The sequence below is a fragment of the Nuphar pumila genome, chromosome 6 (assembly GCF_984573655.1).
Source record: "Nuphar pumila chromosome 6, dmNupPumi1.hap1.1, whole genome shotgun sequence".
Taxonomy (NCBI): Eukaryota; Viridiplantae; Streptophyta; class Magnoliopsida; order Nymphaeales; family Nymphaeaceae; genus Nuphar; species Nuphar pumila.
Genome location: NC_143254.1, coordinates 27,994,224 through 28,066,312, shown reverse-complemented (window position 1 = coordinate 28,066,312; position 72,089 = coordinate 27,994,224). Strand labels below are relative to the sequence as shown.

Genomic DNA, 72,089 nt, shown 5'->3' with positions numbered 1-72,089 from the left:
CAATCCTCAATTTAGAATTTATTCTTCGACGTGTCCAAGAATATGGCAGGCATAGGAATCAGAATTCTGCTAGTTACACCAGAGAAGGAGATGATCCCCTTTTCTCTCAAACTGGATTTTCAGTGCACTCACAATATGGCCGAGTATGAAGCTTTGATACAAGGTCTGAAAATTCTACAGGATTTTAATGTCAGAAGAGTGCATGCTTATGGCGATTTTTTGCTCGTCGTCAATCAAGTCCTAGCCGAATGGCAAGTGAAAGATCAGAAATTACTTCTTTACCAGAAAATTGTCTCAGCTCTTGCCAACAGGTTCGAAGAATTCCAACTTTTCCATATCAAAAGAGACTTCAATCAAGTTACAGACAACTTAGCCAATCTGGGATCCATCATGTCTTTCAAGGGTGGAGAATCTTGTCGCTCATTTGAAATTGGCAGACTTAATCAACCCGCTTTCATCCGAGTAGAGCAGATAAACCAGGCTGAGCAAAAGAAGAAGCCGTGATATCATGATATCAAAAATTTCATTAAAACTGGCGAATTTCCTCTAGAACTCTCAAAGAAAGAGCATCGAGCAATTCAGCGCATGTCTGCTCGATATTTCATTCTTGTCGACGTCCTCTATCGTCATGGATTCAGTTTTGAATATTCTAGATGTTTGGACGAAGAAGAGGCCAGAGAAGTTGTGCAAGAAGCACACAAAGGCATTTGTGGTGGTCATGTTGGCTATCAGACTCTCGTCAAACAAATCATCCAAGCAGGATATTACTGAAGAACCATGCAACAAGATTGCTATCGTTTTGTGAAGAAGTGTGTTCAATGCCAGATGCATGCACCTTCCATTCATGCGCCGGCGACATACTTGCAATCTGTCGTCTCGCCATGGCCATTTTACATGTGGGCTTTCGATGTTGTAGGCCCCATCACTCCTTCAGCTTCTAATGGTCATAAATATTTCCTTGCCGCAACAAAATATTTTACTAAGTGGGTAGAAGCAGTCACTCTACGCACAGTAGAGGGCCGGCACGTGGTTTCTTTCATCCACAAGAATATCCTTTGCCGTTTCGGTATACCGCATGATATTGTGTCAGACAATGGCAGTCATTTCAAGAATGAGAGAATGAGAACATTCTGCTCAAAGTTCAGAATTCATCATCATTTTTGCGCTCCTTATTATCCTCAAGAAAATGGTCAAGCAGAGGCCACCAACAAGATTCTGATTAGAATCCTAGAGCGAACCTTCGAAACAGGCCGTAACTGGCATGAAAAGATTCATGATGCGTTGTGGGCATATAGAACCACCATTCGAACTCCAACTAATGCTACTCCGTCAGAACTTGTCTACGGAACTGAAGTAGTACTGCCTCTACATGTTCAGAAACCTGCTCTGAAATTTGCGTCATCTCTAGAATTACCTCTTGATCAATATCAGAAACAGCGGCTAGTACAACTTGATTTGCTAGATGAGAAAAGGCTCAAAGCAGCAGAGCACGTTCAATCGTATCGTCAAAGGATAGCCAGACAATATGCAAAATTTGTCATTGAAAGAAGGTTTCAAGCCAATGATCTAGTGCTCAGATCAACGACTTATCTCAAACACCGCTCAGGTGGCAAGTGGTCACCCAATTGGGAAGGTCCTTATGTTGTCAAAGAGGCATTGCCTCGTAACTCCTATCGTCTCATCAATGACGATGGAGTGGAATTACCTGATCCTATCAATGCCCGACATTTGAAAAAATTCTATACTTAAATCATGCCCTATTCTTTGTAATTCCTTCAAAATTATCTTCAAATAATGATCAATATTCTCTTTTCCCAGTTACACTGGGGCATTTTTAATTTCTTAGTTTATCTACAAATACCCTGTATGCAGGCAGGATCAAACAAATCTCTCATTTTGCACGCATGTGCACCCATTTACATTCATTTGCGTTTGCATTCATTTGCATTCATCCGCATTCATCTGCATCGATTTGCATTTGCATCGAACCACCCATTTAGGATAAGGGATAAATCCTGAGACCCCGGCAAGTCGTCCAAGTCATTGTCAATTGATAACCCTTCAAAACCTAGTGCTCGTACTGGTAATCTTTTAAAACCCAGTGCTCGTACTGGTAACCTTTTAAGACCCAGTGCTCGTACTGGTAACCTTTTAAAACCCAATGCTCGTACTGGTAATCATTTAAAACCCAGTGCTCGTACTGGTAATCTTTTAAAACCCAGTGCTCGTACTGGTAATCTTTTAAAACCCAGTGTTCGTACTGGTAATCTTCCAAAATCCAGTGCTCGTACTGGTACTCTTCCAAAAATATGATGCTGGTACTAGTTAAACTAGTCCCAAATGTCATCTTTATACTTATCAACTTTTCTTTCCTTTGAATGTCTTGAATTGGTCTAGAAGATTCGAGTTCCGATTCAAATCTTCTTCCAAATCCAATTCAGAATTGGTCTAGAAAATCCAAGTCTCGACTTGAATTTTCTTACAAATCCAATTCGTATAATTTTCTTTCCTCTAGATTCTAGAATTGGTCTAGAAGAGTCGAGTTCCGATTCGAATCTTCTTCCAAATCTAATTCATAATTGGTCTAGAAAATCCAAGTCCCGACTTGAATTTTCTTACAAATCCAATTCGTATAATTTTCTTTCCTCCAGATTCTAGAATTGGTCTAGAAGAGTCGACTTCCGATTTGAATCTTCTTCCAAATCCAATTCAGAATTGGTCTAGAAAATCAGAGTTCCGACTCGAATTTTCTTTCAAATCCAATTCGCTTGGTTTTCCTTTAAAAGTTTGAACTTCTACTCAAACTATCCTGCGGGTTGGTCTAGAAGATCCGAGTTCCGACTCAAATTGTTCTTCAAAATCCAATTCATCTAGTTTTCCTTGAAGAATGGAATTCTGATTCGAATCTTCCCTCAAAAACCTAGTTTAGCACCTGGTCCATTCAAAGCCCACAAGTTGGAATCATTCCTTCTTGAGCTATGATCCTTAGGTTGAATTCCTATGGAATTGATAGTTCGTAGGTCGAACCCCTGCGAAACCAATGCCGTTCTCAATTGAACCAATGTCGTTCTTAGGCTGAATCCCTATTGAACCCATGTTGTTCCCAGTGAACCAATGTCGTTCTTAATTGAACCAATGTCGTTCTTAGGCTGAATCCCTATTGAACCCATGTTGTTCCCAGTGAACCAATGTCGTTCTTAGGATGAATCCCTATAGAACCCATGTCATTCTCAGTAAACCAATTCACAATTTCGACCTTCGGGTCAATCAATTTCCAATTTCCAATTTCCAATTTCCAATAATCAATTTCCAAATTTCCAATTTCCAATTTCCAATTTCAAATATCAAATTTCAAAATTCTAATTTCCAAAATTTGACCCTTTTGGTCATCCAATACCAATTTCAATCATTTTCTCTTGAGAGAGACCCTTTTTATAGGGAGAGTTCGAGGGAAATCGCTCTTTTCGCATGCTATCCAATTCGTTCACTGAGCCCCTTTTTAGGGAGAGTTTGAAGAGACTCGTGTCTTTGTTAACCGTTTGCAAAACAAAATTCCAAATTTCACACAAGGAACCCTTTTTATAGGGGGAGACTCGACGGAGACTTGCTTTCCTTGTGGCCCCATAATTTCAGACTAGGCCATTTCATCATGAAGGACCCTCTTTTCAGGGAGAGTGTGATGAACTCGTTCCTTCATGACCAATTTACCAATCTCACCAATTCCGGCCCCCTTTCCATAAGAGAAGCCTAATGTTAGGAAGTTTTGACGAAAGCTTAATTTCTCTTCGAAAGTTCATTTTGCAAACACCTCCTCTTCAGGGAAGAGAGGAGTAGTTTCTAATTTCAATTTCTGAATCTTCTCCTTTGGGGAAAGGAGAAGAGAATTTCTGTCATGGATGTGTTGTGTTGTGCTTCAAATGCTCGCTTTCACAAAAGGATTTCAAGAAAATTTTGGCAATTTGTCATTAAATATTTGTTGATTTCAAAAATCTTTATTGCACAAAATTGTTACCTCAGTATACCCTCATTATTACTTCCGAAAGGATAAAGCTTTCGCGAAAAAGGATTCAAAGTTCAAAATCTTTCTATTGGCCAACCAAAAGGATGAAGAATAAATCTGCGATATGGCCAGTAAAGAAAACTCAATGTTGTTGCAAAGCCTAAGTGATTGATATTGATCGTAGTCAATGGCATATTTTTAAAGACCTTTCTTGAAAAATAAAGCAGTCGAAATATCCTTGGTGATACAAAAAAATCCACTCAATCTCCATATCTCCTCAATCACCTAAGCTGCAATTAAATATCTGCAAAAGAGATCTCTCAATTGTCGTCAAGATGAAGGCGAATTAAGCGAGTCGACCCCCGGGGCCAAAGAAGATTTGGATCATATCCAAGATGACGGAGTTTGTGACGGATCCTTCCAGGGAAAGTTCAGACCACCATCGAGATGAAGGTGAGTGTGATGAGCCTACCGACAAACCCTAAAAGGTATTTAATTTCTGCTATCATCAAGAGATTTCCTACCAAAGAGCCAATAACTATCAAGATAATCCCTGAGAGAAAAGAAGGATCGAAACATCTCTGAGATGAAGGAGTTTGTGACGTACCCTTCCAAAAAAAAAAGAGAGAGACAAGTCAGGATATCTCCAAAATGAAGGATGATGTAATTCTCGAAAAATCCAAGAGAGCTCCAATCTGCTAAAAAGAGAGTGCAGAAAGATCATCATGAGAAAAGAATCCCAGGATATCAGACTGCCAAATCTATCAAGAATTTTCTTTAATTTTGTGAAATTCTTTTATCAATATTCTTTCACCAATAGCTCTCGTAATATCAAGAATATTTTCGTTCCCGTCCATATCAAGGAAATTTATAGCTTCCTTGAAAGAAAGCCAATCGCAAGCAATTTGAATTCGAATCTTGATTCTACGGAGTTAAGCTCAGTCAGAGGTAATACTTCAGGTAGAAAAGAGGGAATACTTTCAAAGCAATGTGCATCACTTTCAATTATTTTGAATCAACAATAATTTTCAACATTTTGACAATATTTTCTAGCTATCCTGGCGTGAGGCGAGAGCTTGAGGTTCATCTTTGGCGCATCCTGACATCAGTTGTTATCCCTTTTAGGACTTGATTACGGGAGTTTTCAAGATTCCTTCCCTTTTTTGGTATAATCTGAGTGCACGGGCTCTCAGATTCGCACACTTCCCTGTGTCCCCACTGTCCCACCATAGACAGTCCAATTTCGGCTTGAGGTTAAGCCACCAATTTCAGCAAAAGGCAATTTCAAAAGTTAATTAGTCTCAGCAATGAGGCACCCAAAATCAATCCCTTTTCAAGCTTTAGGGACCCCAATTTCCTTCCTTTTGCAAAACCCCTATCGGATTCATGGTGCGAAAATCCGAAGGTTTCATCACGGTCTCTTCTTTCGAGGATTCCATCCATTTTTCTGCCCAATCAGGTTAAAGGTATAAACCTGAGCCTCCTTTGATGAGGTATTCCATTTTCCACCCAATCAGGTCAAGGGTACAAACCTGAGCCTCCTTTGATGAGGTATTTCATTTTCTGCCCAATCAGGTCAAGGGTACAAACCTGAGCCTCCTTTGATGAGGTATTCCATTTTCTGCCCAATCAGGTCAAGGGTACAAACCTGAGCCTCACGTGATGAGGTATTTCATTTCCCAATCAGGTCAAGGGTCAAAACCTGAGCTTCGTTCCATACGAGGTATTTCCAGTCCCATCCAGGTTAAGGGCAAAATCTGAATCTCACTTCTTTTTGAAGTAAAATTTTCTCCTTATTCTCCATTTCATATCTACCATCATCACTTGAACTAATTCTTTCATACCCATTTAGATTCATCTAACTGGGGCATTTTTATAATCCAAATTTGGTGTGTTTTCTTTGCCACTAAGTTCGGCTTACAACCAGCTTAGTAGCAAAGAGGGGCATCTGTAAACATCCCAAATTTTCACCCTCATCTAGTGTTTGTCCATTTCATATGTAATTGCATATCACTGCATACATTTTTGTATATCATTTCATCGCATTGCATAGCATTGCATATCATTACATCTCATTTTCGAGATCCAGCACTCCTGTTTTCAAAACATTCAATCCAGATTTGAGTTTTAAAGCTTTCTTTCAAAATCAATTTCAAAACATGGGTTTTTATTCAACATTCTATCATTTTCCAACCCCAGGACTTTATATTTCGAAATATTTTCTCAGAAAACAATCTGGATCCATTTCAAACTCAATTTCAATTGATTTCAATTCTCAGATGAGACCCATTTAGGTGGTGTCGCTTCTGGATTCCTTTACTTATCAAAATTCTTCAAAAATTTCAGAGTCCCAGTTGGATCAGGACTCTTTTTCCAGAGTCCAGTCGGATCAGAACTCTACTTTTCACTACCTTTTTACCTGTCTTTGAAGAAAACCTTTTAAATCTTTTGTTTTGGCCAAAATCTCAGAGTCCTGGTTGGATCAGGACTCTTCTTCAAGAGTTCAGTCGGATCAGGACTCTTCTTCAGAGTTTCAACTGGATTGGGACTCTAATCTTTTACAACTATTTTATCTATTTTCAATCAAATCTTTTAAAATCTTTCAAAATGAGTCAGAAACTCAGAGTTTTAGTCAAAACAGGACTCTGTTCAGAGAGTCCTAGTTGGATCAGGACTCTGATCCTGATTTCAATTTTAAGAGAATCTTTCAGAAATCTTTCAATCTACCAAAACTATTACAGTTTTATCAAAGAATTTCAAAATTTTGAGGTTTTATCCCGAAGTCCTAATCAAATTAGGACTCTACCCCAGAGTCCTGATCGAAGCAGGACTCTGTCCAAAATCGGTTTTCATACTTCATTTTCACTGATTTTCAAAAGCTTTGCCCAATTTTCATCATTTGCTTATCAGAAAAACCAAAATTCTTAGAGTTCTGATTGAATCAGGACTCTTTCTCAGAGTCCTAATCAGAACAGGACTCTGAACCAAAACTTCAATTTTATCCTATTTTTAACTTTTTTCCAAAATTCTCTCATTTGTTTTCTCAAAAAATCCAAAAATATGAGAGTCCTAGCTCAATCAGGACTCTGTTCTCAGAGTCTTAGTTGAATCAGAACTCTCTTTTATTTCAATATTCGTTATTGTTTTCACTGTTTTGACAAGTTCTTTCATTTGTTTTTCAGAAAAATACCAAAAAAATCTAGAGTTTCAGTCTGATCAGGACTCTGTCCCAGAGTACTAGTCCAGTCAGGAGTCTGTTTTGAAGTCCATTGTCATTTCCATTTTTTATTTATTTTCATTTATTTTCAAAATTTAGGTCATTTTGTAGAGTCCAGTTAATCCAGGACTCTAATTTAGAGTTCTGATCGAGTTAGGAGTCTAACCCTGACTGTATTTTCTGACTTGTATCACCATTTTCGATGAAATCTTTTCAAAAATTTCTTTATTTGGCTTTTAAAAACCAAAATCACAGAGTCTTTAAAATCCAGGACTCTAGCCCAGAGTCCAGTTTGCTTGAGACTCTATTTTCAAAAATCTTTGAATTTCAACTATTGATTTTAACCCCTTTTCAAATCCATTTTCAGTATTTATTTCAAATTTTCAAAACTCTGATGTGGGGTCCACTCAGTTGGCGCCATATCCAGAGGAGTTTTGACCCAGTTGGAACTCTGTGTCATTTCAAAACTTTTAATTTCAAGTCTACTTTTGAATTTCTTTTGAAAACTCCTTCAATTTCAAGTTTTAAAATCGCTTTTTGAAAAACTCAAGTAGGGCCCACTCGGGGTGGCGCCATATTCGAGTAAGTCAGGGCTAGACTAGGGTTAGTCAGTGTCTTGGTTAGTGTTAGGGGTTTAGAAAAGTCAAAATTCATTTTAAAAACTCATTTTGAAGTTTAGTTTTTAAAACTAGTGTTTTTAAAGGTTTTTTTAAAAAGATGTTTTAAAACTCAAATGTTAAAAATGCCAAGTGGCATTACATTTGGGGATTTTTTAGGAGAGTCTAGGGGTTAATTAGGTATTAAATAGAATAATTTAGGCTAGGGGTAGGATAGTAACTACACCCCAAAATCGCCCCCCTTAGAGAGTCCAAAAATTTTAGAAAACTTGATTTTTTTTTAACCTAAAAAATTTTCTTTATAAAGAGGCCCCATGGGGGATGATTTTTCCAGCCACCTCCTATTGGATTATTGGAGCTTCTCTCTCCTCTCCAGCCTTCCTCCATTGCTGCAACTCCAAGGTAAATAATTTCTTCAATTTTTAATATTTTATTTAGTGTTTTTAATGATTTAAACCTAGATTTAGCCTTGGACACCCCTCCTTATGAAGATCCAACCATGGTTTCACCTCAAGAACCATCAAGAACGGTCCAAGAAGATGATCTAACTCTGTTTTTTATGTTTTACAGGGATTCTAATCCATTAGAATCAATTTTAGAATTAGTCTTTGCATTATTAACCAATAAAATACACAATTTACCCTTTTAATGGGTTAAATCTATGTTTTAAAGGTAATATTGAATTCCAGCCATTGATTCCCTGCTTTTATTTTATTTTCATGGTTTATTCATGTTTGTTTTACGTTCTATAGTATAGAAATAATTTTTATTTACTATTTTATGGTTTATTTTATTGTTTTCATTAGTTAATTCATATTTTCTCAAGTTTCTTAGATTTCTGTGTGTTTTTTAGTTTAGAACAGAAAAGAGCATGCTGTTTCGGATTGAAATATGTGTTGTTAATTTTTTATTTTTTTATATATGATGCATGCATATGTGATTGATCTACTGTAAAAAAATCAGAGTTTTTGGATTTCGGGAACCCTGTCAGAAAAATCAGACATCAAATCGGGTTTTTAAAACTTTAAAATCGTTGTTAAAATTAAGAGGGTAACTTGCTGTGATGATATTTTTCTTATCTTATATCCGATTTTAGATATGTAAAATGCCATGGATTTATATTGATTAGATCTAGCTACTGTAAAATTTCCAGAATTTTTGATTACTGTTTAGTATTTTTCCTCTGTCAGAGACTCTGATTTTCAATTTAAAACTCGTTAGGGTTTACCAAAACCCTTATCAGACTTGTGTTGTTTATAAATCCTTAATTACATATTCGATTCATGATCTGTAAAAAGTGAGTATTATTATTTTTCTGTCATCTGTTCACTGTTAAAATCTTAGATATTTTGAATGAGTACTACTATTTATCCCGAAATTGTCAATTGAAAGTATTAGTTTGAACCAAGGTTAAAATCAATATATTCAAGTCCGGATTGCCGGAAAGAGATCTCCTTGATCCTAAGTGCTTTTTCAGATCTGTAAAAACGAAAAGTTCTGTTTTTCTGTATATTTAGTCTTTGTCAAAAATCAGAAATTTTCATGGAGGTTTGACTCCTGGTTCGGGTCTTGGACTGAGACTGGTTGGTGAGCTAGGTCAAAAATAACATATTTTTAGGGTTTAATGCAATTTTCGGATTTATTTAATGCCAAAAAAATATTTTTATAATTCTAATTTAATATTAGGGTTATAACAAGTGCAGGTACCAATTTTGAGGATTTTTAGAATCCGTTTGATGCTTGAATGGCTTGAATTGCAAAACAGGGTACACAAAGAATTCCAAAACACTGCAAAAATCACAAAAATTGTGATATTCTTGGATTTTCGTGCATAAGCATATATTTTTAGGGTTTAATCATATTAATAATCATATTAAGATGCTTTAGGTTTAATTTTATGTTCATTTGATTTCATTTAGTGCATAAAACCTAAGTTTTACCAAAATATCTTTCTGAAAAACCCTGATTTCAAGGCCATAGTCTTGCTATCTAGGGTAGTTTGGTCATTTGACATCAATTTCGAAGTCCCTAACCCTAGTTTTCACATTTTGATCATGTCATATCATATTTGAGTTAATTTATCCTTATTTGTATTTCAAAACTTGCATTTTATCAAATATCTTTCTGAAAACCCTAATTTCAAGGCCATAGTCTTGTTATTAGGGGTATTTTGGTCATTTTGACCCTAATTTCAAAATTTCTTATCTTATCTTTGTTATTTATTCAATTTTATTTTATATTTTATCAAGTTTATATCAGGGAATCATGGAAAAAGGCTTATGTCTAGCAAAATCCAGTAATTTCTAGATATTACTGGATAAATCTAGAAAAGCCAACATATTTTCACTAACAAGTTTTCTAGTTTTGCAGGTACATTGAAGATTTTAATTTCATGTATTTAAATTTCAATAGTGATGTAAATTAAATGTAAACTTTGGAATAAGAATTTAAATTCCTGCATAGATTAGGATTTGCATTTCATATAGTTTAAACTTTGATATATGACTGCCATGTATGCCAATTCATGCACATTTTATTAATTCACTATGGTCTACACGAACGGCACATACACTAGCTTTTATGAAGTTTATAAACTTGGTGGAATTCGTATTTATGGCCATAGTCAGAATATGAATGATACCCAGATTTATGATCTTCACATTAGCCACATTCAGCCTACACTCTTAGGCTAACTTCAAAAATGCTCTGCATTTCTCAAAAATACAAAAAGTATTCCTCAATTCCTCAAAATCAAGTATTTCAAATCCATATTCATTCAATTCATGCATTTACAAATTTCAATTTCAATTCCAATTCATAAAAGTCAGTTTTCTCAAATTTTTCTAAGTCATATTCAAAAATCAATTTTCTCAAAACATTGATTTGCCAATGATATTTCAAGTATTTTCCAAGTTCCAAATTCGATTTTCTAAGTTATATTTTCAATTTCAAAGTTTGAATTCAAAGACATCAAGTTTTTCAAAGTTATTTCACATTTCTCAAAATCGATTTTCACAAAATCCTTATATTTCTTCAGAAATCGATTTTCACTTTCTCTCAAAAAATAATTCACAATTTTCAAAGAGTTTATTTTCCAAGAATCTTCTAAATATTTTCCAATCTTTGAAGCAAACATCATGTTTTCAAAATGTGCATTTTTATAAATTCATAGCACATGCCTGATTCTATGTGCATTTAGGAATTAAAATATGGTTTAGACAAGTTGAACAAAGCAAAGCATTTGATTGATCCTTGGTTCAATTACCCCTGGTAAAGGCGCCAGGAACGGTTGAATCTCGTACCGATAGACGAGTCCCATTCTTCGAAATAATCCCGCATTTTAAAAACGGAGGCGAGTTATTTTCAAAATCTTTTTCAAAGGTCAGTTTGACTCGCAAAAGCAAAAATTTTGCGATGATAACAGGTACCGATTCCTGATCGATTATCTGCAGGAAGAAGAAGTGGTATGAGACTATTTTGATCAAGAATTATCGCCTCCCAGATACACCTATGAATATGGCAAGAGATTCAAGTTGCTTGGTCCATTCTTCTGCGCTTATTATCATTCAGAGCAGTGTGTTCGACAGTTTTCTCAGAGACAGAAGCACATAGAGATGCGGCTGCTATCAGAAGCCGTGCCAGAGTTCGACCTTACATCAGCACAGTGGTCCAGAACATACCATTCTGCCAGATATGGCTGAGACTCTTTTGTTATTCTTCCACTTTTTTCTGGTCCTCGTGTCTCTGCTAGTTATAAAGAGTGGTGGCAAATTGTTTGTCTGCCCCCTCTTTCCCAAGTTTATTATTGATGCAATCATGTTTTCCTTTCAATAAATAAAAATCTTGCAAATTCTTCAATTCTTGGTTTGACGACCTCGCCTAGGTAACAAGGCATAATTTTCAGTTGTTTATTTTCTTTGCAAAGGAATGACAACGCAATTGTTGTAATCCCAACGACGACTCAATCCCTAGTAATGGGATACTCTTTCAATTGTCTACCAAAATTCTCAAAAAAATATTTTCTTCCAATCAAAATCTCTTTCAAAAGCCTAACCATCAATTTTTCCCTGCAAAGAGCATTCGTGATATTCAATGGTTCAGACAAGGTCAGAGAAAAAAAGTGCACTAGTCGAAGGCATGGCACATTCAACAGCTTCAAAAGAAGAAATGGATTCCCCGCGTTTAGGCAGAAATCAAGGGCAGCAGGTTGATGATGACATTGATCCTCAAATGTATGCCATGTTAAAAAAGATGATGACCAAAATGCTGGCAGAGCAAGCTGAAGCCAGTGCAGAGCAAACCCAAGTCAAGCAAAAGACAAAAGGCTGGGCAGTCAAGAAGGCCTCAAAGATAGCCAAGAAGTTTATTCAGAATGTTGACACAACCGATGAAGAAGAATCAGTGAAAGATTCAGATGAAGAATTTGAGACTCATCAGACATTCCGCAAATCTACTCAAGGGCAGGGGTCAACCCATAAATTCAAAGAGCAGTCCGTCAATGACTCTGACCAGCCGCAATTCAAAGATGTAGTCATAATGGTTCGAGATCTGCAGGCTCACGACAAAGGCAAGAAAGTCTTCACCAGCGAAGACTTCTACGATGGTTTAGTTGGGGATGATAATCTTGAGAATCTCCTTAGAAAATTTATCAAATTTGATGGTTCTGGCGACCCTAAGGCTCATCTTGCCATGTTCTTCGCTGAATACTCCAAATTCAAGCGAGATAATCAGACTCTTTTTCTTTGTTTCCCTCGCAGTCTGGAGGGAACAACAACAAAATGGTATTCAGAGCATGTCAACCCTATTGAGCTGAAGGAATTTGAAAAAGTGGTAAACATGTTCATCGAGCGATTTCTCTTTAATGTTGAGACACTTCCTACCCTCAGTCATCTTTGTGGCCTCAAGCAAAAAGAAAATGAGAAGGCTAGAGATTTCATTCATCGCTGAAGATCAGCCTGCAATAAGATGAGAGACCCCACATCAGAGGGGCATGCTCTATCCCTAATTCTGAGCAATTTCTCATAGCCTCTAAGAGACTTCATCTCTATTGCACCATCAAGAATGTTCATTGAGTTGACAAAGTGAGTCGAATGACTCGAGTTGAGCATGGAAAATAGTTTCTACGAAGGCTTCACTTTTACTAAGAACAACAGTCAGAATGAGCTGAAGAAGAAGACTCATTTCACTCACTCTGTCAGAAATGACAAATGGAACCACCGCAAGGGGCAGAACAGAGATTTCTGTTATGGGGCAGGAAGTTCAAACAAGAATGATCAGAAAGGAAAATCGATCCCTCAGTTCAACAAGTCGCTTCAATTAGAACAGGGACCAAAGCCCCGTGAAAAAGTAAAACACGAAGGATGGAGCTATGACAGGAAGTTCACTCCGCTGGACCAATCACTCGAGACTGTGCTTGAGTACATGTTGACCAAAGAGATGGTCAAATTACCTAAGCTGGTCGATCCCCCTGTGCCCATGGGGAAATTCAAAGATCAATTCTGCAAGTTTCATAGAATGGTGGAGCATAATACTGAAAATTGCTTCGTTCTCAAGAATATTGTTCAGGATCTCATCAACAAGAATCTTTTGGTAGAGGGTGCCGAAGATGAGAATATGGAAATTCTGAAGAAACCGTTTTCTCATCATTCTACAACGGTTATTTCCGAGCAGCCTTTTCAACCGCAGGAGCATATCAGGCCATGCTCTGAAAAAGATATGCAAGCTCAACATCAGGTCCTTGTACTGCATCAGGCTCAGTCCAAAACTCAGAAAATGGATCTTATTTCAGCCTTTGGTAAAATGAGGGTATATGCCAAGCCCGCTGGGGTATCTCCTGAGGCGGCTAAAAGAATGCCATGGTTCCGTAAGCACTTCATTAAGCCCGCCCCAGAGAAAAGTGAGACATCTGCACCAAAGCCGATTACTGTATTGTCCAATGTCTCAATCTTGGATTTAGCCCAAGCTTTTGCCAAACATCAGCAAGTGTTGGATGATCTATTGCAGAAAATCAAGGTGAAACCGAGCATAACTCCTGAAGACATGGCCCAGATAGTCAATCAGGCCATGACAAATGCTCTGATTACTTTTTCAGATGAGGATCTCCCCAAGCCTCATGTATTTCACAACAATGCTCTGTATGTTGTGATTTAAGCAAGATAAATGATTGTTCCTCATGTGTTGATAGATGGAGGTAGCAGCCTCAACATATGCCCGAAAATGACAGCCAAATCTTTGGGCATCAAAGAGAAGGAATACATCCCGGACCCAATCACCATCTACGGGTTCGATAATCATGGTGAGACTGCGAAAGGAAAAATCTTCTTGGAAATTTTCATTGACTATTCAGTCCACTCTGTCCTCTTTCATGTGGTCAATGTGCCGCCAACATACAATCTGTTGTTGGGTCGACCATGGATCCACAACACGAACGCAGTACCGTCTACTCTTCATTAGTGCGTCAAGTGGTCAAAAGGTGGGATGATCACAACAGTCTTGGGCGAAGATCCAGAGCAGAGACTAGCACAACCCATGGTTCTAAGACCCACTTTCACTACTGATATCTCTAGCATTAAGAGCATTGAAAAGGTCAGTTTTGAGAAGAATTCGAGAATACTGCAGATGACAGAACAACCAGAGCATACAGTGGCTATGACTCGATGGAGAGGCCCACAGTTTTTCAAAATTGGAGGACAAATTGACTATAGCACATTCAAGGATCATCCTTTGTTCTCTCAATTTATGAAGGCTAAAAAGGAATTTGATCTGTTAGTGAAGCATGGCTATCAGCCTTTTCAAGGCCTAGGCAAGAATGGAGATGGTTGTCTCGAGCCAGTCATTCCTCATCACTATCCTATAGGAGCCGGATTGAGCTTCAATGGCAGAAGATCTTAGAAGGGCACTATTTTCGTCAAGGGGACACATTGAAAGAATCTGTTTGTCTTTTCATTTCTATTCTTTTGTTGGGATGATATCCCGTTCCGTTTTCATTATTGTCATTCAGATCAATTCAATCTTTCAATAAAGTTGCAAATTTCCTTCATCTATCTGGGTGTCATTTGTCTCTTTACTTCTCAATATCAAATATTTACAAAATTGCCATTATTTTGCTCTTTTATTTTTCCAATTATTTTCTCAATAAAAGCAATTTGTTTTATGACGGGCAATTTCCCTGAATCAATTTATTCTTCAATTTTCAGAATGTCTTCCTGATTTATCAAGAAGCTCGTTCTTAATCCAAATGCCTTTTCGAAGCCAGCAGTGATTCATTAGGTTAAAATAAGAGCAGAATGCAGTCAGACTACAAAGCAGTCAGAAGAACCTGCAGAGTTCGATTCAGCTCTTCAAGAATTACCAGAATTCGCATCAATTCAGAAACATGATGAGCCATCATCCTTAGTTCAAGACCCGACTTAGGATATCAATATCGGATCAGAAGATGATCCTAAAATTCTCGAGATCGACAGCAGTTTGAATCTGGAAGAGAAAGAGAGTCTCACTAATTTTTTCAAGCATCATGAAGAAGTGTTTGCATGGACGTATGAGGATATGCCAGGTCTGGATACCAAATTGGTTGAACATCGCCTTGTTTTAAAACTAGATGTCAAGCCAGTTAAGCAGAAGCTAAGAAAAATGGATTCCTGAGTGGAACAATAAGTTAAGGAAGGTCTGGAAGACCTACTCAGAGCAGGGTTCATTCGAACCATCGACTATCCAGATTGGCTAGCAAATATTGTCCTTGTTCCCAAGAAGAATGCAAAGTTTGAATCTGCATCGACTTCAAAGATCTCAATAAAGCGACTCCTAAGGATGATTATCCACTTCCTAATATTGATCTTTTGATCGACAGCACGGCGGGTCATGCTATGTTCTCTTTTATGGACGGATATTCCGGATATAATCAGATCAAGTTGGCTGCTCGTGATCAGTCCAAGACATCTTTCACTACTCCTTGGGTACTTTTTGTTATACGGTCATGCCCTTTGGGCTTAAGAATGCTGGAGCCACTTATCAGCATGCTATGACCGTCATTTTCCATGATCAGATACACAAAATAATGGATGCGTATGTTAATGATATTCTGGTAAAATCCAAAAAAGAGGAAGATCACATCGAAGCTCTCAATCAAGTTTTCAAGCGGCTCCTTCTTTACAAGCTAAGACTCAATCCACAAAAATGTGTTTTTGGAGTCAAATCTGACAAGTTGTTAAGCTTTCTAGTCAGCAAAAAGGGGATAGAAGTGGATCCCGCTAAGGCCAAGGCTATCATTGACATGTTGCCCCCGACTAATCTCAAAGAATTGCGTAGCCTTCAGGGATGTATGCAATCGATCCGGCGATTCATATCCAATTTGGCCATGAGATGTGAGCCTTTCAATCATTTGCTTAGAAAAGGAGTGAAGTTCGAATGGGGACCAGAGTGTCAGCAATCGTTCGAACGCATCAAGAAATATCTTCTCAATCCTCCTATTTTAAAGCCGCCAGAATTGAGGAAACCCCTATTGCTTTACATTTCAGTTAATCAAGTTGCTTGCGCCGGATTCTTCGCACAATATGAAGAAGGCAGTGTGATAGAGCATGCCATTTACTATGTGAACAAGACCTTCATTGATTATGAAAAGAAATACTCTCAAATAGAAAAGACATGCCTAGCTCTGGTTTGGATGTGTCAGAAGTTGAGACACTATCTGCTGGCATCTGAAGTCAAGATCCTATCCAAATTAAATCCTCTCAAATACATTTTAGAGCAACCCTTCCTCAACGGACGGATTGCCAAATGGCAAGTCCTATTGATGCAATATGATCTGGAGTATGTCTCCTAGCAATCTATCAAAGGCCAAGCAATTGCAGATCAATTGGTAGATTTTCCTCTAGCAGAGGATGTTATTGCCGAGGATGATTTCTCCGATGAGCGGATCTGCAATGTTCGACAATCTCCAATTTGGAATTTATTCTTTGATGGTTCCAAGAATATGACAGGCATAGGAATCGAGATTCTGCTAATCACACCAGAAAAGGAGATGATTTCTTTTTCTCTCAAACTGGATTTTCAGTGCACTCACAATATGGCCGAGTATGAAGCTTTGATACAGGGTCTGAAAATTCTACAAGACTTCAATGTCAAAAGAGTGCATGCTTATGGCGACTCTTTGCTCGTCGTCAATCAAGTCCTAGCCAAATGACAAGTGAAGGATCAAAAATTATTTTTTTATCAGAAGATTGTCTCAGCTCTTGCCAACAATTTCGAAGAATTCCAACTTTTACTTATCAAGAGAGACTTCAATCAAGTTGCAGACAATTTAGCCAATCTGGGATCCATCATGTCTTTCAAGAGTGGAGAATCTTGTCACTCCTTTAAAATTGACAGACTTGATCAACCTGCTTTCGTCCCAGTAGAGCAAATAAATCAGGCTGAGCAAAAGAAAAAGCCCTGGTATCATGACATCAAAAATTTTATTGAAACTGGCGAATTACCTCCAGAACTCTCAAAGAAAGAGCAGCGAGCAATTCAGCGCATGTCTGCTCGATATTTTATTTTTGTCGACGTCCTCTATCATTGTGGATTCAGTTCTGAATATTCCAGATGTTTGGACAAAGAAGAAGCCAAAGAAGTTGTGCAAGAAGCACATGAAGGCATTTGTGGTGGTCATGTTGGCTACCAAACTCTTGTCAAGCAAATTATCCGAGCTGGATATTACTGGAGAACTAAACAACAAGATTGCTATCGTTTTGTGAAAAAAGTACGTTCAATCTCAGATGCATGCACCTTTCATTCATGCGCCAGCAACATATTGGCAATCTGTCGTCTTGCCATGGCCATTTTCTACGTGGGCTTTTGATGTTGTAGGCCCTATTAGTCCTGCTTCAAATGGCCACAAATATTTTCTTGCCGCAACAGAATATTTTACTAAATGGGTAGAGGCAGTCACTCTACGCACTGTAGAAGGTCGACATGTGGTCTCATTCATCCACAAGAATATCCTATGCCACTTTGGTGAACCGCATGATATTGTGTCAGACAATGGTAGTCATTTCAAGAATGAGAGAATGAGTATTTTCTGTTCAAAGTTCAGAATCCATCATCATTTCTCCGCTCCTTATTATCCTCAAGGGAATGGTCAAGCAGAGGCCACCAATAAGATTCTGATTCGAATCCTGGAGCGAACTTTAGAAACAGGCCGTGACTGGCATGAAAAGATCCATGATGCATTGTGGTCATACAGAACCACCATTCGAACTCCAACTAATGCTATTCCGTCAGAACTTGTCTACGAAACTGAAGTAGTACTGCCTCTACATGTTCAGAAACCTGCTCTGAAATTTGCATCAATTCTAGAATTACCTCTTGATCAGTATCAGCAACAACGGCTAGTACAACTTGATTTGCTAGATGAAAGAAGGCTCAGAGTAGCAAAGCATGCTCAATCGTATCGTCAAAGGATAGTCAGATAATATGCAAAATCCGTCATTGAAAGAAAATTTCGAGTCAACGAGCTAGTGCTCAGATCAATGACTTATCTCAAGCACCGCCCGGGCGGCAAGTGGTCACCAAATTGGGAAGGTCCCTATGTTGTCAAAGCGGCATTACCTCGTAATTCATATCGGCTCATCAATGCCGATGGAGTGGAATTACCAGATCCCATCAATGCTCGGCATTTGAAAAAATCCTATACTTAAATCATGTCTTATTCTTTGTAATTCCTCTAAATTTTGTTCAATAATGGTTAAATTCTCCTTTCTTAGTTATACTGGGGCATTTTTAAAATTTTGTTTTTATCTACAAATACCCTGTATGCAGGCAGGATAAACAAATTTCTCATTTTGCACGCATGTGCACTCATTTATATCATTTTCATATTTGTATACATCTGCATTTATTTGTATCGGTATTCATTGGCATGCATCTGCATCAAGTTCATTACCCATTCAGGATAAGCTATAATTCTGAGACCTCGACAATCATTCTTTTTACAATTTCCAAATACTTTAAGAGCATAGGTTTCTTTCAAAATTTCAAAGACTCAATTTAAAAATAAAGTACATTTTCAAAACCCAGTGCTTGAACTGGTATATTTTCAAAACCCAGTGCTCGAACTGGTACATTCTCAAAATCCAATGTCTATATTGACATATTTTCAAAACCCGGTATTCATACTGGTATTCTTTCAAAATTGAGCACTCGTGCTAGTGTCTTAGTGGTTGGTCGTGTCAGTCGATCTCTTGGGTTCAGTCTTCGTGCTGATCATTTATCAAAATTTAAGTTCCAATTACCAATTTCGGCCCTTGGGCCATCCAATCACCAATTTCGGCCCTTGAGCCATCCAATTACCAATTTCGACCCTTGGGCCATCCAATTACCAATTTTGGCCCTTGGGCCACCCAATTACCAATTTCAGCCCTCGGGCCATCCAATTTCCAAATTTCCAATTTCGACCTTCGGGTCAATCAATTTCCAATTTCTAATTTTCAATTTCCAGTTTCCAATTTCCAATTTTCAATTTTCAATTTCAAATTTCAAATTTCAAATTTCAAATTTCAAATTTCAAATTTCAAATTTCAAATTTCCAATTTCCAATTTCCAATTTCCAATTTCCAATTTCCAATTTCCATTTTCCAATTTCAAATTTCCAATTTCCAATTTCCAATTTCCAATTTCCAATTTCCAATTTTCAAATTCCAAATTTCCAATTTCGACCTTCGGGTCAATCAATTTCCAATTTTCAATTTCCAATTTCCAATTTCCAATTTCCAATTTCCAATTTCCAATTTCCAATTTCCAATTTCCAATTTCCAATTTCCAATTTCCAATTTCCAATTTCCAATTTCCAATTTCCAATTTCTAATTTCCAATTTCCAATTTCAAAATTCAAATTTCCAATTTCCAATTTTCAATTTCCAATTTCCAATTTCCAATTTTCAATTTCCAATTTCCAATTTCCAATTTCCAATTTCCAATTTCCAATTTTCAAATTCCAAATTTTCAATTTCGACCTTCGGGTCAATCAATTTCCAATTTCCAATTTCCAATTTCCAATTTCCAATTTCCAATTTCCAATTTCCAATTTCCAATTTCCAATTTCAAATTTCAAATTTCAAATTTCAAATTTTCAAATTCCAAATTTCCAATTTCGATCGTCGGGTCAATCAATTTCCAATTTCCAATTTCAAAATTCCAATTTCCAATTTCCAATTTCCAATTTCCAATTTCCAATTTCCAATTTCCAATTTCCAATTTCCAATTTCCAATTTCCAATTTCCAATTTCCAATTTCGACCTTTTGGTCACTCAATACCAATTTCAATCATTTCTCTTGTGAGAGACCCTCTTTACGAGGAGAGTTCGAGGGAGCTCGTTCCTTTCGCATGCTATCTTTTGTTCACTTAACCCCTTTTTAGGGAGAGTTTGAAGGGACTCGTGTTTTTGTGAACCGTTTGCAAAACAAATTTCCAATTTCATACAAGGAGCCCTTAGTTCAGGGAGAGCTTCGACGGAAGTTCGCTTTCCTTGTGACCACAATTTCATACTAGGCCATTTCATCATGGAGGACCCTCTTTTCAAGGAGAGTGTGATGAACTCGTTCCTTCATGACCAATTCACCAACCTCACCATTACTGGCCCCCTTTCCATAAGAGAAGCCTAATGTTAGGAAGTTTTGATGAAAGCTTAATTTCTCTTCGAAAGTTCATTTTGCAAACACCTCCTCTTCAAGGAAGAGAGGAGTACTTTCTATTTCCCATTTCCGAATCTTCTCCTTTGAGGAAAGGAGAAGAAAATTTCTGTCATGAATGTGTTGAGTCATGCTTCAAATGCTCGCTTCCATAAAGGATTTCAAGAACATTTTGTCAATTTGTCATTAAATATTTGTTGATTTTAAAATTTGTATTGCACAAAAAACATTACTTCAGAATACCTCCAGTATTATTTCCGAAAGGATAAAGCTTTCGTGAAGAATGATTCAAAATTCGAAATCTTTCTATTGGCCAACCAAAAGGATAAAGAATAAATCCTTGATATGGCCAGCAAAGGAAATTCAATGTTGTTGCAAAGCCATAAGTGATCGATATTGATCGCAGTCAATGGCACATTTTTAAAGATCATTCTTGGAAAATAAAGCAGTCGAAATATCCTAGGTGATATAGAAAAATCCATTCAATTTCCATATCTTCTCAATCGTTTAAGCTGCAATTAAATATCTGCAAAAGGGATCTCTCAATTGTCGTCAAGATGAAGACGAATTATGCGAGTTAGACCCCCGGGGCCAAAGAAGATTTGGATCATCTCCGAGATGAAGGAGTTTGTGATGGATCCTTTCAGGGAAAGTTCAGATCACCGTCAAGATGAGGGCGACTGCAATGAGCCTCCCGACAAACCCTAAAGGATATTTAATTTCTGCTATCATCAAGAGATTTCCAACCAAAGAGCCAATAACCGTCAATATAATCCCTGAGAGAAAAGAAGGATCGGAGCATCTCCAAGATGGAGTTTGTGATGTACCCTTCCAAAAAAAAAAGAGAGTGAAAAGTCAGGACATCTCCAAAATGAAGGATGATGTAATCCCCAAAAACCCAAGAGAGCTCTAATTCTGCCAATAAAAAAAAGTGGGCAGAAAGATCATCATAAAAAAAGAATCCCAGGATATCAGACTGCCAAATCTGCCAAAGAATCCTCTTTAAATTTTGTGAAATTCTACTATCAATATTCTTTCACCAATTGCTTTCACAATATCAAGAATATTCTCTTTTCTGCTCATATCAAGGAAATTGATAGCTTCCTTGAAAGAAAGTCAATCGCAAGCAATTTGAATTCGAATCTTGATTCTACGAAGTTAAACCCAGTCGGAGGTAATACTTCTGGTAGAAAAAAGGGAATACTTTCAAAACAATATGCATCACTTTCAATTATTTTGAATCAACAATAATTTTCAACTTTTTGACAATATTTTTTAGTTATCCTGGCGTGAAGCGAGAGCTTGAGGTTCATCTTTGGAGCATCCTGACATCAGTCGTTATCCCTTTTATGACTTAATAACGAGAGTTTTCAAGATTCCTTCCCTGCTTTTGGTATAATCTGAGCGCCTGGGTTGTAAGATTCGCACACTTCTCTGTGTCCCCACTGTCCCACCATAGACAGTCCAATTTCAGCTTGAGGTTAAGCTACAAATCATTTTCTCGCAAAAGGTCATCAAATTCAAAAGTTATTTAGTCTCAGTAATGAGGCGCTCAAAATCAAACCTTTTTTCAAGCTTTAGGGACCCCAATTTCATCCTTTTGCAAAACCCCTATCGGATTCATTGTGCGGAAGTCCGAAGGTTTCATCATGAGTTCTTCTTTCGAGAATCTCATCATTTTCATTCCCGGTCAGGTTAAGGGTTAAACCTGAGCCTCATTTTGATGAGGTATTTCATTTCCCAGTCAGGTTAAGGGTTAAACTTGAGCCTCATTTTGATGAGGTATTTCATTTCTCGGTCAGGTTAAGGGTTAAACCTGAGCCTCATTCTGATGAGGTATTTCATTTCCCAGTCAGGTTTAGGGTCAAACCTGAGCTTCGTTTCTACACAAGGTATTTCACGTCCCATCCAGGTTAAGAGCAAAACCTGAATCTCACTTCTTTCGAAGTAAATTCTTTCTTCTTCATTCTCCATTTCATAACTACCATTTTCATAAGGGCTAATATCTTCATATCCAGTCAGATCATTCTAACTTGGGCATTTTTAAAGCCTAAATTTGGTGTGTTTTTCTTTGTCACTAAGTTCGTCTTCAAGCCGGCTTAGTAGCAAAGAGTGGCATCTATAAACACCCTAAATTTTCCTTATCCATTCTCAAACAACCCTCCTCATACAGTGTCAACCTTGTTAGGTCAGCGTAGGAGTCAAACCCCAAGTCAAATTCAGAAAATCACCATTTACCCACTTTTATTGGAAAAAATACCATTTTACCCCTATGTCATCTCGGACCCTAGTCAGTCGAAGTCAACCAAGCTCATTGGTCAGTTTAAAACAGTTAGAATATCAGTCAGTTCAAGCTCATTTGAGCTCATAGTGAGAAGGCAATTTTCATTTCAGACCATTCCTGTCAAAATGGGATCATTTCTTCAGAAATGAGCTCATTTCTCACTCAAACCCGAGTCAATTGTCTCCGAGTCAGTCAGTCATATTCCTCAGAGTCTAACTTGAGCTCACCAGGACTTCAAGTGCTCCAGTTTTAGTTCAAAACCATTTCCAAGTGTCTTGGAGCCCATTTTACCCCGTTTCAGCTCTTTCAGCTGAAATTGAGCTAAATCCAGTCAGTTGAGCTAGTGTTTGAACTTTGATTTTAGTTCATGTCAGTATTACTGATCTTTGTTATAGCTCAAACCCAGCTCAGATTTGTAATTCATTTCACTCTAGTGATCATTCCATACCATTTCTCTAAAAATGACAGTTTTTCTTGAAATTTTAGTCGGAAAGGTCAGTTGAGTCAGTATCTGATCAGTTCATTTGAGTTCTGTAACTCTAAAACCCAGCTCAAACCCTAATTTCCAGTGTCACTCTAGCTCAGTAGGGCCTGAAAATCATTTCTTCAACCATTTTGCAAATTTTATCAATTTTAACACCTTTTGAACTAATACAAGTGTCAATCGAGGTCTAACATCCAAAATTCTTCATTCAGGGTCTGTATTTCGCATAACATTTCATGTCATTTCTCATCATTTCATATCATTTCTCAGCATTTCATCACATTTCATTCCATTTTCGAAGTCCAGAACTCCAGTTTTATAAATTTCAATCCAGATTGAGTTTTTAAAAGTTTTCATAAATCAATTTCAAACCCTGGGTTTCCAAATTTGACATTTTTACCCTCGACAGTCTAAATTTGGAAATATTTTCTCAAGAAAAACAATCTGGATTTCTTTCAAAATTAAATTTTCAAATTCTACACTGGATTTGCTTCGCAACGGAGTATTGAACTTCAAAATCCGTGCTCGTTTCAAAAACTGCCAAAACTAGCTCGTTTCGTTCAGAGATTTTTCTGAAAAGACTATTTTACCCCTCTAGTGTTCAAAATGAATTTCAAAATTGAAATTTGGACCCGCTCTGAGATGGCCCATTCATTTACATTTTTATTTTATTAAAAAAAAAAGATGTTTCTTTTTATTTATTTGTTTTTGTTTTTATTGATTTTTATTTATTTATTTTATTTTAGAGAGGTGGGACCCACAAGGTGGTCGCCCAAACCTCCAGCCCCTCTATTTCTTCTTTCCTTTTTTTTCCTTCCTCTCCTTTCTTCTTCTTTCTTCTCCTTCCTTCTTTTCCTTCTTTTTCTTTCTTTTCTCCCTTTCTTTCTTTCCTTTTCTTTTTCTTTTCTTCTTTTCCTTCTTCTTTTCTTCCTTCTCCTTCCCCACTCACGTACATTCTCTCCAGCCCCCTCTTTTCTTCTTCTTTCCCTCTCCTTTCTTCCCTTTTCTCTTTTCATTCCCCTTTCCTTTCTTCCCTTCCTTTTCTTTCCTTTTTTTTTCTTTGTTTTCTTTCCCTCTTCCCTTCCCTTCCTTCCTTCTTTTCCTCTTGCCCAGCCATTCACGTAGACCTCCTCACTTAAATCCCTCTCTACAACAGCTCCTTTTTTTCATTAACCAACAAAAAACCTAGGAAAGATTTTTATCTTTCCTAAGTTATCACCCAATACACCATACGGCTGCCCCCATCCATTCTTCTTCACTTCTCTCTCTTTCTCTCTCTCTCCCTTGGTTCCCATTACACAGCACCCCCATCTCTCATTGCAGGAACACATAACCACCACCTTGAAGCAGCCGCCACCTCCTTGCACGTCCAGCCCAGCCACCTCCAGCAGGCCACCCTCAACCTCCAGCAAGGTGGCAACCACCTTCTTCAAGTCCTCCAGCTCCAGCCATGTCAAAGCAGTCCTCAAACTCCTTGGTTGTAGTAGCCGCCGATCCAGTCCTCCACAACAATAGCCCTTGGTGATCAGCATTTGTTCCCTCTCCAAGATCTACAGGTGACGCCCCTCCATTGTTCCAACTACCAGATTCTTTACTCCCTCCAACCGGCACTATAAGGAGGCAAGTTGCTGCCACCTCTTCAACCTCCTTCTCCATTAGCAATCAACACCATCCAAGGTAAAACCCTTGTCTTCAACCTTGGTTTTGTTAAACTCAAAAGATATTATGATATAATAAGGTCTTTTGTATGATATTTTCATGAATATAGTCGGAAAACATTTCAAAAATTGGACTTATGTGATTGAATATTTCATTTGTGAATCTATAAAAATGTGAGACATAGATTATTCATGTTCATGCTATGTGAGTCAAGGGACCCATTCAATGAATGGATCGGGACCCCCCTCATCAATAGCCTACATCAAATCGACTTCATATCTCCTTGTTTTTTTTTATTTCAAGCATTACTTTCATGTGAATTGAGTATTTTAAGCATTTTATTTGATTAATTTCACTGTTTTATAGGTAGCTTTGTTAACTTTATTAAGGTTTGCCTAGAAATCCATAGGCTTTAGTTTATATATGAAGTCCAGCCATCCTTTCATGTTTATTTCTTCATCAATAAATCCAGATTTTTTTTATGAAAGATGCACATGAGTGTTATTGATTTCCTACAAAAAAAAAAGTCCAGTTGATTAGGGTTTTATAACCCCATTTAGAAAATCAAACCCTAAATCGGGTTTTTTATCCTCCGAAAATTTTAATTTTTGTCTTAGCAGACAAGAACATTCAGATTCACCCTTGTGGAAGATCCAAATTTCCCCCCTAAAATTAGGGTAGATTCACAATGGAATCTACTAATTATCTGAAAATTTTGGGATTTTTACAAGCAGATTGGCCTCTGTCAAAAATCAATTTTCCCAAACCCCTGGGAAAACCTCAATTTTTTTCTTGTCAGGGTATAGACAGACCCTAACATGATGTGTCTGCTCAACCTGTAGCTCGAATGCAAAAACTTTTAACATGAAAGTTGTTTCTAACCTATTTTCCTGTCATTTTCCAAAATTTAGGAATTTTTGGGATTGTCCCAGTATTGTTTTCAGATTTATTCTTTCTGTCTGACAGATTCCAATATCCAGAATATTCAGAGATCTAGGTCTCTGATAACAGTGTGCCCATTTCTACACCGTAATCTGAATCCCAATGATGTGAAAATATCAAATTTTCCTATGTTTGTCAGGGACATTTTTTCATAATTCTAGCCATTTTCCCATCTGTCTGCTATTTTTCCCACATTTTCTCCCGAAACTTGTCTGTTTCTCCCAAATCCTAGAGTCGCCGGATTCCGATCCGACTTGCTAGAGCTTTACAGCTCTGACCATAGGTCAAAACCAGAATGTGTAAAGGGCAAAAATCCTTGCCTAACTGTCCTCTGTCCCCCCATAAAATTTGGGAAATTTTTATGGAAGTTTGATATCCAAAATCCCCTTTAGAATCAGCATTTTGGGTAAAATTTTGATTTTTTAGGATTTTAGCTATTTTCTATATTAATAAAATACAAAAAATTAGATTTTCGAGCTCCATTATGTTTTTAGAGTTATTCTAGATGCCCATGACAAATTTGGCTGAATTCCAAGTTCATTTGCTTTATATGTTAGTTTATCTTTAAATTCAGAAGCGAAAATTAGGCGAAAATCAAGTCAAATTTGATATTTTATGATATTTTCACCATTTTAGGGTTTTATTCATGTAAATAAGCATGTAATATCATATTAAGGTTAATTTCAATCTCATTTGCATTTCAATTTTCTATTTTTACGAAAATTCTTTTAGAAAACCCTGGTTTCAAAGCCATAGTCTTGTTATCAAGGGTATTTTGATCATTTTGACCTAAATTTCAAAATTTCAATTTATAATTCCATAAATTTTCGTGCATATCATCATATTTCATCATATTATTTTTTATTTATTTTATTTGTTTTTCAAAATTCTAAATTTTATAAAAATTCTTTCAGAAAACCCTCATTTCAAGGTCATTAGGGGCATTTTGGTCATTTTTACCCCAATTTCGAGTTTTCAAGTTAATTTTCAAAATTTATTTCTTATTTCCCATGTTTATATCAAGGGGAATATGAATTTAGGTTTATATCTAAATAATATCTGATAATTTCTAGTATTTTTGGATAAATTCAGAAAAGCCTATATTTTGTGCTAACATTATTTTCTAGTTTTACAAGAACATTCAAGAGGAAGACTTAGCCATTTTATTTATTTGTTTTATTTAATTTAATGTAAAAAGAAATGTAATAATTTGGAATAATAATTTTCATTTCCTGCATAGAATAGGACTGCATTGCATATAGTTTAATTTCTGCAAAATTCCAATATCTGATGTATGATTCATGTGTATTTATTTCAAATTCACTATGGTTGACACAAATGGCACGTGCACAAGCTCTTATGAAGTTTATAAACTCGATGGGATTCATATTTATGGCCATAGTCAGAATACGACGAAAACCAAGATTTATGATCTTCATATTAGCCACATTCAGCCTACACTCTTAGGCTAACTTCAAAAATGCACTGCATTTCTCAAAGTTTCAAAAGGATTTCCCAATTCCTCAATGAAATTCTCTTTCAAATTCATATTCATTCATTCATATCATTCAAATTGCATTATTTTCAAATTCATTTCCAATTCCAATTTAAAAAAAAACAATTTTATCAAGGATTTACCAAGTCTTTCTCAGGATTGGATTTTCTCATAATTCTAAATTTTCAAATGAGATTTCAAAGTATTTCCCAAGTTCAAATCAGGATTTTCCAAGATTTTCACATTCTCAAATTTCAAAATCCCAAGTTTTCAAAAATCTATTTTCTCAAAGATCTGATTTTCCTGAGAATCCATTTTCCATTTCAAAAGTCATTTTCCAATAAACTTCCTGATTTTCCCAGAATTCTCAAATCTATTTCCTCAGAAAAGCAATCTAAATCTCAAAATCGATTTTCCAAAGTTCAAGTTTTCCTGAGTATTCATTTTTAATGCAAATTTCTGATTTCCAATTAACTTCAATGATTTTTCTAGGAATTCCATTTTCAAGCACTTTTCCAACCATTTTTCCAAGCATATTTCAATTTTCCAAAGCAAACATTATATTTCTCAAACTTGCATCTTTTCAAAATCCCATAGCACAAGCCTGATTCTTTGTGCATTCTAGGGAAATAGAGCATAATTTAGATAATTTAACTTAGTCAAAGCACAATTGATCATTGGTTCGATTACCCCTAGTAAAGGCGTCAGGAATGGTCGAACCTCGTACCGACAGGAGGATCCCATTCCACGGAATTTTCCCACAAATTTTCAAAACGGAGGCGAGTAATTTTCAAAACTTTGGTCGAGTTTGACTCGCGGAATCATTTTTCTCTCGCAAGAGAGGGGAAAAATTTTGCGATGATAACAAGCACGAGAAAGTTTTTCTCGATATTTAATTTTCAAATATTTTTTTTTAATTTTTTCCTTGTTTGCGATGGATTAGCGATGGATATATCAGTCGCTAATCACTATTTACGTTGAATTTAGCGACAGATTAGCGACGGCTATAAATTCGTCGCCAAACCGAAGTCGTCGTTTAGTAACGATGGCCTTGCGACAGATGTTATCATTCGTTATTTCGTCGCAACTTAGGGACAGAACTAGCAACAGATACAGTCTGTCGCTACTTAGCGACAGAATGGGTGACAGATATATTCCGTCGCTTATTAGCGTCGAAAAATTTTGCGATGAAAGATATCCATCGCTAATCCGACGCTAAGCTATTTAGCGACGGATTTAGGTCGTCGCTAATCCACTAGTTTGTTGTAGTGTCTGCACTCCTCGACTTTGGTTTTCATTAATCTCCGACGGACTATTCTCTATTTACTTTTCAACAGGATGATGCCTTAGTTGTATTACTTGTATGTGTCGATGATCTCATTCTTGCTGGAAACAAGGAGTCTGCTATTCAAACCGTCAAGAAATATCTACATAATCAGTTTCATATGAAGGATTTGGGTAACTTGAAATATTTTTTGGGCATCGAGGTGGCTCGTGCAAACGAGGGTATATTCCTCTCTCAAAGGAAATATGCTCTAGAATTACTTGATGAAACAAGTTTATTGGGAGTTAAACTTATTAATTTTCCTATAGAGCAACAACAACATCTCACAAGTACCGTGGGAAAACTATTGCATGATCCAACCATCTATCAACGTCTCATTGGGCGTCTCATCTATTTGACTATAACTCGTCCAAATATTTTGTTTTTAGTACATATCTTAAGTCGGTTCATGCATGCTCCGCGGCAACCTCACATGGATGCAACACTTCATGTTGTCAGATACTTGAAGTGTCATCCTGGTCAAGGATTGTTTTTTGTCTTCTTCGTCTCCTCTTCAGATTCATGCCTATTGTGACTCTGATTGGGCTGCTTGTCCGAAAACTAGACGTTCAATGACTAGCTATTGTATTCTTATGGGTTCTACACCGGTGTCTTGGAAGACCAAGAAACAATCTACTGTGTCCAGATCCTCAACCAAGGCCGAATATAGAGCCATGGCTAATGCTGTGTGTGAAGTCACTTAGACTCGTCTTCTTCTCTTATCCTTAGGGGTATCTCATGTACCTCCAGCAATGCTATACTGCGACAATCAAGCTGAGCTGCATATTGCTGCCAACCCCATTTTTCATGAACGCACAAAGCACATTGATATAGATTGTCATATCGTTCATGAAAAATTATGTCAAGGGATTATTCACACTGCTTATGTACACACATCCAAACAGTTAGCTGATTTATTTACTAAGCCTCTTGGACATGATCTCTTTGTGAAACTGGTTTCCAATCTGAGCATTCGTGATCTCCATGCTCCAAATTGAGGGGGAGTGTTAAGATCTAAGCGCATAAGGTGTAAAGAGTAAATCGTTGCATGAGGAGGTGATGTGAAGTGTAAATCGTACAGGGAAAATGTGTAAATCGTTATATAAGGAGGTGGTGTAAAGAGTAAATCGTACAGGGTAAATGTGTACAGGGTAAATCGTTACATGAGAACAAATCGTGATCATCTCTCCTCCACTCACCGTGTAAATCACTTTCCATAAAATTCGGACGGATCACAACTGTCATCATGATTTCAGGATCACAGTTATTTCTGGAAGGCTCTATCATCCTCAACCTAATATCTTAGACGAATCTTTTTCAGTTGTTGTATTTTTAGTCTTTGTAACTTTCCTTTTCTGAGTTGCTTATCTTGTAATCCTCAGACTGTATATATTGAGTGTTGAGAATACAAAGGTAGAACTTTTTCATCGCAACTCTCTTGTCATCTCTGAGTATGATAACCTAGTTGGTTATTTCACACATTGAACGAGTAGCCCTCACTGAAAAATTGTAGTACTCTTGCAACCTAAGACAGGGCACGTTTGGAAGCTCGGAAGATGTAGAAAAAATGAAACAAAATAAAAAATTTATAGGGTTTTTGATCTTTCCAAACAAAAAAAAAAAACTTTTTCTGAGAGAGTTTTTCTAAAAAGTATACTTTTTGATAAGAAACATTCCTCTATAGAAAGAGGTGGAAGAATCTTTTCTACCAAGATAAAATGGTCAGATCGACTCTCCACCACTCATCTCACCACCACCACCACCGCCACCACCCACATCTCGAAAAACTGCCCTCCTCATGATGATTGTCATTATCCATCACCACCATCCATTTCGCCACTGCTGCTACCACCCACCATCACTCACCTCCCGAAAAACAGCACAAGGAAAGCTCCACCACCACCCCCTCCTCCGCTCTATCATTTTTTTAAGATTTTTCATTTTATTTTTCTCATTCTACCCAAACAAGTGAAAATTTATCATATAGGCAAAATTTTATTTTCCTGTAAGAGTTTTTCTTTCTTTCAAACATGTCCTTAAAGCCACCAATGATACAGAATTTTTCTTGAAGAAAAGAAAGCACCAAATTCAACTCAGCCCAAAAATCTTTTTTCCGGCCACTGGTAGCGGAGCCATATACGACCACCAAAGAAAAACCTAATAGCGGGTGAAGAAAATGTGATAGAAACGTAAGAGAATGGGGACTCCCAAAAGTCAATCTGACATATATTTTAAAATGTACAATCTAATATATATTTGATTTAAATATACCAGCTTGTTAAGATTGGTTTATAATTTTTTTTTTGTGAAAGGTAAGCTGATATCCATCTGAATCAGATGGATATCAGCCAAAACCGAATTAATTAGACATATTATAAAACTGTGTAAATGAATTAATAAAATAATAAAAAATGAAGGCTAACAAAACTAGCATTTATAGCTCAGACTTTCTTTTCAACTTGATTCAAGCCAGTCTATTACGGTCTGATGCTGTATAGGTTGAGTCTGATTTGCTCTGAAACTGATTTTGATCACATTACCTAGAAAATTGATAATTATCTTAAAAATAATAGCCTATATGTCTTCATAGTCAAGTATTTAAGAAGCACTAACCTTTCCAGTGATGACTTTTTGGTGGTCTTTTCTTTCAAGTGTTAGGTGACAACAGTTGCATTTCAAAATTAGTGGCCTAATGCAAGCATTTTGATTTCTGACAGATACTGTTGGCAGCATCACAAATAATGCAAAAAAACGCGATTTTTTTGTCATGTTTAGTCACCTAGCTTTCAATTATGACATCTAAAGGTTTTTGTTCTTGTCACAAGGGCTAGCCTGGTTCCATTAGTTTATGGTGTTTGGTCAAATAAAATATAATAATGATAAGCACTTCCGCCTAATCAAAGCTTTAGATTTTCTAATTTTATGAGTTTTTTTTGTTGAACAGTCCCTATACATATGATCTATAAGCATTATTTTGTAGAAAACAAGTTTTGGATTATATATATATAAGCTTTTTAAGACATTTAAAATTCAATGACTCACAACAGTGGCGGAGTCACGTTATAGGAGGGTGGGCACGTGCCCACTCTGACCCATAGAAACCCCTCAAAGGGGTATGGGACCGTGAAACATGGGTAGTACCCAACCCAAGGGGAGGCCTGGTTGCTCGAATTTGCACTCTGGGTGAAGGGCCCTTCTTCTCGTACTCGGGTCCTGGCTTGGTTAATCTTGCACGATAAGGTCCAAACTTACTTTACCTTAAAGAGGTGGGGCTTCCAGCTTCCGAGCTGGTGTGTGCTTTGTCATGCTGCTGAAGAATTCGCGTTTCACCTCTTCTAGTCTTGCCCTACCTTTGTGGAGATCTTTCATAGGACTTGGAGGCACCCAAAGGTCCTGGTTATGGAGGAGTCCTTTGCGCTAGACCTCATCTTGGGTCCAGTCTGCCTTCGGCGCAGCAAGCGGTGGCGGTTAATCTGGAGGTCGTGGTTGTTTACCACTTGGTGGTTCGTTTGGATGGCGCGCAATGATACCCTTTTTCGAGAATCTTTGATCGACATTAATCATCTTGCACAAAAAATCCTAGTGGACGTTTACACGATTCTGCATATTCATCTTCTAGATCTAACTACTCCTTCTGCTGTCGCTCCCCTCCCCTCGAACCTTATTGGTTTTGCGGCTCCTGCGTGAGCCGCTTGTTTTTTTTCGTTTGTTTTACTTATGCTTGTTTTTCTTCTGCTTTTGTTCTCTTTGGGTTCAACTCCGTTGACCCTTTATGTGGCTACATTGAAATCCTCTCTCTCTCTCTCTCTCTCTCTCTCTCCCTATAACAGCGTGATCCCTTTATGTCTCTCTCTCTCTCTCCAGCCCTCCACCTTTTTGTGATGGTGCAACCCCTCTCTCCCTAAGATGCACTTTGATTTTCATAGAGGAATCTCCATATTTTTTTTCCATGCTTTCTGAGTTTTGCTTTACCTTCTAAAGCTTTTTGGCCAAATGACATTGTACAATATGTGACAAAACTATTTGTTTTTCTGTCATTGCAGTTGAAAACAACCGGTATGCATAACAATGAATGGGTAGAGAGTGTTGTTCGTTGAGTTGTTGAAGGCATCAAGGTAGCTTTCGATCGTCCAATGCATCGCTTACACAACTATCGTAGGGCCTACAAGATGATGTCCTCTCTCTCTCTCTCTCTCTTGTGGTTAGAGCATAAATGTATAATTGATTATGTAAGAAATAGAGTTTCAATTAACATTTATATTTAAGGTTTTTTGTATTTTTTCTTCAATTAGGATTTAGGTTTTTAATGAGATGAATATATTGGATAAAATTGAGAAGTGGTGGAACTCAGTGTCGACTACTGGTAGGTTGACTTCATAACATATTGTCGCCAAACTCACTTTCGTGTGTTGTAAGCTCATTGAATGGAGCAAAGAGACAAAATGCTGCTAAATCAAGGAATTGGAAGAATGAGAAAACCAATTGAAGGCTATTCAAACAAGAAAAGAGCATGTGTATGAAACTCTTGAGGCCCTTGAATTGAAGGGTGCACGCAAAAAGTTGGTGCACAAAATAGGCGAGTGAAAGATTCGTGAGAATATAAGATGGAGAGAATGGGCTATGGCCCATTGACTACAAGCTGAGGAGGCAAATACAAAATATTTTTACATGTGTACTTCTACAAGGAGGTGGAAAAATATGATCATGGCAATGCATATTGGTGGCCAATGTGCTTTTTATAGCTTCCAAATACTTCAAAAATCGCTTCTCAGGTATGATTATGATGGAATACAATATCTCAAACATGCATATATATATATATATATATATATATATATATATATATATATATATATATATATATATATATATATATATATATATAGAGAGAGAGAGCCGAAAAGTGATCAACGTTACTTAAAAGTGAAACTCAACAAAGCGTTGAGACCCACAAGCACAAACACAACAACATAACATGAGAACACCAATAACACAAAACAGAACACTCATCTAGGACCACAAACATCTATATGAGGATCGGTTGGTGGCAGAGGCAGGTCTTTAAGATATATGCGTAAGATAGCATACACATCAGCCAAGACCCTATGGGTCAAACGGTTAAGGTTGAACGGGACATCCCGAAAAGTAGCATCATTTCTGGCCATCCATATGAACCACCACACTGTAAATAACCAAACTCTCCAAATAGTCCTCCACTTCTTTTCGCGTCTAATTACAGTAGGGTCGAGGATAAGATCTAACGCAAAGCAACCCTCCCGCACAACAACTGATGGAGCCCTCCAAGTTTTAGAAAACAATTCTTGAAACACTTCACATGACCAGAAAAGATGTGTAGTTTCTTCAGCCTGTCGACAAAGTACACACCAACTGGGAAACTGAAAATCCATCCTCTTGATATTGTTATGGGTCTGTATCCGGTCATGAAGAATCAACCAAGCCAATACCTTGGTTCTCGGAGATGGTCCCTTCGCCCATAAAGCATTGTTGGGGATCCAGCCCTGACCTGGAGGTAAAAGAGAATGGTAGATCTTGTGGACCTGGAAAACTCTCGCATTCGAGACTGCCCATTGAAGCCAAGATCCGTCTACCCCCACGTCCAAATCCCTGTCAAGAAACAAACGCAATGCCCTAAACCACATTTTCCTTACATGCGATATGTATGGTCTACGAGCCCCCCGACGAACAGCAAGCGAATCGATTAGACCATATTTTAGCCGGAGGAAGTTTGCGCATGCATCCTGTGATGTATGGGCCAACCAGCACTGCTTCACAGCCAATGCCACACTCTTTTTATGCAAAGCAAAAATTCCTAAGTCAGTCATAGTCCTTGGCATAACGATGGAGTCCCATCCAACCAAGTGCCTCTTATAAGGTCCATTTACACCACGCCACAAAAACCTTGACAGGACGCACTTAAGTTGGTGCTCAACATTGACAGGCATGACACAGACTAACATGAAAAATTCAAGAATTGCTGACAAAACATGCTTGATCAAAGTAATTCTGCCAGCAAGAGACAAATATCTTGCACGCCAAGACTGGAGCTTAAGACACACCTTGTCAACAACCGGTGCCCATGATGTTTTAGAGGTTGACTTGACTTGTAGGGGGAGGCCCAAGTACGTGATCGGCAACGGCCCTAAAGCGCAGTTGAAAATTTTTTCCACCGTGTTTTGACTGGTTGGATCGCCATTCAAAAGCGTGACCGAACACTTATTTTCATTTAGCTTCAGCCTAGACAAAGCTGCAAAAAACATAAGAATAAGCCTAATGTGAAGCATCTGATGTAGTGAAGCCCTTCCAAAAACTAGCATATCGTCTGCATATTGTATAATATGACCAGAAAAATCTTGGATATCCAACGACTGTAGGAAGCCCCTTGTTTGTACGCGTCTAAGGATCACCGCAAGTCCTTCTGCCACTGTATTAAACAAAAGCGGAGATAGCGGACATCCCTGCCGTAAGCCGCACCGCAAAGAAAACTACTCACCCTTTACCCCATTAATGGACACCATGGCTTGTGCATTGGTAATAAGCTCTGACACCCATCTGGAAAAACGGCTACCGAATCCCATGTGATTCACCACTTGCGACAGAAAATGCCAGTACATAGAATCATATGTTTTATTAAAATCAAGCTTCAACGCGAAGTAAGGAGTACGACTCGCGTGCATGCAGTGAATGGCCTCTGAAGCCGAAATATATGTTTGTTGAACTCTTCTATTAGGAATAAAAGCAAACTGAAAAGCAGAAAAAAGATTAGACACCACCAATTTGAGTCTTGAGGCTAAGACCTTTGCGACTATATGATACAAGGCTCTCATTATGAAAATGGGACGGAAGCACATAATATATGTGGCAACGCTTTCTTTTGGAATAAGAGAGATTAATTCGACATGACACTGCCTAGGCAGTCTAGAGTTATGATGAAACTCATCAAGCACTGTACACAAATCACTCTTCACTACTCTCCAAAATACTTTGAAAAAAACTACAAGGAAACCATCTACTTTCGGTGCCTTCCAACCCGACAAATCCTTAATTGCGTTCATGATTTCTGCTTCTGAAAACCTACGTTTGCAAGGTTAAAACTTGATCTGGTTGAAGAGAAAGAAATAACTCATGCCCAATATTACCCCTGTATTTGGCGGAATAGAATAAAGCTTCTCGAAATAGTCGGAGACTGCTGGCACAAGATTCTGCCTTTCCCACAACACTCTGTCAATTGTGATCAATTGAAGGATACTTCGTCTAAAGCGATCAGAAGCGAATCAATGGAAAAATGAGTATTTTCATCCCCTGCCGTCAACCATTTCACCCGAGCACGCTGCTTCCACTTCAACTCCTCTTTTAGCCTCCAACGTTTCAATAATATTGTCTGATCAGCAAGTCTGCTTTACAACCCCTGCAGTTGCGCATACGACAACCCTTCGGTGGAAGATAATAGGTTGAGTAGTGATGAGATCTCTGCCTCCCATTCAGCCATCTCGTGAAACTTACTCACAGACCGCCTTTGCAAAAAAAGTTTAATATCCTTAGCTATGCACGAAAGCTTCTTTTGATATCGGATAGCAGCCTTGTCTTCATGAACCCTCAAACCCCACGAGCCCTCAACCACTAAATGAAACTCTTGTTCAGTTAACCACCACTGCTCGAAAGAAAAGCAACGAACTGATCTAAAGCCTCCTCCCCATTGTACGATCACCTAACCATGGTCGGACAATAATCCCTTTAGAAGTGTCCAATCGTGTCACTTTAGAATAAGACAATAATCCCTTTAGAATTTCCTTTCTCATCTACAAGTGATATACAAAGGTTTTTTTTTTTTAGAATGAGAAGGTATTTAATATTTTCGAATGCATGTTTCTATATAATAAAATAAGCATATTATTTTTAAAAAATACATATTTTTATGTCTTCATCAATTTTATTTTGTCAAAAAAAGATAAAATAACGAAGACATCATGTACATATATACATATCTGTTTCTCTCTCTCTCTCTCTTGAGTATTCATATGGCTAGCTTGATATTTTCATATTAAATTGTTTTTTATTGAAATCATATGCAAAATATTATAATTTTATTAAAAACACTAAAATAATAATCACATATGTCACCGTCCATATCAATGTGTCCCATCGTGTCACTGAGGCAAGAGCCGATCTGCCACATGGGCTATACATATTTTCTATGTAAGATCAAGCTCAAACTAGGTTTACCTAAGTCCATCACCTTAATTACTTACCAACACCATCCAATGGGGAATGGTTTACAACTTCCATGTAATGTTTGCTTGTGACCTGGACTGGGTCCGAGATTTGGATCTTGCTTGTGATTGATACCCATAATATCCAATCCGACCTATAGTAATTAGGTGGACCATAATATCGAGATCCTTCTCGTTTAGGTTCACACCCAAAATCAAAACTGATTTCCGTCTTGTTTATAGATGGTCCAACATTTACATGTTTGTCAGATCCATCCGAAACCTTGGGCTCCCATCCACCATTTATCTATTTACTAGCTGGACACGCTCTTTTACACGATGGGATGAACAAGATCCATTCCTCGATTCCAAATCCAAATAAGTCTTCATCCCACTTTTAGGGTCCAAAATCATGTCTGAATCCACGTGTATTGGAGCTGGTTGATGTCGTCCAACATCCACCGGGTTTATCACCTACGAAGCTTGATACAAACACAATCTAAAAGTAAATTATCTGAGTCTTTGGATGTATTATTTTTAGTAAAATCGTGTTTAAAAATAAAGAACTGTTCAATGAGAAGGAAAAATATATGTTCATCAGTTACAGTGATACTTCATAGTTTATCATCTAACTTGAGCTCAAGCTTGACATGCCATCAGAATGAGCTGAGCTAGAACCCCCCCTTAATGTGTTTGGTTTGTTCAGCTCGTTTTCTCGCCCTAATCATTTGTACCAAATAAGAATACTCTAAGTATGAGAAGATCAATATAATCATTTTCTATGAATGAATGATCAAGTTTTTTTATTAGGGGCACGTTCGGTTGGATCATTCTGATTTACTTTCTCATTTGAATGAGAAAGTGAATCTGATTTGTACAAGCAGCCAAACATAAAAAGTTAAGCTGTGAGAAAGTGAATCTCATTTTGCAAATGAGAGTCACTTTCTAATTTGCTTGAGATTCAGAATCACATGTGATTATGAATCTCAAGCAAATTAGAAAGTGATTCTGAATCAAATTTTTTGAAAGGAGCAGTCGAACGTACCCTAGGAGAAATTTAGGCCGAATTAGGTCGAGTTGAAATTAATTGGGTCTTGCAATCCTTGAACCCGTTACCAATTCAACTGGGTTTCAACGAGCTAGCTTGGCTGCAGACTCAAGTTTGGTTTGGGCTGGACCAATGCATTTATTCTTTTTGTTGGGTCATGCGATTTTATTAGAAGTAAATATACACACCTTATATTTTATATTAAAATTAAGAACCCATCAGAGCCAGGAGCCTGCCTTATCTGTAAAACCCAGCCCAGCCGAGCAGGGTGGGCTCCAACCCTAACCAGGCCCGGCCAGGCTTGGGAGATAAACACGATTTTTTGTTTTTTTAAAGGTAGGGAAGACTGTTCTACCAAATGAGGAACCTCGTTGTAGGAGGGGTGAGGATAAACCTTGCCCCCCACGATTTCGGTGGGGGTGAAGTTTATCCTCACAGTCTGCCCCACACGATGAGAGAGAAACAGATAGTGAGAGAGTTGACAGAGAGAGAAAGAGAGGTGAACAGGGGGGAGGAGGAGGTCGCATCTGTTTCTATTCTAGAACAGAAATCCTGAGAGATCATGAAATGCCTCCTAAAAAACACAGAAAGTCCAAAGCCCGATCTAACTTTCTCAAGCATGGAGTGTGTCGCTTATTAGACCAAGAAAAGTGTTGCCATATAGGTTGAAAGTAGAAATGAAATCATTAAAATCCGGCATCGAACGATTAGCCCTCACAAGAAGAATGCAGTCCTCTTGCAACCTAAGACAGTTAAAGTGGCCATGACAATTTTTCTTGAAGAGACCCTGGCCCTTCCCTTTCCCAAATCCATACCCACCTTTTTCCGATGCCAGCAGTGGTCACCATGGTGTACGGTCTGCACCGCCCGAGCCGTCGAGAGGAGTTTTGGGAGGACCTGAATAGGATCCTTCTGTCTTTCGGGGACCAACACCTCATCATGGGTGATTTCAACTGTCTGTTGTCCTCCTCCGACTCGAGTGATCCTATCTCCTGCTCGGCTTCTATGCTTGGGTTCCAAAATTTCATTCAATCGAACCAACTGTATTCTGTTCCGCATCATGGTGAAGCTTTCTCTTGGTCCAATCGTCGCGCTCGCCCATGCTACCGCTTGCTTGACCGTGTTCTCATCTCTCCTATTCTGCTGGCTTCGCTACATGACCTCTCATGTTGTCTTCTCCTTCCATCTGTCTCTGACCATAGTCAGTTGGTCATCCGATGGGGGCATGGTTTTTCCTGCCACATCAAATTCAGATTTGAGCAATGGTGGATCACAGAGCCAGATTTTGAGTCTGTAGTCCGTCTATCTTGGTGTAGCTTGTGCACCGCGGCTAGGGCGGCTACTCGTTGTGTGGTTAAGTGTCGCCGCTTGGCTCGAGCAATTAAATCATGGCTTATCTTGAGGCATATCAGTAAATTTCAGCATATAGAGGATTGGGAGTGTGAGCTGTCGTCGATCCACCAGTCTCTCTCAGACTCAGCCTCCATGTCGAACTCAGGTATTGCCTGCCTGAATGCTAGATCTGCAGAGCTGGCTCTGCTTTTACGGTCGTGGCGCATGAAAGAGGAGATCCGGTGGAGGCAGCGGTCTCGTGCTATTTGGCTTAAAGCGGGTGACGAAAATACTCGCTTTTTTCACTCTGTTGCCTCTCATAGGCATCGTAGGCATGCCATTCCTTCCATATGCATTGAAGGTGTTTACCACTATGGGGATCAGGTTCTACCAGCGGTGACTGATTTCTTCATCAAGCTTTATGCCAGAAACCCCTCGGCCAGTGGGTCGATGGGTACGAACTTCATTCGTTGCATCGACCATGCGTTATCCAAGTCTTTGCAAGTGCCCTTTTCGAAAGAGGAAATATTTGCGGCAGTTACAACTTTGTCCGGGTGGAAAGCCTCTGGTTTTGATGGTTATCCTGTGGACTTCTATCGCACCTTTTGGACGTGTGTTAAGGGTGATATTCTGAGTATGTTCGCTGGGTTCTACCGCAACAGTCGGTTACCATCTATCTATTATCTGGCCATTGTATCTCTTATTCCTAAAGACGCTACGTCGGTGGACATAGCGTGGTACCGTCCTATCTCGGTCTTAGGGGGAATCTATCGGATCATCGCCAAGGTATTGGCTACCAGGATGTGATCTGTCGCTAATCAGATCTTTTCAGATGCTCAATTTGCCTTCATTCCCCATAGACGGCTGCAACATTCATTTATTTTGGCCACAGAGGTGGTTCACTCTATGAAGTCCAATGAGAGGCCGTTCTTTACTCTTAAACTTGACTTCCACAAAGCGTATGACTCGGTGCACTGGCCTTTCCTCTTTCACATGTTGGAGAACTTTGGATTTGGTCGGCGCTTCTCTAGCTGGGTGCGTGAGTTGGTCACTAATGCACAATCTCAAATTCAGATTAACGGGGCCTGTGGTAAGCAGTTCAAGGTTGGGTGTGTTATTCGGCAAGGATGCCCCTTGTCCCCTCTGCTTTTTAACGTCGTTTCTGAAGGCATTGTAGTCTTGCTCAAGAGGGCCGTGGGGTGTGGTTTTATTAAGCCACTAGGAGTTCAGGAGTTCCAGAGCAATATTCTTACTTACGCAGATGATATGATTGTGTTCGGTGTTGGATCCATCAAACAAATGTTAAGAGTCAGGCTCATCATCCTCTTCTTCCTATCGATGTCGGGCCTCTCACTAAACAATGATAAGTGATGCATGTCCATGATCAATGTTTCTCCGTATATGCAGGCCATTGGGCAGAAGATCTTTCAGTGTGCCACTTCGGATAAGTTTTTCTTCTACCTTGGTCTGCCGCTTCAGCTCTCACGGATTCCATCAGGTGCTTGGAACGCCACTCTCCAAAAGGTCAGACTAAAATTTTGACTTGGCAAGCCTCCTACCTTTCGATTGCCGGCAGACTTACTCTCATCAAGCATGTTTTAAATGCGATGCCAGAATTTATTATGTCTATGTTCCTTATGCCTGTGGGGATCAATAAGAAGCTCTCTAGAGTATTGACCAGGTTTCTGTGGTCTGGGCAAGGTAACAATAAAAAACGTCACCTTGTGGGTTGGGAAACGATAAGGCTACCGCAGAATAGAAGAGGTTTGGGGATTTCGGACTCTAGGTTAAGAAGTATTGTTCTGGTTGTTAAGCAAAGTTGGCTTGCACATCAATCGGGGTCCCCTTGTGCGAATTTCCTTCAGGCTAAATATGGATCAGTGGAGTCTTTGTTTGGGGGTCAGCACGCAATTAGGTCGCCCATTTCGCATCTGTGAAGATCGTGGATTCAAGCTTGGTCTGCTATGTGGGGTGGTGAGGACGACGACGTCGCTCAGAGCCAGTTCCTTTGTAGAGCGATCACCCCGAATGGCTCTGTTCGCACTAAAGACACCTACCTTTCTCTCCTTCCGGCAGGTGTGAATCGGTTCCATATGAGAATTATCTGGGGCAAAGGTCCTCCTCCGAGAGTGTGCTTCTTTGCTTGGCTTATTTTGCATGATCGGGTGCAGACAGATAGCTTCCTCAAGTCTATAGGTTTCTGTATTGTGAGTAAATGTGTTCTCTGCGAGAGGGTCGAGGAATCTGCGTTGCACCTATTCTGGGAATGTCAGGTCTTTCAAGATATCTTTAAGGTTACCTGGAATAAACCGGTCGTGTCTGTGCGCCAGGAGTCTTTCACTGTAGACCTCTTGTGGGGACCCCAGCCAGTTCGTAGATGTAAAAGTTGGCGGATCATTTGGAGAACTTGGTTGCTCTCTTTCTGGTGGGCCGTTTGGATGTCACGCAACAATGCTATTTTCAGGCAGACCCTGGTTAATTTCAACAAGTTAGTAAATTATATTTTGGCGGATGTATACACATCGTTACGCATATGCCTTCCGGATCTTCAACGCCACTTGCCGCTAAGGCCTCCCCCGGACCTGGACTGATTGCCTCGGTTTTTATCTGTATTTTGTGTCTATTTTTGGATTATGTGTTCTTTGTCTTGTTTGTCGGTTTCAACGGCTGTTGAACCTGTCGTAATGTTGATATCTTTGATTCGGCTCTCTCTCTCTCTCTCTCTCTCTCTCTCTCTCTCTCTCTCTCTCTCTCTCTCTCTCTCTCTCTCTCTCTCTCCCCCCCCCCCTTCTTTTGCGTTGAGAGCCTCTTTCTCCATATCTCTCTTTTTCCCTCTCTTTGACCCATGCCTCCCTCTTCCCTCTTCTTTTGGGGCTTATGCCCATCCCACCCCCTGCGTGCATCTTGCACTTTCTTCAATCCAGAAGGCTTTGAACGACTAGGGGCTAGCTTTCGCTCTTTGTCGATAGGACGTTTTTGTTGCCCTCCCTTTCCGCTTATTCTTTCGGGTGCTTTTCTTTCTCTCGGAGACATTCGCGTCCTGTATATCCTCCAGATCGTTGCTCCCAAGCGACGTCAGGTGATTCTTGTGGGCCATCAGGGTTGAATCCCTTCAAGCGTGCTCTGTCGACGATATGCTTCGAGCTTCTTTTTTCTACTACATCTCTTCGAGTTCGATCGTCGGCTAGGGCTGGCAGGAGGTGATTGCATCCTGACAATGCTCTTTCTTCAAAAAACTCAATAGGTTGCATCTTCACCGGGCTTTAATTGCAGAGTGACTGGTGGTGTGCGGATTGTATGTCTCTCAACTTTCGTAGGTGTCAAGCTTGCTTCCATTGCTCCGCGTCGTTCAGGTCTAGGCGGCACCCGGTATTCAGGCACTCTACGGCGGCTTCCTCTCCTTCCTCCTGCGGTCGGGCCTCATCGTGAATTTTGCAACTCTCTCGCAAAACCTCGTTCTTGCCTTGGGTCCAGATAGGCAATTTGCAAGATCCTTCGTCATTTTTTTGGGTATCAAGATCGACTCCTTTTGGGTTAAGACACTATCGTCACCGACCGCACCGATGTCGTTCTCAGGAAAGCATTTCAGTCGTAACCTTCTCAGTCGCATTTGTCCCGGTGGTTTACTCAACCTTTTGGGTCGGGTTGGGTCCTACTATGTTTTGCCAGTTTCCCCTCATCTTTGTGTTGCTGTCGTATCTGAGGGTGCGTCTTTCGATGATTATGGCAAGTTGGGGTTGCAGGCTGCGTGTTTTGGGGTGGCTGCAATAGAGTCGCCTTTTTTCTATTCGGTGGAGTCTCAGTTCTTAGGATGCACCTTTGCTCCGAACGGCTCTTTCCGTGCTAAATGATGCTACCTCTCTCTCCTTCCTTTGGGGGTGGATCGGTTCCCGACAAGCCTTATCTGGAGCAAATGACCGACTTCTCGATCTCGTTTTCTGGCATGGCTCATCTTACACGATCGGATGCAGACTGATAGCTTCCTCAAATTCATCAGATTCCATCTTCCGAGTAAATATGTGTTGTGTGAGACGGCCAAAGAATATGCATTTCACCTATTTTGGGAGTGCACTGTATTTCAAAACATCTTTAAGGTCACCTAGAATAAGCATGTGGTCAGCGTATGCCAGAAATCGTTCGTCGATGACTTGTTGTGGGGTCCTCAACCAGTACGTCAGTGCAACAAATGACAGATTATTTGGCGAACTTGGCTTCTCTCGTCCTGGTGGGCCGTTTGGATGACCCGCAATAATGCCATTTTCTAGTATATTCCGACGGTTTTCACTAAAATAGTGAATCTTATCTTGGCAGACGTGTATGCCATTCTGCGCATCAGCCTTCCTGAGGTTCAGCGCAATTAGCCTCCATCGCCACTTCCTGAACCAGGGTGACGATCGTCGATCAACTGTATTTGTATCTTGCTTTCTTTTCTGGGCTTCTTGGCTTGTCTTGGGCCTCTTTTTTTTGTATTTTCTGGCAAGTTCAATGTTGGTTAAACCTGTTTTTCGCAATGTTGATGGTTATAGTTCAGCTCTCTCTCTAGCCCTCCGCCCATCGCCCTCCCCTCGATGGAACGATCCCTCTATCTCTCTCACTCTGGCCTTCTATCGTCCCTGCGACAGTGCGACCCCTCTCTCTCATTCTAAGATGTACTATGATTTTTATAGAGGAATCTCCATATTGTTTTGCCCATTTATTATGGGTTTTGTTTTGTCTTTTAAAGCTTCATAGATTTTTGTCAAATGACATGACACAAAAAATGTTTGTTTTTCTTTCATTGAAGTTGAAGACTGCCTGTATGTTGACAATACATTATGTTATTTTTAATTAACATAATTTATTATTAGGGTTTAATTTTTTTGTTTAAATATTTTTGAAATAGCATAAATGTTTAATTAGGGTTTTGTATATGTGTGTTATTTTTTTTAATTAGCATTAAGCATGAATAATAAATGCTTGATTTTTTGTTAGAATATTAGGGTTTTATTTGTTCTTTTGCATAAATTTGTCATTTCTTTTAGGATTTTGGTTATTGATTTGGATTTTTTCAAATAACATAAATATATAATCAAGGTTTTAGGGTTTTTTTATCTGGTATTTTATTTTTAATTATTATTAAGCATAATTCCATTAATAAATGCTTGACTTCAGTTATCATACCCCTAAATCTCTGGTTTTTATTAAGATTTAAGTCTTTTATTTTGTTTTTTCAAATGACATAAATATTTAATGAGCTTTTTTTTTCAATTAACATAACTATAATGTTTAGGATTTAAGGGTTTTTTTTTTTTTTAGAATAAAGTAAATGCTTAGTTTATGGTTTTAAGTTGTGTGTGTATTTAATTACCATTAGGAATGAATTTGTGAATATTATGTGGTTTGAATATTAAGAGTTTTTTATTAATGAATAAAAAATACATAATTTATAATGTTTGTAGGGATTAAGGTTTTGGTTTGGTTTTTTAAATAACATAAATGTTTAGTTATGTCTTAAATGTTTTTGTATTTTTTTTTAATTATCATTAGGCATGGATATGTGAGTATTTCAAGATGTGATTTTGGTTAAAAAAATTAGTATTTTTTTATCACTTAGCATGAATGCAAAATATTATGTTGCATGTAATGATTAGTTTTGTTGTTTTAGAATGATGTAAATGTTTAGTTTATAGTTTTAAGGTTTGTGTTTTATCTAATTAATTACCACTGGACATGAATACGTGAATATTGTGCGATTTGATTTGGGTTAGAATATTAGGGTTTTTTATTTAATATAGATAAACCATTTATGATGTTTGTAGAAAATAAGGTTTTAATTTGGTATTTTGAAACATATTGTTAGTAATTTTTTCTAAAAAAATATATATCGTTAGAAATTATTTTTTTCATTTTTACTTTGTATTTGTGTCCACCCTAGCTTAGAATCCGGGCTCCACCCTTGTTTAAGGGTACCCTTAATCTGATACCTTTATGCTATATCATGAAGAGACAACAAAACAGGCACAGAACAAGCCACTTTCCATTAAAAAAAAAAACTAATTAACAATAGTATTTAAAGGAACACAACACCTGTGTAAATTGGTGTATCCTTGTAACATCATGGCAGGTTTTATTTGTATAAAGAACCCCGTTAATTTAAAAAATAAAATTCCTGTCCCACCATTACATGCCACGCATCAGTGGGAATTTGTCAACCACTGGATCTGCTTTGCCGCAAGAAAAGCGTCCTTGTCGTAAGCAACGACGTAAGAGGGAAAAAAAAAATACCACCTGAAAGTCATAATGCACGGGAAAGGTTGGTGTGGACTAGGGGTGGCAATTTCTGACACGACCCGCCAACCCGCCTCTTAGGCGGGTTCGGGTTGGGCTTAAGCCAACCCGTTTAATAAACGGGTCGACCCGCGTAACCCATTTATTAAACAGGTCGGGTTCGGGTTGGGGGTATGCCAACCCGCCAACCCGGCTGACCCGTTTAATAAACGGGTTAGGCGGGTGGGTCAACACGCCAACCTGACCCGCCAACCCGTCTGACGACCCGTCAACCTGCCAACCCGTCAACCCGACCCGTCAACCCGACCCGCCAACCTGCCAACCCGATCCGTCAACCCGCCAACCTGAAAACCCGTTTACCCGACCCAACCCATTTATTAAATGGGTTGACGGGTCGTGTCGGGTTACCCGTTTATTAAACGGGTCGGGTTCGGGTTGAGGTATGCTGACATGCCAACCCGCCAACCCGACCCGATTGCCACCCCTAGTGTGGACCTTGTCCTGAAAAAACAATATCAGAATGAATCGATTGAATTGGCCGAGTCTAATCGATCAGAACATAACCGATTCGGTTGCTCAGGCCACCTAACGCATGGTAAGAAAAAGCCACCTAAAGGTCTCCTCTCTCCAGAATGCTACGTACCTCTCAGACTCCTAATATATATATATAGGAATGTTACTTTATATTGCTACTGGAGACATGGAATACTTCCACAGGGCCATCCTGCTTGTCCAGATTGTGGCGTGCCTTCTGTCATGCTCACTCCCATTGCAGGCTTTGTCGAAGACTCACTATCACGACTTCGTTGTAAGTGTTCCTAACCCATCTAGGACCTCATCATACCAAGTGCTTGGACTCAAAAGACGGCCTTTATTTTTTGTTGTGTTTGATACACTGGACAAACGGCACGCGGACAGAAATGCAAGGCGTTTGTCCGATGTACTCATCAGTCGCACTGTTGCTACTCGGTGCATCCCGATCGAACAGCGTGTGGTGCACATGTCAAATGCGTGATGCATGCATGCCAAAGGGGCTGCTTTGTCCCTGCGGCAGTGTGTGCTCCTCCGCAAGTTGGCATGATGAAGCTACGCTAAACATTAAATATATAACCAAAATTGGTAGCTGCTCACTCGATAGGTTGTAAAAACTAAATCACTCACCCTGAGCGTCCATCACGCAGCGTCGTTTTGCGCAAAAAATACTTTTACTAGCTCTAAAATAGCACCTGTAAAAAGTCTCAACAGGACACTTTTACTGGCACTTTTAGTGTGCCAGTAAAATCAGTTTTGTGCAAAAAAAGATGCTGAGCATCCATTGCACTTTAGGGTGAGTGAGATTCGTTTGAGCACCTAACGAATGAGCAGCTCAGCATTACTCTTTATATATATAGAGAGAGAAATGGATAGGTGCATAATGAAATATGCTTAATGATACGCGCTTAACGAGTTTTTCTGCTCCTTGGGTGTTTTTTAGCATTTGCAATCCCATAAATGAAATGTGTTGGTCATGATCGATTTATGAAGAATCCACGCCTTGATCACGTGTTTTCAATAAAAAATTGATATTTGAAGCCTCTAAAATTTATAATCTTAAAATGCATAAATGATTGACTGAAATTATGACCATCTTTTTAGTAATTAATAACCTCAAAGGTGTTAACATAGTTCGAGCGGGCCTTGGCTGTCAGACGGAAATCTGGTGTTCCACTTCTGTTTTGTTGTGTAATAGCAACAATGTTTCTAGTTTGTCTTTTTGGAAACATCTGATAAAGTTGAATCGATACAGAGAAGATTAACATAAATCGAGAAATGATCCAATTTTTTCTGTCGAAATAAAACAATGTCTCCAGTTCCAGACGTTGTTTTTCAAGTGAAAATATGGAAAAAAAAAACGATCTTTTCAGTAATTATTAGAGGCACTAAACGGAAATATGCAATTATCATAACTACTAATTGGACATTTCAAGAAATTCAGACGTACTAATTTACATATTTGAAGCCACTAAATTTGGAATTTTAAGACAATATAACTACTGTAATATAAATAAAATAGGCACCAAACAAAAATATGTGATGGGTGTTTGTGCATTTAATAAGTACTGGCCGGTGGGTGTTTGGAAACTGGCAGTTGGGATGAGAGTTTATGGCATTTGAGAGTGGAAGCGAGACTGTCTCCCCTATATATGTATTAAAGAGTGGATTTCTTGGTTACCACCTATCAAATCCAGAATTTTGACAGCTACCACTTTTCCAAATGCATAAACTCCCCAGGACTACCAGTTTAAAAACAGAGGTATCAAATCAGAAATTTTTAAAGAAAACAATGTGGTTTTTGGAAAGTTGGGTTTGATTTGGATCTGCGCAATCCCATACCTGACTAATCAGATTCGGATATTGAGGTTCAGACTTAAATTTACTTTTGCCGAATCAACCCAACTCAAAAAAATGAAATCAAAATCCAACTATCAGTCAAACCGTACCCTTTAATCACAACTAATGTTCACATTAGCCTTATACGCATTTTATTAACCTATGTAGCAAACTTCATATCATTACTATATGAGGTATCATTTCAAACATTTAGTGCATATCAATATTGTCTGACAAATCTTTGTCTTAAGTTTTAAAACATTTAACACGTGGCCTGCACCATTGAGGAAAAGAAATGCTGAACAACTCGAACATTTTCAACTCTCAAACATGTTTTCCAATATAAGGAACAGAATCCTATCAGATCAACATTTTAAGCTGAATCCCAATCCGAAACTTCATAATATCTTATCTTTTAATACCAAATTTAACTAAATGGATTGGGATCGATCAAATATCAGACCAATCCCGCACCATTGACATCCCTATCACAGTCGTCTCTCCAAACTGATTTTTGAGGTTGAAGCATTACCATGTTTCAAGTATCACAGTCGTATCGTCTGCCACCAAATATTCCTGCCATTGATTTGTGGTAGAAAACTGTGGAACATGGTCATGTATCAGGTGATAGGGACCAAGGGGAGTAATCACAAATAGGAGGTATTGGATCAGCTGCACCTGAAGCTCTGTTCATTGGATCCTTATATCGAACATTTGGTGCGCATGGCTTGACGTGAAGCTCTGTTTTGCAGGTGGCTAATACCAATTACACGAGATTGTGTTCAACTAAGGAAATCCTGACAGTCAATGGACAGTTCCCTGGACCAACTTTATACGTTAACAGAGGCGACAGATTGATACTCACTGTGTACAACCAAGCAGCTTACCCAGTCACTATCCACTGGTATATCACCTTTTTCTTTTATATGCAGTATATCACCTAATTTTTCTCATACATATTGTGATGTCTTAATATCATATCTTATAAATGTGAACCCTCTAGTTTATTCAGTGGAAAACACGTACTGATCTATTATTCTTGTGATTATCCTAGTAAATAATAAATCTTACAAAGACAGAAGGATGGTAATGGAAGCAAAAAAAGTTTTTTCTTTATTATTTCTCCTTAAAAGTGCATCTTTATTAGGTGTTCTTAAAATGGAAATACTAATTTCTTTGGGCATTTTTTTTTTTTCCTTTTCAAAAAATGAATGTGTTACATTGCATGTTTGTAAGTTTTGCACAAACATGGTTAATTTATTAGGGATCAAACCTTGGATCATATTATTTTGTTCTAAAAATATGATTTTTGAGTCATAAAATTTTAGTATGCTGTGGATCACTGATTTTTGAAGCCCTTAAAAACATGCTTACATGTCACAATCATACTTGAAAAATTAAATTTTTTTTTTCTTAAATTGCAGGCATGGACTATTGAACCCAGGGAATCCTTGGTCCGATGGCCCGGAGTACATCACCATGTGTGGCATTCCATCGGGTGGGAATTTCACCCACGATCTGTTTTTCACAACGGAAGAAGGGACCATTTGGTATCATGCTCATAGCGACTGGACACGCTGGACAGTCCACGGTGCTGTGGCAGTCTACCCAAGGATTGGAACCACCTATCCATTCCCTGTACCATACAAGGATTATGTTGTGGTTTTAAGTAAGCCTCGCTTGACTCATGATGTCTTCTCTCATTTTTAGACTTTTGTAATCGTTTGAACCCGACATACACCATTAGTGTGTATGTGTGTGTGTGTGTGCGCGCGTGTGTGTGTGTGAGAGAGAGAGAGAGACGAAAAGCGATCAACATTACTTAAAAGTGAAACTCAACAAAGCCTTGAGTCCCACAAGCACAAACACAACACCAACGTGAGAACACCGTTAGCACAAGAACAGAAAAACCCGAACACAAACACAAACAGAAAACTCATCAAGGACCACAGACATCTAGAGAGAGAGAGCAGGTTTAGCCTGGTTTGGTGAAAAAAAAAGCTGAACCCGATTCAGCGATCTGGTTGGATTTGGTAGCAAATGTTCCTTGGATTCGGTTTCCAACTCCAATCAAGACAAACCCAATTACTTGGATTTGGCATTGCCAGATCTGACCCTAATTTGACCTGTTTACATTCACACACACACACACACACACACACAGAGAGAGAGAGAGAGAGTCCTTTAAAGATAAAAGATTTCCTTTTATTCATATAAGAATAAAATGAAATTTCTTATATGATCGACAAAATTGTCGTGTTCACTTTTCTTCTGAATTACTTTAGGTGAATGGTGGAAAGTTGACGTGGTGAGGATGGTTGAATATACATTATTAACCGGAATTGCCTTCCCCAAATCTGATGCTTACACCATAAATGGCCAACCAGGTGACATGTACAATTGCTCAAAAGCAGGTAAGAAATTCGTAGCTTACCCAATCTTATCGAATGAATGAAAGGAAGGTTTTGTTGGATACTTGCAAATGCTTTACAGCATTTTCATTCATCTAGCTGAAGTAATTAAGGTTCTGTTTGGGAGCCTTACATTGGGATGGAAACCCCATTTTTATGTATAGCTAAAATTTGGTTTTGTCGAAATGTGGTGCTAAAGATGGAGTTGCCAAAAAACATCCTGTTGTGAATGGTGTTGAAATGTGTTCTCAGGGCTGCCAACAAAAAAAAAGATAAAGTGAAATCACATTGCACATTTCAAATGTGCTGCTGCACTTGAGTACCCACCATCTCTACGGGAAAGATGGAGGGTGCTTAGGTGCATGGCACATCAAAAATATGCAATGTGATCGCACCTGTTCCAGCCTTTCTCGCTGCCAACTCCATGTTTTGGGAAACCCCACTGCTCCCAAACAGTAGACTGCATTGGGATCAAATAGAGACTAAATGTACTCTATTGTTTTTTCTTCACCTTCTGCTGCTGCTAGGGAAAATATAAGAGATGTGCTTGTTATTCTGTCTTGAAACCCGAAAACATCATCTTCATTCCTTGTGAGAACAAGGAGATCCAGTTGGATGTGACAAGTTACTGGAAAAGCAGAAAATGGAAATCAACAGAAGATAAGTAGATGACAAAAAGAAAATAGAACAAATAAAGAGCAATTTTCCTAGTCCAGAACAGAGTACTAGGGCCCAAACAGAGCTTATCTCTATTCTGTCTCAAACGAAGGACCCGGTAGAAAAGGTAGGGGATTCCCAGTTGTCTATGGCACAAGGACACGCCATTTTATATGTAATTGCTGATCCTGTTATCACACGAGTGTTTTTTGCTGCATTATGAAGATGCGGCCATCTACTTTATTCAATTTTTTTAGTGAAAGCCTTGATAACAGTGTTTTAGAGGTTAATAATATTTTTAAACTAAGATCTGCCTTAGACTTGGAACACCTTGTTTAAGTTATCGAACATGCTCCCTGATCCTTTTCTTCTCTGCAGAAACTACTCGATTTCTATTTGAGCAGGGTAAAACATACCTTCTTCGCCTTGTCGGTGGTACGATGAGCGCTGGGCACTTCTTTGCCATAGCAAATCATACACTTACAGTGGTTGGTAGGGATGGAAGCTATCTCAAGCCTTTCAAAAGAGACTTTGTCCTGATAAACCCAGGACAAACAATGGATATTCTGGTAGAAGCCAACCAACCAAAAGGACTATACTATATGGCAGCCGGCCCTTACATTGCAACTAATGAAACACAGTACTTTGATACCACCATAACCACAGCAATAGTGGAATATGAAGGCTACAACACTTCCCAAACCTCACCGGCACGTCCATATCTTCCTGGTCCTCTTGATTCAGTAGCAGCATATCATTATACTATTCAACAGCTAAGTCTGGCATCCAAAGATCACCCTGTTGATGTTCCATTGGAAGTTGATTCAAAGATGTTCTTCACGGTATCAATGAATCTTGAGCATTGCCCTGCTGACAGCAAATGCATAATATATGCTACAAGGGTTGTTTCCAGCATAAACAATATCACATTTGTTAGTCCAACAACTGACATTTTGCAAGCCTACTATGGAAGCATCAAGAATGTTTACACTACTGATTTTCCAAGCTTTCCCCCGTATATGTTCAATTTTACATCTGAGGATCTTTCATATGATCTTTTATATCCAACCAATGGAACAAAAGTGATGGTGTTGAACTATAATCAAACAGTTGAGATTGTGTTTCAAGCTACCACACTACTAAAAGGAGAAAACCATCCAATGCATCTACATGGGTATGGTTTCTATGTGGTTGGACGAGGCTATGGGAACTTTGATCCGGTGAACGACCCGTTGAAATACAATTTGGTGGATCCTCCATTGGAGAACACGGTTGGACTTCCATACAGAGGATGGGCAGCTGTGAGGTTTAGAGCAAATAACCCAGGTATTACACTTCCCTTTTCATTCCATTATTTTGCTTGGTACTATTTCATTACTTGTACATGAGGGATGTTACAGTAATAGAACTCAGTACCTTGCAAGGCCCCGAGGACGGACAGAGTACTTGGTCCAATCACTGACAGCCACACCTTCATACCAAGCCCCCGAAACCCCTTCTTTTCCTTTTTGAAGGAGGGGGGCTGGTCTACTGTCACTGATTGGGCAAGGTACCAGGTGATGGGATCAGGTGCAGTCACATTGCATAAATGCAATATGCAGCTGCACGTGATCACCATCCATTTGCAGCGGCCCATTGAATTTGTGCAATGTGATTGCGCCTGATCCTGCGTCAGGTACTTGGCCGATCACTGGACCTGCTCCTCTTACACACCGTGTTGGTATGTTCTACGTGAATCCATGTTGGAAGGGCATCATACCAAAGTCATATAATTAGGATCTCAATATGGTTCTATTCTGTTCATCTAATCGGAGTTTATAATAGAGTTTAACTATGTGTCATGCAGTAGTATGCCAGAATCAATCCTCTTATGTTGTGCTGGCATGTTTATGTTGTGAAACCTTATGAGTTTTATGCATTCACAATTATTTGGTTAACGATTTTAAGTATCAATTAGCGGACAAAATTCTTACATAAATGCTGCTATAAATTTGTTGGAAAAGAAGCTTACAGATCTCATGAGATGACCATCATTCGCAAAACATGCAAATGAGCTAACATTAGATTGACATGTGAATTGTCTTTCAACATTGGACTGGTTCTTAAACCGAATCTAACTTGTTGCTATCAGTTGATCTGCCAAATAAATTATAAATCCACTAAAAAGGATATTTAAAGGAAATTATAGTGTTGTCAGCGCATTAAATTGAGGCTGGGTTCTAGTCTAACCAGAAAATGTATCTTGGATACATTTGCAATCATGGTCACAAATATCAGCCATTTTTTAAAAATTATAATCTAGAAAAAATACGATATTTTCAAAAATATTGCCTATGATGAAAATATCATGTTTTTGTCTCGACATTATCATGTTGTGGTGGCGTGTGATGATAAAATGCATGCCAAAACAAGAGCACTAACCTCAAATGTCAAATAATTTCATGCAATATCATTTATATAAGCTTATAATGCTAGAGGTGAACCTTGATTTGAATCTGAATATGAAGGCGTGTTAGGTTGGATGCAATCTACATGGATCTGCCCCATATCCTACTTGTCGATAGTTCTAAAATTGGATATATCTTATCAAGTGGTTCTTGCTTAGTTTATATTTCTATGGCTTTATATTATATTATGTACTTCTTTGACAGGATTGCATAGTTTATGTTTAGAAAATCTCTGACTAGCATTAGATGAATTAGTGTCTTATTATCATCCTAATATTGCCCCCTGTAGGCGTATATAGGTTGCTTACATTTTTCTTATATGTTTGTTCATAGGTGTTTGGCTACTGCATTGCCACTTTGATCGGCATTTTACATGGGGAATGACGACAGTTCTTATAGTGAAGGATGGTCCAACAAATGAAACAAGTATGAGGCCTCCACCACCGTACATGCCCAAGTGTAATGTTTCAAACCCTATTGAAATAAGGCCACCGCATGATCTACCCGATCATTGAGAACCATAAAAATGGTAGCGCAAGACTAAGTTATATGCTGGACTTTCTATGCTTTTAGTATAATTATTTGTTATGATTATTATGTTTTTGTTACTAGGGCTGGTAAAAGTTTGAAGATTTCTTTTTGAAAGAAAAAGTTTGAAGATGCTAGTGTTCAAACTTGGCTCATTCATTCTAGTGACGATCGGAACCGCATTCAAGATTATAATGAGTGCGAGCTAAATGAGTCAAGCTCGGGCTGCGTTGTTTGTAGAAAGAGCTGAGTTGTTTGACAGGTAGAAATAATTGGATTGCAGAAACATAAATTGTATTGGAGCTAGGAGCAATAATATTTTATCTCTTAGACTATTGCTTGTAAACCAAACTACTTAATGAGTTTGCATACACCGAGCCGAGACCAACACTTATTGTTCGTGTTCAACTTGCCAAGCCCATGTTACCCGTTTGAATGAGTTCTTTAATAGGTGAACAGGAACCAAGTCATGTGCATCAGCAGTATTTGTTACAATCTCTCTCTCTCTCTCTAGCAAAAGGAATCTCAAGAGGATCTAACTATTGAATGCAGTTACCGTACCGTCTGCTTTGGCCGCTGGGCTCTTCAGTTACATGCGTTTCTTCACCTTACACACACTAAAAAGGGTTACCCAACAGTCAAAATTAATAGAAAGGTTGGTATAAACATCTTTGCACACCCACTTGATAATTAAAAAACATAAAAGTTACTCTGAGATAGAAGGTGCTGCCAGAACGACTGTAAGTAGCATACAGAGTCAACACAGCTATCTCTGATGCTGTGGACGGTTCTCCCTGTAAATATAAAAAACAGAAAGTGTTAATACAACCGATATGTATGCCAAACATACCGTAATTCAAATGAAACACCATCACCATACTTGCCTTTGCTGCCCCTTCTCTTTCCACTACTTGGCCTAGCTGCCGCCATATCCGGTGCTAGCAGTGGCTGAGTGAGAGAGAGAGACGGACTGATGGCAGGGTTCGATGAGGTGACTAGGGTGGATGGGGATGGGTTCCTCAATGAGAAGCACAGCCTTTGAATTGCCTAGCCTCTTTTGCCCAGCGGTAGGCTCATCGACCGGCTGCCATACGGTCAACATGCTCAAAGATGGCTGAGAGAGAGAGAGAGGGAGGGAGGGAGGTGTATCGATTCTGCAAGGTAGTTTAAATCCAGTAAACATTTTGTCATGAAAAGATTAATCATCCTAATGGTCCCCCATATGCTGTAAGAATTTGTGGCCACAAGGCTATTAAGGATATGATCCTCTATTGTCACATGCTTACTTTTTTCAATAAGCCAGTACGGGGCGACGGTTCTTCCTTACCGCCACAAGTCTTTCTATCGCTTTGTCACGAGCATAGAATGTTCTCCAAACCTGTGATGTGTCAAGCTACTCAAGTTGGCCAGCCTAACGGTTAAAGGCCGCGTACCAATACCTTTTCATGTCCTGAGTCATTTTCATTGACCCTGCGCACCACCCCGTGTGTAGCTGCCTAGCGGGAGTTGATTAAGCACATTTCTAAATGTGCATTCTATGTAGTCCATGCAACTTAGTGCATAGTCATCTCATATCAGCTATCACTTTCGAAAGAGGTACAAACTTTGTCTTAGCCTTGCATGCCATGAAGCGTATTACAGTTTCATGCGCACGACATAGTAAAACCTCGCTACTGAAGGAACAAGACCTTGCGGTCCTCAGTCTGAAAACCAATTGATGATTGAACACCATAGCAAAGAGCATCATCCAAACTCATTCGTCAGCGCCTAAGCATTCACTCGTCTAGCCCCGAGTCACCATACTCGGTTGAAATCACCTAATGTGATCCTTGGAGGAATTAGCCCTAACCCACACGCATCCCTATGCATCCAACCGCTACGCGTGAGAAAACCTTGCAAGCCGAAAGGTCCTTAACCAAATCTCTAAAGGCAATATCCTTTGATCCGCTGGTACTGCTTAACCGAACAATGCTCTACGTCTGTAATGCAACACAATGATGCACTAACGACGATATTGATGCCTATCACATGTCGTGCTGCCACCACACGTCACCGATCAAGCGAACGCATACCGCGCATTCCTACACTCGATGCCGTTTACACTCAGTAGAGCTCCACACTGCACATGCTCCATTCTGAAAGATGACTTGTGGCATCTATTAAGGAAAGATTAAATCATCCTTAATGAGGAGATCCAGGACTCTTGAGAAGGGGGGTCATGGTATGGATCCTTAATGTAATACCTCCGATTTTTCAAAATTTATTTAATGTTAAAAATATAAAATTTTAATTTAAATTGTATAAAAAAATAAAAATTAATCAATGTTAACTTGAAGTTAAATTCACATGTTTAATAGAGACATAATTGAATTTAGTTTGAAATTGAATTTAAAAGTGAAGTTAATTTATACTTAGTATTTAATTTAATTCAAGTACAATTTTATATGGATTTGGATTTTGTAGTTGGGTATGAATATGGATTTGACTTGGATTTCATAAATGGGTATAGACCACAATTAGATTTGAAATCCAGAAAATAAACTTATATGAGAATTAATTTTAGTTAATTGATGGAATTAAAGTTTTAACTAAACTACAATCTATAAAATTATAGGATTCCAATGGGTTGGACGCTCCTATGTGGGCCCAGCCTAATGGATATCCTACATTGCCAAAAATGAGAATAAAACCTGAATTTTTTTATTAAGGAATCTCTTTAAAACCAAAATCAATTAAATTTAAGAATTTTCTAATATAAAAATTAGAAGACTAGCCTTATGTATAAACATATATATTTATTTTCTAAGTTAAGGTTTTAGGAAAGAGACCTCCCTAGGGTGGTGGGACATCTCACTTTAGTGGGCCCCCTTGATCATGGTTGGAACCTCTTAATGAGGCAAGCCGATACATGACTTAGATTTTCCCAAATACCTTAAGCTAAAAATCTAAAACCTCCTAAAACTATTAAGAAAGTTAAATTGACTTAGGATCTTTAGGAGTTTTAAAAGAATTTTAGATTGAAGGTTTTGGGCTGGAATTGGATTGAGAAAATGAAGTTTCTCTCAATGTTGAAAACAAAAACAAAGCTTAAAAATGAGAGGGCTTACACGCCTCCCTCCTATTTTAGCTCTTTGATTTCTCTCTCTGCAAAGCCTCTTTTCTCTCTTTTATCAACTCTCTCTTCTATCAAAATGGTTGTCGGCACCAATGGTTGAGAAACGATTATCACTAGACGATCAGTCTGGGTGAAACCAAATTGAGTCTGGTCTGATGAGGATCAAGACGAAGAGCCAAGGCTCTCCGCATTGATTCGGTCAGATTATACCCAGCCGACTCGGTCTGGTAGACCGAGCCAATTAGAGTTAATATATGTAAAAGAAAAAATGTACACTAACTAGTCTGGTAATACAAGACCGAGCTGGGTCTAGTAAGAGGCAGGCTTGACTGGTCTTAGCAGACCGAGTTTGGTCAAATAGATGAACGAGACAGAACTCGACTCTATCTCGATTTCATAGAATATGCGCAGACTGACTCAGTCTGGGTAATACAAGACCAAGTCGGGTTTGGTGCATTAGCACAAAGAGGATTTTTCCTCTTTGTCTCAGTCCTATGAAATAATAATAATAATAAATAAATAATAAATATAAATATATATATAAAGACTAACTTGATCTAGACTTGATTGGACCGAGTAAGTAGGAGATCGGCCTGAATGCAGCTCAGGCCGATCAGTGAGATCCACACCCAGACCAACTCAGTCTGGGTAAGTTTTCAGACCCATTGCATGTTTAAGAAAAAAAAGAAGAAATGAGATTTTTATTTTTATATGTATATGTGCATGTATTTATATACACATATATATGTATATTTGTGGGTAATAGTATATATATATATATATATATATATATATATATATATATATATATATATATATATATATATATATATATATATATATATATATATATATATATGTGTGTGTGTGTGTGTGTGTGTGTGTGTGTGTTATAACCCACATAATTATGGAGAAAATAGAGATAAGGTGTATCTCAATTTTTTACCATAATACAGATCCAATAAGACCCAAGTCAGACCAGACCAGGTCAGGATTGGATCCAGTTAGCAGATTTTGATCTAGTAGAACCAAACTAGAATAGAGCAAGTTGGATCTAGTTTGAATCCAATTCGAACCCAAACCTAGATGGTATCGGTTTGGTTTCATTTTTTGCCTCAAAGCAGATAACCAAGGTCTCGATCTGTCATATCGGATTTGGACCTTGCAAAAACTAGATCTCTATTCTAGTGCGGGATCCGTAGTAAATGGATTTGGATTTGGATCCAAGTAGAGAAATCTAGAACTAAATCTGTAAGGTTCATGTTCAAATTAAACCTAGACCAAACAAGTACTGGGTTAGGTCAGTGAGAAGTTTAGAGTTAAAGGATCCAGACCCATTAGGGAAGTGAAAATAACCATTTTTTCCTTATCGATAAATTGGGCATAGCCCTTTACTATGAGCTCAAAACTGGATGAATCTCGGTGTGTTGGATTTGAAACACAGAGAAGAATTTAACTGTCTTGTTTTCATAGTCAAACACACAATGCAAAAAAATGAGTATCAATAGACCTTTCTGAGGAATGATAGTTTGGAAATTTTATAAAGTATGAGAAATGTCGGTTTGGCAATTAAGTTTTATGTATTGAACAAATCCTAATACCTCAACGAGTGATTCAACTGCAGGTTAGAAGTTCAGTATCTGCATATTGAGGTAAGGGATATTATAAGCATATTTAGTTAATAATACACAGTCTGTTTGTTTCTTGTATGAGTTAGCTTACATGAAATCTTATATGTTTGAGAACATAATTGTATCTTGTATTTGATACAGTTGCATTCTATAATGTGTTTCATGTCACATGAAAGAGAAAATGAATACATATGAGTTTGTTGTAATGCCAAGAATGATTTTATGTATTTATAAGTTATCAATACAAGTTGCATGTTAATGAGCTATGATATTTTAGATGAAAATACAGACAAAGAATGTAGAATTACATGCATGAGAAGAAAATTGAGTACCTGAGAAAAGTCTTAAGAGTCCTTGCTTTCAATTAGTTTACTTGAAGCTTAAGTTAACTTAACATGTTTGACTTAACCCCATAAATTCTTGAAAGAGATGACGGATGGAAATGGCTACCTGCTGGCCGTCAGAGTGAGAGTCATCATAAGTATGAGCCGCCGATGATTTATTGATATAATGTTACTACATCGTTTGTATACTTAAATCTTGGTGATATCAGAACCCTAGGAAGAGCTTGAAAAACTTAGTTAAGTTACAAAAAAAATAGTGAATTCGAGGTAGTTCATATGAGAAAACAATGAGTTACTTAATACATCCTAGGAATTATGTTTCATACAACATTTAAGACTCTAGGCAAACCAGAATATAGCATGAACCACGAACCTTGGGGAGCAAGTATAGCTCTCTAGTCTGACTCTTCGACTAGCTACCCATATGTCATCTTTCATTGCAGTATCTCGTGACTCCCATGGGAGCACAAAGAGTGGTTCACAGTTTGGCTAACATCGTAGAATTAAGGTATTCTACACGGGTTGCTACGACCAAAGTAGGCTATTACTGGTATAACCAATTTAGTAGAGTAGTTAGTATCAAGAGGATGTGAGCTTATGAGTTTTAAGAGGATCATAGCGTGAAAAACTAAACTAAAACTATGGGCTTAGAGCTCACTACAACTGTAAGTTAAAGTTGTCAGTTATTTATAAATATTGCTTATTGAGTTGTAGACTCACCCCTTTTTTTTATAATTATAACTGTAGGTTTGAGGTAATTGATTAGAGATAGATAGGAGTCGCCACAATTCCAACAGGTGTCCTTAGGCGACTAATGGAGTTGAGACTTTATTTTATGTTTTTATTTTATTGAATTTATGATATGAATGAATGATGTAGTCCGAAAAGGTTTAGAGTTGTGATACTATGATGTGAATTTTAGAAAAAAAAATTGTCATGTTTCTATTGTGCTCACTTTCTACTCTTCTCTCTGAAAAGTAATAAACTCGGACTCGAGAGGTCTTAGATCGGAGTGTTACAGAACCCCACCACCACTATTAACTCATTGAGCTTCAGCATTTGGGTATACATGCTTGCGAGAATGTGGATTTTTGGCTTTGCGCTCTCCTAAGTTGCCGTGTTCACCACCAGTGGCGCTGCAAGCAGCTGATTCCCAAAGGATACCAATTGCGCCCATGAGTTCGCTGCCTTCGTGGCGCCGGCCTCCTGATACTCCCTACTGGTTTCTCCCTGATTCCCTCTCAACCTTCCCCCAATCCAGCGGTAAGAGGTCTCTTCTGGCTTGACCGGCCGGTCACCGGCATCCGCTGTCTCACATTCCATCGAGTTGAATCCCTATGGGTCTCACCAACATAAACCAGTAAGATGTGAAATACCGTAACTTACGTGCAAAATCACCAAACTTTTCAGCAATCACATTTAGCCTGTGTTTTCCCTTTTGCCACAAGGACAGATATGGTTCTTTAGTTGACCGTTTTTTATAATTTTTTAATGAAAAGAAAAGTTTGTTCAAATAAAGAATACTGAACAGAGCGCTCTAGCAATTAGCTCCGAAGCAAGAAAACAAAACACAAAAAAAAAGGCATAGGGCCTGATACGTGACACCTAAATCCAGGTTTATAACCTTGTCTTTGGTGAAGATACCAAAACCAAGTTGTTTGTCCTATTTAAATGCCAAATACTTGGTTTTGCCAAACCAAGTTTTAGAATGAACCAGGTTAAGTGAAAAAACTATCTGAGCGTGTTGCCCTCTCTCCATCTACCCTTTTCAAGTCAATACTGGTCCTCTCTGGTTGGTGATCGGCCGGTCAGATAATGGTTGGCATGGTACCACTCTAGTCTCTAGCCATTTCAGCTGGTCGTTGGCCTCAAATAATGGGATCATTTTTTGACCGCTAAATGGCTGAAAATAGTCAGGCTATTTTCTATTTTGTTTATTCTTTTATTGTTGTCTCGCCATTTTCTGGCCACCCAATGGTCGGATTGTTACCATTTAACATGGATGGTAACTTGGGGGTCTTGAATTTTATATCCGCTTCAAAATTATTTAAGTGACCGTATAATGTGAATTGTTTTTTTTTTGAAGGCAAGCTGGGGTTAGGCAGACCCCTATCAGTTATACAACTATACCATTGGGTTTTGAACCTGCAACGTCCCAACCCAAGGTGATATGCACTAGCTGCTCCTACCAAACAAGCATAGGTCCCCTTGGTCGTACAATGAGAATTTTACACCCTGGGTTTGTGGTAGTACGGGGTAGAGCTCCGGCAGTATGGACCTATCTAGTTTTGTATTTTTTTTTGTATGGGTATATATATATATATATATATATATACACCTCTTTCTATGAATTGAGATACGAGAGTTTGGTGTAGAGATGCACATGAGCCGATCTTAGGTTGGCTCAGCTCGGTTTGAATAAAAAAAGTTGTTCAAGCTCGGCTCGAGCTCGAGACAAGCTTGAACATGCTTTTGTCCAAACTTGGCTAGAGTGGAACTCGAGTTTTGCTCGTCTGGTCTGCAGCTGAGCATTTTTTTATTTAAAAAAAAAAATTGAACTGCACTGAAAATAGCGGGTTTTTGAACTACCCAACCTCCTCAGTAAAAGGTTAACACTTTGCCGGTCTAAGCAAGGCCATTTAATATGGTAAATTTGTAAACATAAGTTCTACATATACTATAATGCAACTTAATCAGGCTAACCGAAGCTCAACCAAGCTTGAGCTTGTACTCAAGCTTAGCTCGTTTATCTACCTGAACGAGTTCGAGGCAAGCTTAAATGAGTCGAGCTCAAGCTGAGCCCGTGCTAGCTCTGCTCTTTATGCATCCCTATTTGGGTGTATTAGGGATTATGGTTTTGAGAGCTCTGTATCTCCTCTGTATTTCTTTCTATTTGGTAGTGAATTTCTTGCTCTTTGTTTGCCCATGGGGATGGAGACCTAAGTGCCAAACCATAAATCTTGTGCCTTCTCCTTTTCTTTTCTTCTCTTTATCTTGCGATTCCTATAATTTGCAAAACAATAACTATTTCAAGCCGCCGGATGGTCGGAAAAAGGTTGAACTAATTTTTTTTTGACATAGTGAACAGGGTTAGGCAGACTCCTACCGGTTTATTAAGTAATGAAAAAAATATTTACAAAAGGTTAAAAAGGGGAACCCAGTTCAGGTCCATGTTAGACCAATGCCAATCGTGTACAAAGTAAGCCGATGTTGCCGAGATTTTGGCTAATCTATTGAAAACTTTTGGAACGAATTTGATCAAACATCTATCAAAACTCTAAAGGCTGCGAATGAGAGAATCTAAATGACCTTGCGCAGCACCTCTGCCCTCCATACTTATGTTCACTTGCAGAACCTAATCTTTACGAGAATCTTCCACCAGCACACTTGAAACCAATGGAATTCGACACAAGATTTTAATCCAACTTCTAAAATCTCTGAACGCAAGGCTCGAGCGATCTATGACCCACCCAGCGTGTAGAAATCTGCCTTCACATATTCGAATCACTTGCCAACAGGACTGGTATATGCTGTAAATATTTAGTTTGATCCATTGGGAGGGTGGAGGGCTCCACTGACTTGCATAGCATCATCTTCAAACGATCGGGTGATCTTCACCATGACAAATTTGCAACACATGTTCTCTCCCTGTTAGAAAGCTCATCTTAAGAATTTTGATGTTGTGTATAATGCCTCCTGGTTGGGAATTTTCCAGATCTGCCAAATGTTAGTTTGAAAGCATACTAACCATGCCCTTTTCAGACACTTAGACGGTAAATGACATCTATCCCATGGGCTAGCTGCTAAGTTTTTGCTTTTTTATGGACTGCATTGTTGGGTGTTGATCTTTCAAGCCCTAAAAAACTTTACATGACACAATCACATGATTCAAAACTCATTTTTTATTAAACCCCTTGTAGATCACACCCATAAGATTTGCTCTATAAAGAATCTAAACGACATGAAAAGATGATTTACACCCAACATTTCTGCGCGTTCAGTATATGTGTGTAGTATACTGTTACCTGGACTTGCAAAATTCTGAAGCAATTTGGTATCACGCAGTTCTATAGTGTACTCTTACACTTGTCATGCCTTGTGTTTGATTCTGCATAGTTTAAATCCAGTAAACATTTTGTTATGAAAAGATAAATCATCAGATTGGTTCCCCAAATGCAGCAATCAATATTGTACTTTGCACAGATTCACTATTTATGCTGAAATATGGTTTTTCTTTTTTGTGTTTGGCAACAAAAAGTAATTCAAAGCTCTTGTTGGAGCTAGGGATGGCAGTGAACCAGGGGAAAACAGGGATCCGTTGAACCTGTCCTGTTTGGGGTGAGGATGAAGGGCATGAAAGGGGGATGAAGGTGAAACTAAAAAACTGTGCAGGGAATAGACTCACGCTTTCCCCTGCCCTGCTCTAAAATGATTAAAATACCTTCAGTTATTTAATAAAATTACATATAACTCTTATATATATTCCTAATATTAAATTTTTAACCTTAAAGCCTAAAATGACCATCTCAGCTTCTTCAGTTCTCCTTCCTCTCTTTCTTTCTGTCGCCACAGTCGACCGTTTCTGCCTCCTCTTAAGGCTTCTTGTGCCGCTTCACGTGACTATTAGACCCTCTCATCGGCTCAGCCTCTCCTTCTCCTTTCGATCCTCCTTCTAATGAATGCAGCGGTAGCGACAGCCAGGCAGAAGGGATAGCCAGGTTGTTTTGAAATGGTAATCTGACCTTCTTGGTAAGAAACTTGCCTTTTCCCTTTTTCTTGTAGGTGGTCTTAAAGTTTTGCCCTAATTTTTCTGAGAGATGGATCAGTTTTTCCCATCATTGCTGGTTTTAAGTCTGCAGTTCATTTCCCTTCAAGGTACTAAAGAAAATACATGCTCCCATCTGTGAATCTGCTTTCTGTCTATGGGCATCGAATGAAATCAATGAATATTGGCACAATGTGAGATGTTATTTAGTTGTTAGCAATGTGGTTTTTTAGCATTTTTGATATATTTTGGAAGGTCTCCTTGTAAATGAGTTGATGTAAAAATGAATGATATTACCTATTTAAAAGCTTTGCTTCATCCCCATTTCATTGATATATGTTGATTTAATCACCAGTTTATTTGAAAGAATGATAGGTTATTAACAAGGTTTGTGTTTGTAGCATTTTTTTTTCCATTTGCTCTTCATGTGTGAGGTCTTAGTTGCATAGTTAAACGTTGTTTGAAGACTACTGCGTGCAAGTAGCAGAGGCTTTATAGGATCTGTTGATGCCCACACTTTGGTCTAGCCTAAGTAGGAGTCGAATGGAGATAGTTTTATTTACCATGGCAGATCTTTGCTTTCGGCTTAGAGGTTTACATTCTATTATGGATATTGTATTTGTTGCATTAATATTTTCGTACTTGTTTCATATCTCTTCATGCTTATTGTCTTTGAGACGGGACGGGGATGCAAAGTAAAGTTATCATGTATTTGATGTATTTGGTGAGATGTAGAGGCCGGGGTGGATGAAGACCTTGTCCCCTGCACCTGCCCCAATCCACTGCCATTTTTATTTGGATCTTGGTATGGATCCAATATGGCCAAATAGGTCTCACATGAAATTCAATGAGTCACTTAGTAGGTCATTGAGATATGCACCATCAGGATAATGGTGGAGCCCATTACACATTGGATTCTCAGCATCTTTGGGAATTCAATGAGACATTTAGGCTGGATAACGGCTACCCAGGAGAGGTTAAATTCTCCAGCCCCTGCCTCTACACAAAATGAATGAAGAGGTTAAAGGATCCCCCATGATGCAGGCCGTTAATCAATACTTACTCTTCTTCCCTAGACTTCATGTCGCACACCCTGATCCAAAAACCTATAGTGGTATCAGAGTTATGGTTTCAGTGTGTGCGTGCAAAGACTCGTTGAAGATGATAGATCAGAACCTAACGCTCGTGGTGGAGGGATCAATGGTTGCTTCATTGACAGGGTGCAACACAGGTGACAGAGTCAAACCACCCAAATGCTATGGATTGCAACTGTCCACTCTATCTCTTCAAAAACATGTCCCAATAAGTTGACTCCGACCCGAGACACTCCTTGCAGGTGATACCAAAGTAGATTTCCTGCTCAGATGACGTCTCGGCCAACCCCCTGCAAATGAACGACTTCACTCAGTAGGCCTACGGGAGAGGGTCTGAAAGCCAGATACCTTAGGTAGCGGAACCCTACAATGGGATAGACGTTGTAGGCAGCACATGCATCACGGGAGAGGCAACGGAGGCTCAGTCGCCTAGGGCAGAGTTCACGGCAGCAACAACTGGTTCGACGCCACCCGCAGGCTGTCGAGAAGGAGAACCTTGCAGCGGGAGAGACGTTGTAGGCAGTGCATGCGGTACGGGTGGGGCAGTGTTTCACTGAGTCGCCTCCTCTGTCGCAGTGCCTCTGAACGACACAAGTGGCAGTAGAGGCGACAAAACCATGAATCCCACCAACGACTCATTGGTAGGTACCGAAGAAGTAGTCGAGCGACGTCCCTCCCATGTCAGGCCCAGCAGCTACGGCGAGGGAACTCCTCTCATTGTCAAAGAAACAACACCAGGATCTTTCCAGGCAGTTCCTGAAACCCTTGGTCGTGGCAGCGACTGCAGAGAAACCTGAAAAAAGGGGTGAGCACAAAAAAAAACTTTTTTGGGTCGCTGGAGGGCGTCGAACGTTAAAGAGGGAAACCCTCAGAAAGAAGAAAGTAACGCTCGACAAAAACCACCGACTGGCCATCCAGAAGAATCCCACCCAAGAATGTCTTTCTCTCCAAAAAAACCCAAATCAAGTTGTGAAGGCGGGATCGGCTAGAACAACACCCACTAAGGCATCAATCAAAGCTCATAGTGGTCGGACCTCATCACCGACCATTGCATCCCCAAACTGGCCCATGGATTCACCGAATTCCGTCAAGAATCTCAGTTTTTGGCAGTTCTCCCAAACTGCCACATTGCCAGAATCTTTCTGCCTCAACAACCGGTTGATCCAGATGTTGGGCGACAACCTCGTGATTAAGGATCGGCTCCTCCTCGATGGCATCGCCCTGCCATTGTCGCGGATGTCCTTCGACAATGCGAGGAAGCTGTTGCAGGTCACGTAGATGGAAGCCCTGAAATCGACGATGAGGAGCATAAGGAGCAGATCTCATACGACGTGTTCCTCCAAGTTTGTGAGGAATGCGTCAGGGGTTCGAATCCCAGCCACGCTAGAGTTTTTGCCAAGGAGATGGGTGAGTCAGGGTCCATGACTATCTTAGGAGACATTGTCTTCCTTCGTCCTGATCAGGTTGCGAGGGTCTTGGAGGAAGCGGTGATGCCATCAGGGACCCACGACAGAGAAAGCTGGAGGAGTTGGAGAGGGAAAAGGAGGCGATCGACGCAAGCGGTGGAGAGGGGGGTGAGGAGGGAGCTATGGTGAGGGTGGTGATCTTCACTGTCAGCGTCAAGGGCAGAGGAGACCCGCTGAACAATGGTGGTGCTCGGTTGATGAGCGACGGAGCACCCGTGAGCAGAGGAACTGCCAGAGGCGGTTCAACTGTAGGAAGTCAGCGGTGGAACCCTGGTTCTCCTTCCCTCATTTTTTTTTCTTCTTGCGCCCCCTTCTTGTTCCTCCGACGACAGTCAGAGGGCGGCGACACTACTGTAGGGTGGAGGAGATCCCCTAGGAGGCCGGTGGTTGCCGAATCTTCTGACGAAGGTGGCGGCAAGGGCGAGATCCCCCAGGAGGCCAGCGGTTGCCGGATCTTCCGGCGAAGGCGGCGGCAAGGGCGATCGTTGTCGCCCCCGTCTTCACCCTTTTATCTCTTCTGTGTTTTTCCCTTTCTTAAAAAGGGGAAAACCCTAAGAGGAGATAATATATATATATATATATATATATATATAGATAGATAGATAGATAAAGGGATGAGCTGCCCTTTTCTTCTCTCTCGTAAAATGAGAGAAACCCTAATTAGGCCTTCTTACAAAGGGTTATTTTTTTTATTTTACGAATCTGACCCTCATCTTTCTAATTTATTCAGAAGGTCATTTACAAAACAAATCCCTCTGTTTCTGGGTTATTTTAGAAATAGGTTGTTCTCTAGATATTATCTGAGGCAAGGTTGTTCTATCCATTTTTTTCCAGAATAGCCTCAGTTTTTGTAAAATTACTGAAAACCACCAGAGTTTTCTGTTTTAACTCAAGAAGTTTCAAAGTTTTAGTATTTTTATTTATTGTTGTTATCCAGAAATGTTTTTTACTGATTTTGCAGAAAAGTGATTCTGGTAAGCGGAATACCTTAGACATGTTTGGATCAGGATTGGGTCAAGTTGTTCAAGTAGCTTCTTATAGACCTTGGTTGAATCCTGTAAAACTTTTTGGACCCAGTTATGATTTATATCTATACATTAATATTTTTTTATCCATAAATATTGTGTCTGCATATGCTTTTATTATATGCATTAATATTCTATTCAAGTTAATATCTAGATCCAGTATGGTTTGATTCAATTTTCTTCTATATAGATCAAGTTTAATTGTAAGATCTATTGTTTGGATCAAGATTGGATCTGATCGGTAGTAGATTAGATGTTTGGATCTAATAAGGTGACACAGACCTTGATTTGATCCAGTAAAATATTATGAATATACTTAAATATGCATGGATCTAGATAGTCCAAATTAATTGGGTATAGATCCAGTTGAACTAATTTTGGATCCAGACAATATTATTGAATCTTATTGAACTTGAACGAATCTAGTGTTGGGTTTGAATGACTGGATATGGGATATGGATCTAGTTTGATCCAGATTGGATCCAGTTGAGAAATATGCCCGAATATGGGATATAGATCTAGATTTGATCCAAGATTGTGGTTGATCCGAATAAGTGTTGTGCCCGAATATGGGATGTGGATCTAGAACTGATCTAGAGACAAATCTACCTATCTATCTATCTATCTATCTATCTATCTATATATATATATATATATATATATATATATATATATATATATATATATATTCTATCAGATATTTTGTATGAATCTAGATTTGATCTATGTTGAATCAGGATAGTATCATGCCAGATATTTGAATCTAATAATGATATATTTTGTATGGATCCAGAATTTATATTGTTAGATCCAAATAAGTAGAATACTGGATGTGTAATATGAATCCATTGGCATTTGAAATATATGGATTTGGATTATGGTTAAATCTTATAAGATCCATGGTTTTATGGAGATCCATTTTAATATGGATCGTGTTGGACTTGATAGATAACATCTCAAGTCGGATTTGGATATGAAATCCTTCAAATCCAATAAAATTGGATATATATATATATATATAGAAATTCGGTAATGAATTTGAACTTAAATGTTCAAACTTGTGGTTTGATTAAATCCTTGTAATTGGCTGATCATATCTTGCATATCCAAATGATAATGAGATAACGCTCATTGGATATGGATCTGGTGCATATCCAAATTGGATTTGGGTATGGGATTTATGACTTACTTCATGATGAAAAAACAACCTAGTTTGCGAATAACCTCATGATAGAGATATATCATGAAGAAGAAATCCAACTAGTGTATGTAAAACCACATGATGTCATGGTTTAATGCAAATATTGCTTAAATGCAATGCATTGAAAAAATGAGAGTGAAATTATAATTTTGCATATACATGTGATGATATTTATTTGTAATAATGATAAATAATCATAATGCTCCCTATAGTATGCTGATATGAATATATGAAAGGATATTTTTCATGTTTTAAAGTTTTGCATGAAATACTAAATGATGTTGATTAGTTATATTTATAACTGTTTGGATCCGGATATACTGACCTGAAATGATCAGATAGTGATCAACATGTGATAATGCACATGGAAAGTGAGAGTATTTGCTATGTTTGGCAAATCACAGATTTATGAATTAATAAATTTCATATTACTCCACTAGTGTGCATAGTCATGGAAGAGCCAAAGAACCCCATGATTATGTGAGACCCACATTATGATGTATTCATTTTTATATATGGACTGCATGACTTAGTATGCAGTGAATGATGAATACTTAAAATTTATGACATAATGGAAAAACAACGTAGTTTGTGAATAATATCATGAAGAAAAAATCCAACTAGCATATGTAAACCTCATAATGTCTGGTTATGATAAAATATGGGTGTTTGCCTCATATGGCCAAGTGGGAGATGTTAGATCTTGGTATAGATCCAGTGTGGCCAAATGAGTCTCACATGGAATCCAATGACCCACTTAATAGGTCATTGAGATATGCACCACCAGGATAATGGTGGGGCCTATTACGCATTAGATTCCCAGCATGTTTGGAAATCCAATGGGACAGTTAGGCTAAGTAACGGTTACCTAGGGGAGGTTAAATTCTCCAGCCCCTGCCTCTACAAAAAATGACTGAAGAGGTTAAAGGATCCCCCCTGATGCAGGCCGTTAATCAATACTTACTCATCTTCTCCTCTAGACTTCCTGTCGGACACCCCGATCCAAAAACCTACACCCCAGTCCACTGTCATCCCTATTTGAAACTTACTAATTATCCTAGGACTAGACAAACTATTGGAGAGAGATGCCTTCAACATTGCATCTCGCACGTGCAACAAGGTGATCAAAGGTGAAGAGAACAAGGAATGTTAGGAAAACTGCAAGCAAGAAACAACCGAAGGAAACAATAAAAAAGAATGATCAAACCAAACACAACAAGAACACACAAATTTACGTGGAAAAACCTCTCCTTAAATCGGAGAGAGAGTAAAAAACCACGGCCACCCAGAGGAAAACTTTATTGCTCTTCTTCGATTGTTACAAGAGAGAAACCACACAGCGGGACCCGCACCGGGGGGAGCCCCACTGACCCCCCTTTTTGCAAGGGCAAAAACTCTGAATCAGGCTCTACAACTCATCAAGGAAGAAGATAGATTGCCTCAGTTCAAGGAGAAGGCAGCCTTCAACCCTTAGAATGGATGAAGCTCAATTTCATTTATCAACATAACTTCATTACAAAGAAGATGTTACATGTATAAAATCCCTACTAACTCTATGAATCTTGATCCGAAATGGTACAATCTATCTATTTACTATACCCATAACCCAATTAAAATAATTTCAACCTCTTGGTTAATTTGAGAGAGTTTATTATATAAAAAAAAGCTTATACTGATCATAATGGATAAGCAGACAAAAAAGCTTATACTGATCATAATGGATAAGCAGACTTTCATTTATCATAATGGATATTTAGAGACAATTCATTATTGCACCCATGGCTTTCGTTGATCTGGTGACTCATTGGGTCCAGTTTTGTCAGCAAGCTCTGAATCAGTGCATGGGGGCATGTGTGGTGGTGGAGGCAACATACTTGTTTCAGCTGTTGGACCATCCTTCACTATAAAAACCATCGACATTCCCCAAGTATAGTGGCGATCAAAGTGGCAATGCAGCAGCCAAACACCTACGAAACAATTATATAAGCAGTCAATATAGCTACAGAGAGAAATGTCTATAAAAATAGGATGACAGCAATGTGCAAACTGGCCTAATGCTGGTCAGATATCTTCCAAGTAATAAAGTAAGCAATTTTGTTGAAAAAAATTCATAGCACTGTACATAAGTCAGATTTGAGGGCAGATCAATTGCTTCCAACCTAACATGCCTTCACATTCAGATTCAAATCAAACTTGGATTGTACAGTCTATACCTATCTTCCTTGCATATGTTTGGCATTTGAGGTAGTGCCTTTTCTTTTTTCCGGTTACCCCAAGGGAAACCAGCCATTGGCAGGCCTCCGGTTGATAAAACCCTTGTGGGTTTTTTGACATGCATTTTATCATAGCACCAAAACTAATGTATTTGATCAGGGTCAAGCAGGGTGCCATCACACATGATTCATGTTTAAACCCATTGTTGGGTCTGATTTAGAACTAGTTGGGTAAGCAATGTAAGGTTTTGGATTCCAACATGTCCAAATAATTCATTTTCAGGTTAAATCAGAGTCCAGCCCCAATTCAATGCATTGACAGCTCTGTAATTTCCTCTATATCATTTTTTTTAGCAGATTTGAAATTTATTTGTCAGATCAACTGATAGCAACAAGTTAGATATAAAACATAGAACTAAGGAAGTTTAGCAACATAAACATGTCGATATAGCATAAGGAGGACTGATTCTGCCATACTACTGCATGACAGTGACAATCTACCGTAAATACTACTAAGCAAAAACATGGAATGGAGAGAGAAGTGATGTAATACCTGGGTTACTTGCTCTAAACCTCAGAGCAGCCCATCCTATGTATGGAACTGCGATCGTGTTCTCCAATGGAGGATCAACCAAATTGTAATTCAATGGGTCAATATCATCACGAAAGTTTCCAAAACCTCGTCCAACTACATAGAAATCATACCCATGTAGATGCATGGGATGATTATCTGCTCTCAATAGTGCAGTCGATTGAAACACAAGCTCAACCGTTTCATTATAGTTCAACACCTTCACTCTTGTACCAATCTCAGGATATAGAAGAGCCTCATCAGAAGTGGAATCCGTAAAATTGAACATATATGGTGGAATGCTTGGAAAATCAGTTGTGTAAACATTGTTGATGCTTTTGTAGTATGCTTGTAGGATGTCAATCGACGGATTAATGAACGATATATTGTTCATACTGGAGGCAAATCTTGTTCCGTTTATACCTTTGCAGCTGGCATTAGGGCAAAGCTCAATATTCATTGATATTGTAATGACAAATCTCGAGTCAATTTCCTGTGGAACATCAATAGGGTGATCCTTGGATGCTAGACTTCGCTCTTGGACAGCAAATGCATATGCTGCATGGATATCATCAGTTGCTGGAAGGATTGGAAATGGGAGTGAGGCTTGGGAAGTGTTGTGGCCTTGATATTCAATTATTGCTGTGGCTACAGTGTAGTCAGCATAGGCCGTTTCATTACTAGCAATGTA

At 38.7% G+C, this 72,089-nt stretch overlaps 2 protein-coding genes across 2 annotated transcripts in view; one reads left to right on the top strand and one right to left on the bottom strand.

Annotated features, from left to right (window-relative positions):
* The first annotated feature begins 40,199 nt into the window (after positions 1 to 40,199).
* Positions 40,200 to 52,112, top strand: LOC149834485 (laccase-14-like). Its single transcript, XM_090009378.1, has 8 exons — positions 40,200 to 40,601; positions 40,701 to 40,817; positions 41,465 to 41,566; positions 48,683 to 48,834; positions 49,355 to 49,599; positions 50,216 to 50,344; positions 51,377 to 52,013; positions 52,109 to 52,112. Exons 1-8 carry the CDS (start codon positions 40,200 to 40,202, stop codon positions 52,110 to 52,112), a joined length of 1,788 nt encoding a protein of 595 aa, XP_089865504.1.
* A 19,403-nt stretch (positions 52,113 to 71,515) lies between these two features.
* The window catches only part of LOC149834484 (laccase-15-like), an 8,438-nt gene continuing 7,864 nt past the window's right edge, over positions 71,516 to 72,089 (bottom strand). The window contains exons 4-5 of the mRNA XM_090009377.1: positions 71,619 to 72,089; positions 71,516 to 71,557 (exon numbers count right to left, since the gene is read on the bottom strand). The exon at positions 71,619 to 72,089 is cut by the window's right edge and continues 239 nt beyond it. Of these exons, the coding sequence (XP_089865503.1) occupies positions 71,516 to 71,557; positions 71,619 to 72,089 (513 nt within the window). The remainder of the gene's footprint in view (positions 71,558 to 71,618) is intronic.

Coding starts and splice junctions, on each gene's coding strand:
- LOC149834485 (XM_090009378.1), top strand. CDS start 40,200: ATGAAGTCCAATGAGAGGCCGTTCTTTACTCTTAAACTTGACTTCCAC. Junction 40,602..40,700: donor CCATCAAACAAATGTTAAGA/GTCAGGCTCATC, acceptor CCGTATATGCAG/GCCATTGGGCAGAAGATCTT. Junction 49,600..50,215: donor GGATTATGTTGTGGTTTTAA/GTAAGCCTCGCT, acceptor GAATTACTTTAG/GTGAATGGTGGAAAGTTGAC.